Source organism: Oncorhynchus keta, chromosome 10, assembly GCF_023373465.1.
Source record: "Oncorhynchus keta strain PuntledgeMale-10-30-2019 chromosome 10, Oket_V2, whole genome shotgun sequence".
Lineage (NCBI taxonomy): Eukaryota > Metazoa > Chordata > Actinopteri > Salmoniformes > Salmonidae > Oncorhynchus > Oncorhynchus keta.
The window spans coordinates 51,265,150-51,336,022 of record NC_068430.1 but is presented as its reverse complement, the minus strand read 5'-3'; the positions used below and the strand labels follow the sequence as shown (position 1 = coordinate 51,336,022).

Genomic DNA, 70,873 nt, shown 5'->3' with positions numbered 1-70,873 from the left:
ATTTATTCACATTACTTTACTAAAAATATTTCAGTTGCTTATATTTCATTTGTTTTATTTGATGACTTTATTATTTTTATTCCAAGTCATCATCACATCTCTATTGAGCTGCTGCCTATGCTGTCTGACAAAATCACTATTCTGGAGTTCTTCAAAGTAAATAAGGCATACTTTTATGTATTTTCAGGTAGAGATACGCTACTTCTCCAAAAGTATGTGGACACCCCTTCAAATTAGTGGATTCAGCTATATCATCCACACCCATTACTAACAGGTGTATAAAATCAAGCACACAGCCATTCAATCTCCATAGACAAACATTGGCAGGAGAATGACCTTACTGAAGACCTCAGTGACTTTCAACATGGCACCGTCATAGGATGCCACCTTTCCAACAAGTCAGTTGGTCAAATTTCTGCACTGCTAGAGCTGCCCCGTCAACTTTACGTGCTGTTATTGTGAAGTGGAAACGTCTTGGAGCAATAACGGCTCAGCCGAGAAATGGTAGGCCACACAAGCTCACAGAACAAGACAAGAACATTTCGTCAGAAGCTTCATAAAATTAGTTTCCATTGCCAAGCAGACACACAAGCCTAAGATCACCATGCGCAATGCAAAGCATCAGTTGGAGTGGTGTAAACCTTGCCGCCATTGAACTCTGGAGCAGTGGAAACGCATTCTCTGGAATGAATCTGGCAGTCCGATGGACGAATGTGGGTTTGGCGGATGCCAGGAGAACGCTACCTGCTCGAATGCATAGTGCCAACTGTAAAGTTTGGTGGAGGATGAATAATAGTCTGGGGCGGTTTTTTCATGGTTCAGTCCAGGCCCCTTAGTTCCAGTGAAGGGAAATCTTAACGCTACAGCATACAATAATATTCTAAACAATTCTGTGCTTCCAACTTTGTGGCAACAGTTTGGGGTAGGCCCCTTCCTGTTTCAGCCTGACAATGCCCCAGTGCACAAAGCGTGGTCAATACAGAAATGGCTTGTAGAGAGTGGTGTGGAAGAACTTGACTGGCCTGCACAGAGCCCTGACCTCAACCCCATCAAAAACCTTTGTGATTAATTGGAACGCCGACTGAGAGCCAGGCCTTATTGCCCAACTGCAGTGCCCGACCTCACTAATGCGCTTGTGGCTGAATGGAAGCAAGTCCCCGCAGCAATGTTCCAACATCTAGTGGAAAGCCTTCCCAGAAGAATGGAGGCTGTTATACAGTAGCAGCAAAGAGGGGACCAACTCCATATTAATGTCCATGACTTTGGAATGAGATGTTCGACGAGCAGGTATCCACATACTTTTGGCCATGTAGTGTACCTCGCATAGCAACAGCTGCTCTCTATATACCGTCACGATTGCGCATTCTTGTCTATTCCGTAGGAGACGTAAAATAAACGCAGAATGGATAAGTAGATCCACAATGAACTATGGTCACTGTAGTTAATTTACACTTTTTTATGTGAATACTATGTAAAATATTGGCCTGTTGGAAACTACAACTTCCTACTGGATCTGATTTATCTCTGTGAGTTCACAGAATTTGTTTTAACTAAATGGAATTCAAATAATTGAACTAATGTTGATCAATTAGTTGTTTAAAAAAATACAATTGTTCAGCACTACCCATCTACCAATAGGTACTTTTCTTTACTGATCTTCGTGGTTGAATCTGTGTTTGAAATTCACTGCTTGACTGAGGGATCTTATAGATCATTGTATGTGTGGGTTACAGAGATGAGGTACTCATTCAAAAATCATGTTACACACTATGATTGCACACAGAGTCCATGCAACTTATGTGACTTGTTAAGCAAATTATTACTCCTGAACTTATTTAGGCTTACCATAACAAAGTGGTTGAATACGTAATTCCACTTTAACATGATGGGGTATATTGTGTAGGTCAGTGACACAAGATGTATATTTAATCAGTTTTATATTCAGGCTGTAACACAACAAAATATGGAGCCAAGGAGTGTGAATACTTACTGACGACACTGTATTCACTCAGAGCTAAAAAGGAATTAAGTCAAGTTATTTAAGACCTTATAGCTGGGTGTGCTGGATGAACTCGTAGTTTAGCTCCACGCAGAGTTGGATGTTGATTGCATTTAAATCCCAGCCAATTAAGAAATGAAAATGACCATGGACTTTCAATTTTTAAAAAGCCCAGTTTACATTAGGAACTTGAAAAATGTTCAAGTACGATGTCCAGTTGAATTCCTGGATTTAAAGGAATAACAGTGAAATCTTTAAGGAGTTGACCATGCCTGACCAATGAGTGTCCTGTACCTGTTGGTGGTCTCCAATGAGGATGAGATGCTGGCACGCCTGGCTCAGAGTGGTGATGGTGTGGGCCTCCAGTACCTCCGCCGCCTCTTCCACGATCACCAGGCGGGGACTCACTTCCTGCAAAGCTTTGCGGCATCTTGCAGCCCCCGTAGTCGTCATGCCGATGACCTTGGCATCCTTCAGGACATGTAAGTCCTCACGGAGACGAATCTCAGCCAGACGCTCGGCTGCGTCCTGATAGTCCTGCTCCGCCTGCTGGGCTCGCGTACGCAGCTCTGTCCGGTAACGCCTCACCCATAACCTGCAGACACAGAGCAGCAGTAGATTACGTCATTGAGTAGCATTTCACTGCAAGACCACTTACATAGTCGAAATAAGTATGTCATAAGAATGATATAAAACCCATAGAACAAGTTGTGTTTACCAGACATAATCATACAGCACAATCAAAATCAGAATATCTGAGATTCGTAATAATGCATTGAGCAGAGTCCTTTATTACTTGTGTGATTGACGGAGTCAATCAAACAGGCTGAAGCTGTGGCTTAACATTACATTTTGGGGTTTAATCCAAGATAGCTTTTTGGCCGGCAAACAACTGAGCCTTGCACTAGTCTTTCCCCAGTCAGATCAAGCCAAGTGCACACCTGTGTGGCCATGAAGACTTTGCATTCACAAGCTAAGCACAGTTACATTGCCACAGTGACAGAACGTTTTATAGAGCAAAATCTTGCCTTTGAGGTGAGGGGATCAGTGCATACATTTTCTCTGTAATTAGTTGACATAATTATGCTCAATGGGAATAAACGCTCTAGCAGAATGCCGTTGCCTAGGGGATGAGGGGGTATTACCGGTACAGTCTCCATCTGTCTGGCAGACTGAGAGCCCACACATCCAGAATGGTGTCCTCCTCATCCTCACTCACGGCTGAGCTCCTGCCCAGCTCCGTCCTAATACGATGTTTCATCTTCCTCTTCTGTACCCGCTGCATCTGCACACATACAGAGAGACACGCAAGGCTTTTCAAATAACTTTGACAACACTTTAACTCAGCACCTGTCTTTCTACAATACTCCTAAGCTCAATACTTTAAAGCAGGAGGTTGTCAATTTGAAATCCATAAGCAACTCAATTGGTTTATGATTCACACGATTTATGATGCAACGTCTTTTGGTTATGTTGTTGGCTCAGGGTTAATTATTGGTTCTCACCTCCCAGCCTTCTTCACTCTGCTCTGCCTGTATCTCGATGTTCTCCAGGTTCATGGCCAGCATCAGTTCCGCCATGTCTCTGACTATCTCCTCCGTCTTTCTAAGATCTTCATCCCGACCATGATGCGTGTTTGAGGCTTCTACAAAGCGTTCCGCCTGGATCAGGTCTGCCTCCTCCGCTATCTCGATCAGGTCGTCCTCTTCCTCTTCAGCTTCGTCCATTTCCACATCTATCATAAAATAGAGAGGTGAAAATGGGTGAGGAGTGAGGACCAGAGTTTCTAACTTCCTAGTAGTTCTCTCAACATGAAAATGAGCACTGAACTCTTCCTCTTCCCCCCCATATAGTTTCAGTTAGGATCAAAGGGAGTTTTAAATGAAACAAAAAGAGTTCAAAGAGACTAAATAAAATAAAATAAATCAAAGTTTATTGGTCACCTACACAGATTTGTAGATGTTATCGCAGGAGCGGCGAAATGCTTGTGTTAATAGCTACATGAATAATATATTCACAAGCAAGGTTGACAAATACAATCCCACAAAGAGAAGCATTTCTCTGCACCTGTTCCGTTTATTATCTGTGTGATCATGTTGTCTTGTCTACGCTCTGTGGTACTGCAGTGGCTTCTCACCTGCATTGCAATTTTGAGGATGTGGCGTCCTCTGCTGGAAGACAGTGAAACCTAATCCCAGCCACTCCATAACAAGAGACGGCTTCTTCCCACCATAGCTCTCAAAGCCATCCAATGCCTGAGGATTACATATTAATAGTAAGAATTGTCTCCTCTATGGCCAATGAGAGATTACCACAGTTCAACATCGTTTCATAAAGCTTTTCTGGGAATGCCAGACCTACTTTTTGAATCTCATGCCTTGTAGAGGCAGTTGGGGTTAGCGTACTCATATAAGTTGTCCTATCCGACGATAACATCAAATCAAATTGTATTTGTCACATGCTCAGAATACAACAAGTGTAGACCTTACCGTGAAATGCTTACTTACAAGCCCTTAAATAACAATGCAGTTAAGAAAAATAATAGTTAAGAACAAATATTTACTAAATAAACTAAAGTAAAAAATAAAAGAGCAACAATAAAATAACGATAACAATATATACAGGGGGTACCGGTACCTAGTCAATGGGGGTCAAGGTTAGTCGAGGTAATTGAAGTAATATGTACATGTAGGTTGGGGTAAAGTGACTATGTATAGATAAGAAACAGCGAGTAGCAGCAGCGTAAAAAGGGGGGGGGGTCAATTCAAATAGTCTAGGTAGCCCTTTGATTAGCTGTTCAGAAGTCTTATGGCTTGGGGGTAGAAGCTGTTAAGAAGCCTCTTGGACCTAGACTTGGCGCTCCGGTACCGCTTGCCGTGCGGTAGCAGAGAGAACAGTCTATGACTAGGGTCACTGGAGTCTTTGGCAATTTTTAGGGCCTTCCTCTGACACTGCCTGGTATAGAGGTCCTGGATGGCAGGAAGCTTGGCCCCAGTGATGTACTGGGCCGTACACACTAACCTCTGTAGCGCCTTGCGGTCAGAGGCCAAGCAGTTGTCATACCAGGCAGTGATGCAAACAGTCAGGATGCTCTTGATGGTGCAGCTGTAGAACTTTTTGAGGATCTGAGGACCCATGCCAAATCTTTTCAGTCTCCTCAGGGGGAATAAGCATTGTCGTGCCCTCTTCACGACTGAGGTGTTTGGACCATGATAGCTCTCAACCTGCTCCACTACAGCCCCGTTCAATGAGAATGGGGGAATGCTTGGCCATCCTTTTCCTGTAGTCCACGATCATCTCCTTTGTCTTGATCACATTGAGGGAGAGGTTGTGGTCCTGGCACCACCCTTCCAGATCTCTGACCTCCTCCCTATAGGCTGTCTTACTGTTGTCTGTGATCAGGCCTGCCACTGTCATGTGTGAACAGGAAGTACAGGAGGAGACTAAGCACTCACCCCTGAGGGGCCCCCGTGTTGAGGATCAGCGTGGCAGATGTGTTGTTGCCAACCCTTACCATCTGAGGAGGCCCATCAGGAAGACCAGGATCCAGTTGCAGAAGGAGGTGTTTAGTCCCAGGGTCCTTAGCTTAATGATGAGCTTTGAGGGCACAATGGTGTTGAACGCTGAGCTGTAGTCAATGAAAAGCATTCTCCCTTAGGTGTTCTTATTGTCCAGGTGAGAAATGGGAGTGTTGAGTGCAATAGAGATTGTGTCATCTGTGGATCTGTTGGGGCGGTATGCAAATTGGAGTGGGTCTAGGGTGTCTGGGATGATGGTGTTAATGTGAGCCATAACCAGCCTTTCAAAGCACTTCATGGCTACAGACGTGAGTGCTACGGGTCAGTAGTCATTTACATGCTGAACACACCGCCGGTGTCGCATGCGAGAGCATTGCAAAATAAAAGTACACAAACATGTTTTTCAATCGTTGCACCCATACTGTTCGCACATGTCTGCGTAGCCAGGTGCTAAAATAGAAGTTGGTTCTATTTGTGACACTTGATGCGCTGCGAGTCCCACTTCTCCCATCTCCTCATTGGTTTTTAGGAGCATATACCCACGTGGGGGAATGAAAGATGAACTGAGGCCCACACTCCAGTCCAGTTGGTGGTAGTAATGCACCTTAACGTTGGTTGCCAAACGCCATATGAAGTACAAAGAAGAAGCCTGAAGGAGGGATAACTAGAAACAAACTCAAACCCTTTTATCTGTGGATTAATTGTTGGAGTTGAGGACCTTGTGCATTTCGGGTAAAATAACAATACAATGTTTATATCCCAGGACAAATTAGCTAGCAACAGCAAGCTAGCTAGCTAAAGTGCCGTAAATGTTTAAGGCTTTTCGACCTGTCCCCAAATTAATAATACAGTGGGGCAAAAAAGTATTTAGTCATCCACCAATTGTGCATGTTCTCCCACTTAAAAAGATGAGAGAAGCCTGTAATTTTCATCAAAGGTACACTTCAACTATGACAGACAAAATGAGAGAGAAAAAAATCCAGAAAATCACATTGTAGGATTTATAAAGAATTTATTTGCAAATGATGGTGGAAAATAAAGTATTTGGTCAATAACAAAAGTTTATCTCAATACTTTGTTGTATACCCTTTGTTGACAATGAGAGGTCAAACGTTTTCTGTAAGTCTTCACAAGGTTTTCACACACTGTTGCTGGTATTTTGGCCCATTCCTCCATGCAGATCTCCTCTAGAGCAGTGATGTTTTGGGGCTGTTGCTGGGCAACACGGACTTTCAACTCCCTCCAAAGATTTTCTATGGGGTTGAGATCTGGAGACTGGCTAGGCCACTCCAGGACCTTGAAATGCTTCTTACGAAGCCACTCCTTCGTTGCCCGGGCGGTGTGTTTGGGATCATTGATCTTCAATGCCCTTGCTGATGGAAGGAGGTTTTCACTCAAAATCTCACGATACATGGCCCCATTCATTTTTTCCTTTACACAGATCAGTCGTCCTGGTCCCTTTTCAGAAAAACAGCCCCAAAGCAGGATGTTTCCACCCCCATGCTTCACAGTAGGTATGGTATTCTTTGGATGCAACTCAGCATTCTTTGTCCTCCAAACACGACGAGTTGAGTTTTTACCAAAAAGTTATATTTTGGTTTCATCTGACCATATGACATTCTCCCAATCTTCTTCTGGATCATCCAAATGCTCTCTAGAAAACTTCAGACGGGACTGGACATGTACTGGCTTAAGCAGGGGGACACGTCTGGCACTGCAGGAGTTGAGTCCCTGGCGGCGTAGTGTGTTACTGATGGTAGGCTTTGTTACTTTGGTCCCAGCTCTCCGCAGGTCATTCACTAGGTCCCCTCGTGTAGTTCTGGGATTTTTGCTCACCGTTCTTGTGATCATTTTGACCCCACGAGGTGAGATCTTGCGTGGAGCCCCAGATCGAGGGAGATTATCAGTGGTCTTGTATGTCTTCCATTTCCTAATAATTGCTCCCACAGTTGATTTCTTCAAACCAAGCTGCTTACCTAATTGCAGATTCAGTCTTCCCAGCCTGGTGCAGGTCTACAATTTTGTTTCTGGTGTCCTTTGACAGCTCTTTGGTCTTGGCCATAGTGGAGTTTGGAGTGTGACTGTTTGAGGTTGTGGATAGGTGTCTTTTATACTGATAACAAGTTCAAACAGGTGCCATTAATACAGGTAAGTGGAGGACAGAGGAGCCTCTTAAATAGTTACAGGTCTGTGAATGCCAGAAATCTTGCTTGTTTGTAGGTGACCAAATACTTATTTTCCGCCATAATTTGCTAAATAAATTCAATAAAAATCCTACAATGTGATTTTCTGGATTTTCTTTTCTCATTTTGTCTGTCATAGTTGAATGTTACCTATGATAAAAATTACAGGCCTCCCTCATCTTTTTAAGTAGGAGAACTTGCACAATTGGTGGCTGACTAAATACTTTTTCCCCCCACTGTAGCTGGTTCAAAGTTCGTTCTGATATTTCAACCTGCGTGTCCTGATCGCATCTGGTGTGGGTGGACAAAATCAACATGCGCGCGATTGCGGGTACATAGTTCTAGTAGTAGCTGTGGTGATGGAACTATTAATTATAGTCGTAGAAGTAGTCACCAGCCTGATAGTTGTAATTATAAAGGTCGGACCGAGGCTAAAAATCTTTATATTTTACAGTGCTATCAAAGACTCACTGGCTGTAGCGTCAGGCTATCCCAGTGTTTCTCTGAGATGAACTTTTGGAGGTACTGCTCCCTTAGGACGCCCCGAAGACTGCACTCCAGCTGCACAGACTGAGTCTGGATCTTAGTCTCTTCTTTCCGCAATGCATCATAGATCTGAGGGGAAACAATATTCTGAACATCGCTATGTGATATTATTTCTTCAATAGCTACATTAACAATTTACATTTTGAAGACTATTTCTAAAATGTTGACATATTGGTCAGTGTAACTTTCAGGTTTCAAGTTGGGCCTCACCTCACTGTTGGCACGGCGAAGATGTGGCGGTAGGTTGCGGCGGAAGTAATGGGAGCTTTTCAGCTCTCTCAGGGTGAAACGCTTCAGGACCTCACTGTTGCTTTGCCCACCCACTCTCACAATACCGTCTGGTAGAAACTTGTGGATGCCTATGGTACAACATTGTTTAACAAATTAAAAAAGGTGTTCATACATACAACAACAAAAGAGCCCTTCAGAATTATCTTTGGTCAAACACAAAATGATGGTATGCAGCATCTGAGATTCTTCAAGTATGGCTTGAGGTGGAAAATAACTTCATTTGAGACACAAAAGTTGCGTGGGATGTGTGCAATGTTGAGAAAAAAGGAGGACTACCTTCTAGGAACTGGTCCAGAGCGTGGTTGGTGTAACAAACCACCAGCATGGGGGAGGTGAAACCTCTCCCCATCTCCTGATTGGTAAGCAGAGCCTGGGCGATCTTTAGTCCTGTGTAGGTCTTCCCTGGGATTATGAATAAGGAAAGACGTGTTACACTCCTGCAGAGCTGTTGCACTAAAGACGACGTTACAAGAAGCAACGTGGCACAATTTCTCAGCTTTTGGCCTGGAACATTTTTATGTGCATACCAGTCAAAAGTTTGACCACACGTGCTCATTCAAGGGTTATTTATTTATTTAGACTCTTTTCTACATTGTAGAATAATAATAGTAGCAAAAGACCAAGTCCATATTATGACAAAAAACAACTCAAATAAGCAAAGAGAAGCGAGAGTCCATAATTACTTTAAGACACGAAGGTCAGTCAATGGGGAACATTTACATTTACATTTAAGTCATTTAGCAGACGCTCTTATCCAGAGCGACTTACAAATTGGTGCATTCACCTTATGACATCCAGTGGAACAGTCACTTTACAATAGTGCATCTAAATCTTTTAAGAAGGGGGGGGTGAGAAGGATTACTTTATCCTATCCTAGGTATTCCTTAAAGAGGTGGGGTTTCAGGTGTCTCCGGAAGGTGGTGATTGACTCCGCTGTCCTGGCGTCGTGAGGGAGTTTGTTCCACCATTGGGGGGCCAGAGCAGCGAACAGTTTTGACTGGGCTGAGCGGGAACTGTACTTCCTCAGTGGTAGGGAGGTGAGCAGGCCAGAGGTGGATGAACGCAGTGCCCTTGTTTGGGTGTAGGGCCTGATCATTTCATAGAACGTTGAAAGTTTCTTCAAGTGCAGCCGTAAAAACCATCAAGTGCTATGATGAAACTGGCTCTCATGAGGACCCGCCACAGGAAAGGAAGACCCAGAGTTACCTCTGCTGCAGACGAGAAGTTTATTAGTTACCAGCCTCAGAATCTGCAGCCCAAATAAATGCTTCAGAGTTCAAATAACAGACACATCTCAACATCAATTGTTCAGAGGAGACTGCGTGAGTCTACTAAAGGACAACAATAAAAATAAACTTGCTTGGGCCAAGATACATGAGCAATGGACATTAGACCGGTGGAAATCTATGCTTTGGTCTGATGAGTCAAATTTGAGATTTCTGGTTCCAACCGCCATGTCTTTGTAAGACACAGAGTAGGTGGACAGTTGATCTCTACATGTGTGGTTTCCACTGTGGTGCTTGCAGGAAGAGGTATAATGGTGTGGGCGTTCTTTTCTGGTGACACAGTCTGTGATATATTTAGAATGCAAGGCACACTTAACCAACATGGCTACCACAGCATTCTGCAGCAATACGCCATCCCATCTGGTTTGCGCTTGGTCGGACTTGTTTTTCAATGGGACTATGACTCAACACACCTCCAGGCTGTGTAAGGGCTATTTGACCAAGAAGGAGGGTGATGGAGTGCTGCATCAGATGACCTGGTCTACACAATCACCTAACCTCAACCTAATTGAGATGGTTTGGGATGAGTTAGACCGCAGAGTGAAGGAAAAGCAGCCAACAAGTGCTCAGCATATGTGGGAACTCCTTGAAGACTGCTGGAAAAGCATTCCACATGAAACTGGTTGAGAGAATGCCAAGAATGTGCAACACTGTCCAGGAAAAGGGTGGCTACTTTGAAGAATCTAAAATATAAAACATTTTGATTTTAACACTTTTTTGGTTACTACATGATTCCATATGTGTTATTTCATAGTTTTGATGTCTTCCCTATTATTCTACAATGTCGAAAATAGTTGTTAAAAAAATAAAGAAAAGCCCTTGAATGAGTAGGTGTGTCCAAACTTTTGACCGGTACTGTACATTTACGTAAACATGATCTATTCAATATGTATGACTTATTAAAAATGTATCCCACCTGTGCCTGGGGGTCCCTGGATGATAGCCAGCTCCTTGGTGAGTGCGAACTGAAGGGCTCTCATCTGAGACTCGTCCAACCCCAGCTGCTCCATGGGCGGCCAGGCTTCAGGATCCAGGGTGTGAAAGCTCTTGATACTGCTCTTAAACTCAGGCGCCGCAATAGCAGACAGGTCATACGTATCTGCCCTGGGCAGGTAGGCAGGCGGTTCGACGTCTGAGCTGCATTCCACTATATACCTGTAATTTACATGTCGTCATAAATCATAAATGTCATTCTTCATTACAAGAATTGACATGTCGTGAACATAATTTCTGTCAAATTGATCTAGTAGCTGGCGGAAGAATTAAGTCACTCACAAACCATGTTAAGCACTTTGAGATCAGAAGCATGTACCTGTATCAATACAATCAGTAAGTCTCACTGTCAGAAAAGCGTGATGAAAACCCAATATTTTGTCTTAAGCTTGTCCCAAAGCTGATTAGCCTGACTCTTTATCTCATATAGCATTAACAACACTGGTGCATTCACAAGCTAATTGTTGAAATTAAGAACGCCAGACAGACAGTACACCGACCTCTGAAAGGGCAGATCCTCTACCTCCAGCTCCTGCAGCCCTTCGAGGACATAGCGGTAGGCCTCAAAGTAGGCTGTGGTCTCCACCATGAGGAAGGATTGGTGGGCCTCCACTCCGGCCAGGGCTCGCCTGCTCTCCCCTAAGAAACTGAGCTGGACAAAGCCCTTCTCTAACTCCTTGGGGTCCCGGTCCGACACAGTAGCAAACAGGAAGGTGTCAAAGTTGTCACAGGACATGCAGAGCAGGGAGCCGTATATCAGCCGCTTGGAGTTTTGCCAGCGGACAAACTGTGCGGGACAGAGAAGAACATGAGCATATACAGTACCTTGCGAAAGTATTCGCCCCCCTTGAACTTTGCGACCTTTTGCCACATTTCAGGCTTCAAACATAAAGATATAAAACTATATTTTTTTGTGAAGAATCAACAACAAGTGGGACACAATCATGAAGTGGAACGACATTTATTGGATATTTCAAACTTTTTTAACAAATCAAGAACTGAAAAATTGGGTGTGCAAAATTATTCAGCCCCTTTACTTTCAGTGCAGCAAACTCTCTCCAGAAGTTCAGTGAGGATCTCTGAATGATCCAATGTTGACCTAAATGACTAATGATCATAAATACAATCCACCTGTGTGTAATCAAGTCTCCGTATAAATGCACCTGCACTGTGATAGTCTCAGAGATCCGTTAAATGCGCAGAGAGCATCATGAAGAACAAGGAACACACCAGGCAGGTCCGAGATACTGTTGTGAAGAAGTTTAAAGCCGGATTTGGATACAAAAATTTTCCCAAGCTTTAAACATCCCAAGGAGCACTGTGCAAGCGATAATATTGAAATGGAAGGAGTATCAGACCACTGCAAATCTACCAAGACCTGGCCGTCCCTCTAAACTTTCAGCTCATACAAGGAGAAGACTGATCAGAGATGCAGCCAAGAGGCCCATGATCACTCTGGATGAACTGCAGAGATCTACAGCTGAGGTGGGAGACTCTGTCCATAGGACAACAATCAGTCGTATATTGCACAAATCTGGCCAATATGGAAGAGTGGCACGAAGAAAGCCATTTCTTAAAGATATCCATAAAAAGTGTTGTTTAAAGTTTGCCACAAGCCACCTGGGAGACACACCAAACATGTGGAAGAAGGTGCTCTGGTCAGATGAAACCAAAATTGAACTTTTTGGCAACAATGCAAAACGTTATGTTTGGCGTAAAAGCAACACAGCTCATCACCCTGAACACACCATTCCCACTGTCAAACATGGTGGTCGCAGCATCATGGTTTGGGCCTGCTTTTCTTCAGCAGGGACAGGGAAGTTAAAATTGATGGGAAGATGGATGGAGCCAAATACAGGACCATTCTGGAAGATGGAAGATTTCCCATTCTAACACCTGATGGAGTCTGCAAAAGACCTGAGACTGGGACGGAGATTTGTCTTCCAACAAGACAATGATCCAAAACATAAAGCAAAATCTACAATGGAATGGTTAAAAAAATAAACATATCCAGGTGTTAGAATGGCCAAGTCAAAGTCCAGACCTGAATCCAATCGAGAATCTGTGGAAAGAACTGAAAACTGCTGTTCACAAATGCTCTCCATCCAACCTCACTGAGCTCGAGTTGTTTTGTAAGGAGGAATGGGAAAAAAATTCAGTCTCTCGATGTGCAAAACTGATAGCGACATACCCCAAGCGACTTACAGCTGTAATCGCAGCAAAAGGTGGTGCTACAAAGTATTAACTTAAGGGGGGCTGAATAATTTTGCACGTTTTTCAGTTTTTGATTTGTTAAAAAAGTTTGAAATATCCAATAAATGTCGTTCCACTTCATGATTGTGTCCCACTTGTTGTTGATTCTTCACAAAAAAATACAGTTTTATATCTTTATGTTTGAAGCCTGAAATGTGGCAAAAGGTCGCAAAGTTCAAGGGGGCCGAATACTTTCGCAAGGCACTGTATTTGAATACACTCTTCGTATATGGAAAAACATTGTATGTATTAATGTAATTTATTATTGTATAATATAGATTATTGTATAATCTCACTATTTTAAGTTATATAACTACACAATGTTGGTAAATTATCATTTTTCTATTCAATTACTCTTAATCAAACTCACTGACCTTAAGAGGATGGGAGTCAAACTGGACCTTATAGGCCAAACCAGACGGGGTGCACAATGGTACCACCAGTCGAGTGTCAAAGTACACTCTGATATCATCAAAGCGGCACTTTCTCAAAGGGATGTCTTTATTGCCCAGGTCTTGCTGGCTCTGAATCAGCTGCTGGATGCCCTCTCGAAGAGGCCTCACAAAGTCCTCTCGCATGAGCCGGAAGTGCGTGTCCAGGTAGAGCAGTCCGCTGGCGTAGCGTTGGGAGATGAGGTTGGGCCTGAGGTAGGATCTCTGGTCCTGGTGGAACTCTTTGGGGGTGGGGTAGATGGGCAGGGTCCTGAAGTCGGCCTCCCCAGGTGGGGCGTCTTCCTGGGCGGTTATGAAGGAGTAGTTATCAGACCTCAGGGTGCCCTCCCTGGCTCTCTCCTGGAGGTGCTCGACCAGGCCCTGGATCCTATCCAGGTTCTCCTTCGTCTGCTCCAGGACGTCCACCCCCACGGCTCGCAGGCTGTTGATGACTGGTCTGAAGAGGGCCACTATCATGGACACGCCCTTTATAGAGCTAGCTGGGAAGATGCTGAGCACCTTGGAGAGAAGGGTCATGATGTTGTCCAAGTGCTGGGGGTATTGTTCCCGGCGAGTGTGGTCAAACTCGGATCCCATTCCCATCATATAATGGGGCAGGATGGTTCTGAGGAATCCGGAATCCTTGATTAAGCCAGTCAAGCGCTGTACGGTTTGGCGCTCGGTTTTGGACGAGAAGGCCTTGCATAATACTTGGCAGAGAAGCTGAACAAGGTCCTGTCGCATCTCTCTCTTGTCGAGGAGAGCTACCAGTCCATCGCTCCAGGCCAGAGTGATGGCTACATCTGAAGGGTCTTTCCCTGATAGCTTCTCCAAGGTTTTGTACTCAATTGGATGAACCTGAGGGGTGCCACCGCCTATAGATCTTCCTCTCCCTCCCCCTCTTCCTCTACCACCCCTTCCTCTACCACCCCCTCTCTCTCCTCCTCTGCCTCTCCCTCCCCCTCTATTTTCTCTGCCTCCCACTATCTCCCTTCCTCCTCCTCCCGCTCTACCACCCTTACCCCTGGCATCCTCCCCTGCTCTTCCTCTTCCCTTCCCTGCTCTGTCATCTCGCTCTCTCCTATCCTCCCTCGGGTTCCCCCCATTAACCCCTCTCATCTCTTCCCTGGCCCCCCTACCTCTTCCCCCTCTCCCTTGGTTGGCTATCCCTTCCTCTTCTTTCTGACCAGCCTCAGCACCTGAGGCAAACAACAGGGAAATCTATATCAATCTAAAGAATGAAATGCCAATCGTGTTTTGCCTGTCCAAAATAAAAATAAATCTCCTTACCTCTTCTGTGATCGACATGGTTGGCTCCTCCTCTACCTCTCCGTTGCCCCCCTCTGTTTGGGGGATCCATTCAGGATGACTTTATCCTCTAAGACAAGTAATGAAACCCAACACAATTTGAATGTTTATAACAAATGGAATTTACAATTTCTTAAAATAGATTCCAAAACAGAGGCAAACTTGATATTTATGCATGATTATTTTATATTGTGGTGGATGACGTGTTCCATCTAAAGGATTACAGCAAGAGATTACATTGAAATGGCATAGGTTTAATTTTGACAGAAATTACATCACTTGGATACAGTCAGTGAATACATGATACAATGTAACAGTATGTTATCAAACTAAATCTGTATACCTTCGAAACCAAATTATTTCACCCTCAAAATGTCAGCATGGACTGTCTTTTTATGACAGTTATGCAATGATGCAAATAGTGAATCCTTTGCTAATTTTGAAATTAAAACCATTTTTTGCCAAGTGTGTAAACCAAGTGACTGTGATATTACATACAATTTTGTACTGAAGAAAAATATAAATGCAACATGTAAAGTGTTGGTCCCCATGTTTCATGAGCGGAAATAAATGATGCCAGAAATGTTCCATACCTACAAAAAGCTTATTTCCCTAAAATGTTGTGCACAAATTTGTTTACATCCTTGTTAGTGAGCATTTCTCCTTTGCCAAGATAACCCATCCACCTGACAGGTGTGGCATATCAATAAGATGATTTAGTAGCATGATCATTACACAGGTGCAACTTGTGGCGGACAATAAAAGGCCACTCTAAAATGTGCAGTTTTGTCACATAACACAATGCCACAGATGTCTCAAGTTGAGGACCCGTGCAATAGGCATGCTGACTGCCAGAATTTCCACTGGTGCTGTAATAGTTTGTAAGCCCTGCCACATCTGACGAGTGTCAGAGCCGGTATAGTATATTCAATCCTCGCCCTGTATTGACGCTTTGCCTGTTTGATGGTTTGTCGGAGGGCATATCAGGATTTCTTATAAGCTTCCGGGTTAGAGTCCCACTCCTTGAAAACGACAGCTCTATCCTTTAGCTCAGTGCAGATGTTGCCTGTAACCCAAGGCTTGAGCCTATAATTAAATTAAAATAACCAGACAGGTAACTTGGGGGCAAGGTCATGACCATCAACAGTTTGTTCAATTCCCTGAAATTATTAGGACCAATGCCATCCTAGAGCTGAGCTTGAGAATAATTCTCAGTAGTTTGTTTTGGGCCATTTGAACTGTATTATAGCACTGTGCAGCCTGTGGATGTTGCACCCATTAAATGGGAGATAAGCCTACTCAGTGACACTCACAGAACACAACTGTGTAGAGTTTACACAAATAGTAGCGTCTTTGCTCTTATTGCAGGAGGTCAAAGGGTTGTGAGGCTAACCAGTGTGAAATGGCTAGTTAGTTTGCGGTGCATGCTAGTAGTGTTTCAGTCGGCGACGTCACCCGATCTGAGACCTTCAAGTAGTTGTTTGAAATATGACATGATTCCACTATTTGTATCCGTTGGAATCACTTTCAATTCGGAACTTTTATTTTGAACACGCCAATTCCGTTATTGCGGCAATATAATCCTTATTGTGGCCAGCTTCACATAGGTGAGGCGGTAGAAGGGGCGATAACGTAACGTCGGGCAAAAATGTACTACTTACCAGACGCTTTTATCCAGAGCGAGTTACAGTAGTGATTGCATACATTTGAATACCTTTTTCGTCCAGCGGTCATGCCGCAGCAAGCCAAATTGGGGGTGTGATGTCGAAACTAAACGTAATCTAGCTTCAAATCAAAGAGCCAATAACGATTCTCACATAAAAATAGTTGACAACACTGACTCCACGAGGCGCTCTTCAAATGGGCCCTGGCCGTTTCCTGTTAGTTTCGTTTTCCAAATGATATGCTGCGTTCCAGTGGGAAGTCGGAAATGTTCGACATCCGAGTATTCGAAAAAACTGGGAACTCTGGAAAAAAATTGCTCCTGGCTGGGAAAATGGATTTGAACGATCACACAACTTGGTATTCCAATTCGGGATTCAGGCCTCTTTCTAGAGGTCTGAATTTCCGACCTGAAAATCACTGAAGTCATGAATTGACCTCGTATTTTTCGGAGTTCCCAGTTGTTTTGAATGCGGCAATATACAGTAGGCGTGTGCCGAACTCGTCGTATCCGTTTTATCACACTTGAAACTCGCAATAGGATTTACTAGTGATATAAAAACTCAGTAGTGCGCTTTAATTGCCAATAAAGCCTATACCACAAATATAACAATGAGATAGATATTTCACTGTATCAATGTGAATCATCTGCTTAGCGGTTCCGCTCATGACCAGGAGGGCTTCCGGGTGGCGCAGCGGTCTAAAGGCACTGCATTTCAGTGCTAGAGGCGTTACTACAGACACCCTGGTTCAAATCCAGGCTGTATCACAACTGTCTGGTTGGGAGTCCCATCATTCTAAATAAGAATTTGTTCTTAACTGACTTGACTTTTTAAATAAAGGTTCAATTAAAAATAATAATAATAATAATAGTAAATATGATGGTGAGAGGAATCCCAGACCGGTAGATGGAATGAGATGGATTTTAGATGACATTCTGCAAATGTTCTCATTGATGAAATATTTGATGTCAATAAAGTTTTCTATTCCCAAATCTAGAATCTGCTACGAATAGAGTGAATTAAGTTTTGTAGACTGTATCCTTTGGTGTTGTTTAAGAGCACAAGGACGACTTGAGTTTTAGTACAGCCGCACTTCACTGCGTAGTCGTTCCTTAACAGAAATATGCAAATGCATGCTACAAGGAGCAAGCAGGGTCCTGCTAGCAAGTTAATTCTTGGCTCTGCACCCCTCCCTGCTTGTTCTGCCCTATGACTCATTTGTTCCCATGGTTAACGGCAGGCTGTGGTCTGTCATGGGTTAGTTATAAACATTTGCTATACGTCAAGTACGCACAGGGTTGCCATGTTCGAGGTTTTCCCGAAATTGGTCTACTTTGAAAACGATGTCGTGGATGAAAATGTATTGGTCGCGGGTTGCAGGTTTTTGGGCTACTTCTAAGTTGCATTGCAGCCGCCATGGCAGGTAGCCTAGTGCTTAGAATGTTGGGCCAGTAACTGAAAGGTTTCTGGATAGAATTCCTGACCTGACGAGGCCATTCTGTCCTTCCAACCATGAACAAGGCATTTAACCCACTGTTCCCCGGTAAGCCGTCATTGTAAATAAGAATTTGTTCTTAACTGACTTGCCTAGTTACATTTAGAAAAATATATAGGCTTATATATATTTATCTGTGACCTGCTGCTGCTGACTATCAGGCTGTGGTGTGGTGTGGTGTGTGTGTGTGTGTTCAGATGGCTGCAGCAGGAAGCTTAGTCGACTATTGGATGAATCACGTGAGTGAGAGAGGCCCGCACATCATGACAACTTTTTAGTAGTTCTAGATACGCTATTTGGTCCCCCCACCAAACCATGATCAGTTGTTAAAAAGCATTTGATTGATGGTAACAGTCAGTCAGATTCGGGTGCAGGTAAAAATATATATAATATTAATAAACACTGGCGGTTGTTCACAAGCATATACAGTACCAGTCAAAAGTGTGGACACCTACTCATTTAATAAAAAAAAACTATTTTCTACATTGTAGAATAGTGAAATCATCCAAACTATGAAATAACATATATGGAATCATGTAGTAAACAAATACAAATCAAAATATATTTTATATTCGAGATTCTTCAAAGTAGCCACCCTTTGCCTTGATGGCAGCTTTGCACACTTTTGGCATTCTATCACCCAGCTTCATGATGCAGTCACCTGGAATGCACTTCAATTAACAGGTGTGCCTTGTTAAAAGTAAATTTGGGGAATTTCTTTCCTTAATGCGTTTGAGACAATAATTTGTGTTGTGACAAGTTAGGGGTGGTGTACAGAAGATTACCCTATTTGGTAAAAGACTAAATCCACATTATGGCAAGAACAGCTCAAATAAGCAAAGAAAAATGACAGTCCATCAATACTTTAAGACATGAAGGTCAGTCAATATGGAGAATTTCAAGACATTTGAAAGTTTCTTCAAGTGCAGTCGGAAAAACCATCAAGCGCTATGATGAAACTGGTTCTCATGAGGACCCGCCACAGGAAAGGAAGACCCAGAGTTACCTCTGCTGCAGAGGATATGTTCATTAGAGTTAACTGCACCTCAAATTGCAGTCCAAATAAATGCTTAATAGAGTTGAAGTAAGAGACACATCTCAACATCAACTGTTCAGAGGAGACTGCATGAATCAGGCCTTCATGGTCAAATTGCTGCAAAGAAACTACTATTAAAGGACACCAATAATAAGAGACTTGCTTGGGCCAAGAAACACGAGCAATGGACAATAGACCTGTGGAAATCTGTCATTTGGTCTGAGGAGTCCAAATTTGAGATTTTTTTGTTCCAACCACTATGTCTCAGCGAGACACAGAGTAGATGAACGGATTATCTCCGAATGTGTGGTTACTACCGTGAAGCATGGAGGAGGAGGTGTGATGGTGCTTTGCTGTGACACTGTCTGTGATTTATTTAGAATTCAAGGCACACTTAAACAGCATGGCTACCACAGCATTCTGCAGCGATCTGGTTTGCTCATGGTGGGACTATCATTTGTTTTTCAACATGACAATGACCCAAAACATACCTCCAGGCTGTATAAGGGCTATTTGACCAAGAATGAGAGTGATGAGAGTGCTGCATATGATGACCTGTCCTCCACAATCACCCGACCTCAACCCAATTGAGATGGTTTGGGATGAGTGAGACCGCAGAATAAAGGAAAAGCAGCCAACAAGTGCTCAGCATATGTGGGAACTCCTTCAAGACTGTTGGAATAGCATTCCTCATGAAGCTGGTTGAGAGAATGCCAAGAGTGTGCAAAGTTGTCATCAAAGGGTGGCTACTTTGAAGAATCTAAAATCTAAAACATATTTTGATTTGTTTAACACTTTTTTGGTTGCTACATGATTCCATATGTGTTATTTCCTAGTTTTAATATCTCCACTATTATTCTACAATGTAGAAAATAGTAGAAAAACCATTGAATGAGTAGATGTGTCCAAACTTTTGACTGCTACTGTATGTAATCAAGGTATGTTTTTTGGGGGGGGAAATTAGCAACAATTTATAAAAACCTGTTTTCACTTTGACATTATCGGGTAATGGGTGTAGGTTGATGAATAATAATTATTTATTTAATCCATTTTAGAATAAGGCTGTAACGTAACAAAATGTGGAAAAAGTCAATGGGTCTGAATACTTGTCGAATGCACTGTATGCTTTCAGTACTATATTTATTCTCTGATCCTTTGATTGGGTGGACAACATGTCAATTCATGCTGCCTAAGCTCTGATAGGTTGGAGGACTTCCTCCGGAAGTTGTCATAATTACTGTGTACGTCTATGTAAGGGGTGAGAACCTTGAGGTTTTTGTTGGAAGTCAATGTAGACAATACTTTGACCGTTTTGGAAACTTTAGAGTGTTTTCTATCCTAATCTGTCAATTATATGCATATTCTAGCATCATTGTTCATAATGACGCCTCACGTCAAGATTTTACATAGCATGCCATTGGTATTATATTTCAATACCGGTATAAATGAAGTCACTGCAAAAACTACAGAAAAGCATGTGTATAACATGTACTATGGTCAAGATGAATCCACTACAGATGACCCCTTCACTTACTTGGCCTTCGACTTGAAGCGGCCTCCTTTCTTGTTTCTTGGAATTCTCTGCCTCTTCTTATCCTCAAAGGAGGGTCTGAGGATTAAAACAACCATGTACAAGTCAGAAGTTTACATACACTTTGGTTGGAGTCATTAAAACTCGTTTTTCAACCACTCCACAAATGTCTTGTTAACAAACTATAGTTTTGGCAAGTCGGATAGGATATCTACTTTGTGCATGACACAAGTAATTTTTCCAACAATTGTTCACAGACAGATTATTTCTTATCATTCACTGTATCACAATTCCAGTGGGTCAGAAGTTTACACACACTATGTTGACTGTGCCTTTAAACAGCTCTGTAAATTCCAGAAAATGATATCATGGCTTAAGAAGTTTCTGATAGGCTAATTGACATCATTTGAGTCAATTGGAGGTGTACCTGTGGATGTATTTAAATGCCTTCCTTCAAACTCAGTGCCTATTTGCTTTATATCAGGAGTAAATCAAAAGAAAACAGCCAAGACCTCAGAAAAAAATTGTAGACCTCCTGGTGCACTTCACAAAATAGATGGCTTCATGAGGAAGGAAAAGTATGTGGATATATTTAATATATATAATAATAATATATGCCATTTAGCAGACACTTTTATCCAAAGCGACTTACAGTCATGTGTGCATACATTCTACGTATGGGTGGTCCCGGGAATCGAACCCACTACCCTGGCGTTACAAGCGCCATGCTCTACCAACTGAGCTACAGAAGGACCACAAGGACCACAAGGACAACAAAGTCAAGGTATTGGAGTGGCCATCACAAATCCCTGACCTCAATCCTATAGAAAATGTGTGGGCAGAACTGAAAAAGCATGTGCGAGCAAGGATGCCTACAAATCTGATTCGGTTACACCAGCTCTGTCAGGAGGAATCGGCCAAAATTCACCCAACTTTTTGTGGGAAGCTTGTGGAAGGCTACCCGAAATGTTTAACCCAAGTTAAACAGTTTAAAGGCAATGCTACCGAATACTAATTGAGTGTATGTAAACTTCTGACCCACTGGGAATGTGATGAAAGAACTCAAATCTGAAATAAATCATTCTCTCTACTATTATTCTGACATTTCACATTCTTAAAATATAGTGGGGATCCTAACTGACCTAAGACATGGCATTTTTACTAGGATTAAATGTCAGGAATTTTGAAAAACTTTTAAATGTATTTGGCTAAGGTGTATGTAAACTTCTGACTTCAACTGTACATACACTCAGGTTCCCTATTTTGTTGTCAATGTCTCAGTGGTGTTAAGGTATTAACACATTTTATGAAAGAGACACTTATCCAGCTCTCTATTGCTTGATTGCATTCTTACTGGTGTTTGTAAGTTCCTTGTCAAACAGACTTCTTGGCTGGTTTACCAGTTTTCTGTTTCACTCCTAAATGTAAAGACGTACGGACAATACATGAGTTGTTGTAGGACCCAGTATTTATGCAGCCAACAGAGATCAGAGGTTAATTGGATTAATAGAGTTGTTAGGAGGGGTGCCCTGTAAACCTGTTTAATCAGTCTATATCAGGTACCTTAAAAAAGTAGGCGTGTGGATCAGAAAACCAGTCAGTATCTGGTGCGACCACCTTTTGCCTCATGCAGCGCAAAACATCTCCTTCGCATAGAGTTGATCAGGCTGTTGATTGTGGCCTGTGGAATGTTGTCCCACTCCTCATCGATGGCTGTGCAAAGTTGTCGGCTATTGGCGGGAACTGGAACACATTGTTGTATGCGTTGATCCAGCGCTACCCAAACATGCTAAATGGGTGACATGTTAGGTGAGTAAGTGGAACGGCCGTCCAGTGCTCTGGCATCCATGGGAACGGAGAGGCGTTAAGTGGGAATACCAAATTCCGATACCAGGGTAGCGTCCATGAAACTCTCATCAGCCCCAGAGTTATTGAGCACCCGGAGAGACTTTGACTGGTCACCCCACAGCAGGATAAGAGCAAAAGGGCTACTGGTAATATGAAGTAGAGGATTCCCAGTCTGGCTCTCCAGTGTACCTACTAATGATTTAGGTCTCTTCACAGGGCAGGTAGCTATGAAATGCCCCACAGCACCACAATACAGACAACTGTTGGAGCTTAGTCTATGTGAACGTTCCCTAAGCGATAATCTAGCTCTTCCCAGTTGCATAGGTTCCAGTGTATCTGACTCACCCATCGTCAATGATTCTCGAGGCAGCTCGGTTGACTTCAGATCCTCTCTTCAGAAATCTGGAATTCAGGATTCCCTGGGAGGTGAGGGAGCCACAGCAGATGAATGAGTGTGACCTAGGCCAGACCTCCTCTCACTCCTGTGTTCCTGTACACGTCCATCAATCCTAATGGTGGGAGCGATGAGGGAATCGAGAACAACCGGTAATGCCCGAGCAGCTAGCTCATCTTTTATTACCTTTGATAATCCGTTCAGGAAGGTACACTCTCGGCTGCCAACGTGCAAACATCTACAGCGTAGTCTCCCACATTATGGGAGTCTTGATGTAATTCAAGAAGTTTACGGGCCACCTCTCTCCCGGATACAGGAGAATCAAACACCTTCCTCACCTCTGCCAAGAATTCCTCTAGATGACGACAAATGGTGGATTGTTGCTTCCAAACTGCCTTAGCCCAGGAGAGCGCCCTTCCCGACATTAGCGTAATAATATACGCTCTCTCCGATTGGTCCAAAGGGAACGAAGATGGCTATAGCTCAAAAAAAGGGAGCATTGAGAAAGAAAACCCAGGCAGGTTCCAGGATCCCCAGAATATAATTCTGGAGGAGGTAAGTGGGGTTCTTGGGGAGCCGGGGTAGGACGTAGAAACTCACCACAAATAGAATAAAGGTAGAAAAAAGGTTGGGTGTTTTCAGATTTGGCAGGCTGACTTTAAGCTCACTCCCTGATTTCTTCCACAATAGCTTTAAACCCTTGGTCGTGGCATTCGTCATGCAACGAAGCCATTCCAAAAGGTTCAGTAGTCTCAGGGAGACAGCGTGGCGGAGCCGGTCCATGTCTGCTGGGTCTGTCATGGCAAGTTTGTACTATAAGGGCACAGGATGAGACCCAGATGCAGACACGGGAAGCAGATGATTCGAGTCTCTGATATTTATTAGTATCCAAGGGGCAGGCAAGAGAATGGTCGTACACAGGCTAAATGTTTATAACAAGGTCAGTGTCCAAGAGGTACAGAGTGGCAGGCAATCTCGAGGTCAGGACAGGCAGAATAGTCAGACAGGTGGGTACAAAGTCAGGGCAGGCAAGGGACAAATCTAGAAGGACTAGAAAAAGACAGATAAAAAATAGCAGGAGCACGGGACAAACACGCTGGTTGACAAAACAAGACGAACTGGCACAGAGAGGCAGGAAACACCAGGGAAAATAAGCAACACCTGGAGGGGGTGGACACAATCACAGGGTGGGGTGAAACAGATCAGTTCATGACAAAATGTACATGTAGCTAGAGTTATTATAGTGACTTTGCATAGTTAATAACAGAGAGTAGAAGAGTGGGGGGGGCAATGCAAATAGCCTGGGTAGCCCTTTGATTAGATGTTCATGAGTGTTATGGCTTGGGGGTAGAAGCTGTTTAGAAGCCTCTTGGACCTAGACTTGGCACTCCGGTACCACTTGCCATGCGGTAGCAGAGAGACCAGTCTATGACTAGGGTGCCTAGAGTCTTTGACATTTTTTAGGGCCTTCCTCTGACACCGCCTGGTATAGAGGTCCTGGATGGCAGGAACCTTGGCCCCGTTGATGAACTGGGCCTTACACACTACCCTCTGTAGTGCCTTGCGGCTGAGGCCGAGCAGTTGCCATACCAGGCAGTGATGCAACCCGTCAGGATGCTCTCGATGGTGCAGCTGTAAAACCTTTTGAGGATCTGAGGACCCATGCCAAATATTTTCAGTCTTTTGAGGGGGATGGGTTTGTCGGTTCCTCTTCACGACTGTCTTGTTGTGCTTGGATCATGTTAGTTTGTTGGTGATGTGGATGCCAATGAACTTGAAGCACTCAACCTGCTCCGTTGATGAGAATGGGGGTGCGATCGGTCCTCCTTTTCCTGTAGTCCACAATCATGTCATTTGTCTTGATCACATTGAGGGAGAGGTTGTTGTCCTTGCACCACACGATCAGGTACAAGTACACGTCCTGGTAATCTGTCAGGCCCTGCGGCCTTTCGAATGTTGACCTGTTTAAAGGTCTTACTCACATTGGCTGCGGCAAGCATGATCAAACAGTCGTCCGGAACAGCTGATGCTCTCATGCATGTTTCAGTGTTGCTTGCCTCGAAGCGAGTATAGAAGTTATTTAGCTCGTCTGGTATGCTTGTGTCACTAGGCAGCTCTCAGCTGTACTTCCTTTTGTAGTCTGTAACAGTTTGCAAGCCCTGCTCTATCCGACGAGCATCAGAGTCGGTGCAGTGCATTAGATCTTTGTTCTGTATTGATGCTTTGCCTGTTTGATGGGTCATCAGAGGGCATAGCAAGATTTCTTAGAAGCTTCCGGGTTAGAGTCTGTCACGACTTCTACCGAAGTCGAAGCCTCTACTTGTTCAGGCGGTGCTCAGCGGTCAACGTCACCGGTCTTCTAGCCGTCATTGATCCATTTTTCATTTTCCATTGGTTTTGTCTTGAATTCCTACACACCTGGTTTCAATCCCATGTTTTTGTTTATTGGTATTAAATAACTCCATTACGCTCAGTTTGATTCTCCTGCGCCTGACTTCCCTGCCACCTATACACACGACACATGACAGAATCTCTGACCAAACAATGAAGTCAGCAGGAGAAGGTACCCCGGCCATGGAGCTGGAGGAGCACGTCAGTGAACACACAGAGATGATTGAGAATCTGGGAGAGACAGGGATTTTTCCAGCGCCTCCACCAGCACAACTGGGGTCTCCCCTGAGCGTCCTTTCCCCACCTGAACCCAGCAGGATCCATTTATCCTTGCCTAAGGGGTACGATGGAGATACTGCCGGCTGCCAGGGTTTTCTCCTCAAACTAAGCTTGTATCTGGCCACGGTCCACCCAGCTCCATCGGACCGTGAGAAGAGTATGCCCTCGTCTCGTGCCTCACCGGGAAAGCCCTGGAGTGGGCCAGCGCTGTGTGTGGAGAAGAGGATGCGGCGTTGGACCATTTTGAGGAGTTCACCCGCCATTTCCGGACAGTATTCGACCACCCACCCGAAGGCAGAGCGGCGGGTGAGCGCCTCTACCATCTGAGGCAGGAGACGAGGAGCACACAGGAGTTTGCTCTGGAGATTAGGACCCTGGCAGCCGGCGCTGGATGGAGTGACAGGGCCCTGATCGACCATTACCGCTGTAGTCTACACGAGGACGTCCGTCGGGAGCTGCCCTGTAGGGACACCACCATCACCTTCGACCAGCTGGGGGACATGTCCATCAGACTTGACAACGTGCTGGCTACTCGTGGACGTCTAGATCGGGGTCTGGTTGTTCCATCCTCCCGCACCCTCTCTCCTGTACCCATTGAGCACCATATGTGGTCACAGAGGTCACACTGCTGGTCAGTGCCGGGTTGGTTCCTCTGGGAATCAAGGCAGCAGGCCGAGCACTCTGGTGTCACCCTAGGTGAGTAGGCACCATTCTCATCCAGAGCCATCTGTTGCACATATGTTTGTCTCTGTCACTTTTCCTAAATTTTCCCTGCGTTCCCAGTATAAGGCGCTAGTAGATTCAGGTGCGGCTGGGAATTTCATTAATATGAGTTTAGCTCATAGTTTAGGGATCCCCATTGTTCCTGTGGATATGCCTTTCCCAGTTCATGCCTTAGATAGTCGACCAGTAGGGTCAGGGTTTATCAGGGAGGCCACTGCTCCTTTGTGTATGGTAACGCAGGGGGGTCACAAGGAAAAGATGAGTGTTTTCCTTATTGATTCTCCTGCGTCTTCTGTGGTGCTAGGCCAACCCTGTTTAGTTTGCCATAACCCCACTGTTTCTTGGCCACAGAGGGCTCTCACGGGGTGGTCCGAGAGTGCTCAGGTAGGTGTTTAGGGGTTTCCATTGGTGCTACTACGGTGGAAAGTCCAGGCCAGGTCTCCACCGTGTGTATTCCCCCATAATATAACGATTTCGCTCTCGCCTTCTGTAAAAAGAAGTCTCCGAATCCCTGCATCAGGGATACATTCAGCCCTCCATTTCACCCGTCTCCTCTAGTTACTTTTTTGTGAAGAAGGATGGCGGTTAGTGCCCATGCATTGATTATCGAGGTCGCAATAAAATCACTGTGAGATATAGTTACCCGCTACCTCTTATCACTACATCATTGAGTCAATGCACGGGGCGTGCTTCTTCACTAAACTGGATCTCAGGAGTGCGCACAATCTGGTGCGTATTCAGAAGGGAGATGAGTGGAAGACGGCATTTAGCACCTCCTCAGGTCATTATGAGTACCTTGTTATGCCATATGTATTGATGAATGCTCCATCAGTCTTCCAATCATTTGTAGACAAGATTTTCAGAGACCTGCACAGGCAGGGTGTAGTGGTGTATATCGATGATATCCTGATATACTCCGCTACACGCGCCGAGCATGTGTCCCTGGTGCGCAAAGTGCTTGTTCGCCTGTTGGAGCATGATCTATATGTCAAGGCTGAGAAATACTTGTTCTTCCAACAATCTGTCTCCTTCCTAGGGCATCTGATTTCCACGTCAGGAGTGGAGATGGAGAGCACGGCCTACTCCCACCACGGTAAAGGAGGTGTAGCGATTCTTAGGGTTTGCCAACTACTACAGGAGGTGAGGAGACTGAATCCTCGTCAGGCAAGGTGGGCCATGTTTTTCACTCATTTTGTGTTTACCCTCTCTTACAGACCAGGCTCCCAGAACGTTAAGGCAGACGTACTGTCCCGGCTGTATGACACAGAGGAGCGGTCCATGGATCCCACTCCCATACTCCCAGCTTCTTGTTTGATGGCGCATGTAGTGTGGGAGCTGGACGCGGACATTGAGCGGGCGTCACGTGCAGAGCCCTCTCCCCCTCAGTGTCCAGCTGGCGTCTGTACGTTCCGTCTGCTGTCCGCGACTGACTGATCTATTGGGCCCATACGTCACCCTCCTCTGGTCATCCTGGGATAGGTCGGACGGTGCGCTAAGGACGTGAGGATTTATGTTTCCTCCTGCTCAGTGTGCACCCAGTGCAAGGCTCCTAAACGCCTGCCCAGAGGTAAGTTACAAGCCTTACCCGTTCCACAATGGCCGTGGTCGCACCTGTCGGTGGAGTTTTTAACTGACCTTCCACCTTCACAGGGTAACACCACGAGCCTGGTCGTTGTGGATAGTTTTTATAAGTCCTGTCGTCTTCTCCCTTTGCCCGGTCTCACTACGGCCTTACAAACTGCAGAGGCCCTGTTTACACACGTTTCCGGCACTATTGGGTGTCTGAGGATAGTGTCTGATCGGGGTCCCCAGTTCACATCAAGGGTCTGGAAGGCGTTCATGGAATGTCTGGGGGTCTCGGTCAACCTTACCTCAGGTTTTCACCCCGAGAGTAATGGGCAGGTGGAGAGAGTTAACCAGGATGTGGGTAGGTTTCTGTGGTCTTATTGCCAGGACCGGCCGGAGGAGTGGGCAAAGTTCGTACCCTGGGCAGAGATGGCCCAGAACTCGCTACGCCACTCCTCCACTAACCTTTCTCCCTTTCAATGTGTATTAGGGTATCAGCATCAGAGTCAGACCGAGGCTCCTGCGGTGGACAATTGGTTCCGGCACACGAAGGAAACCTGGGAGGCCGCCCACGTCCACCTTCAGCGCGCCATACTGCGCCAGAAAGTTGGAGCAGACCGTCACCGCAGTGAGGCCCCGGTGTTCGCACCAGGGACAGGGTCTGGCTCTCGACCCGAAACCTGCCCCTCCGCCTGCCCTGCCGGAAGCTGGGTCCGCGGTTTGTGGGGCCGTTTAAAGTCCTGAGGAGAGTGAACGAGTTATGTTATAGGTTACAGCTACCCACTAATTACCGTATTAACCCCTCGTTCCATGTGTCTCTCCTCAGGCCGGTGGTGGCTGGCCCGCTCCAGGAGGCTGAATTGCGGGATGTTCCTCCACCCCCTTTGGACATTGAGGGGGTCCCGGCGTACTCCGTTCGATCCATCTTGGTTTTGAGACGTCGGGCGAGGGGCCTTCAGTACCTCGTGGACTGGGAGGGGTACGGTCTGGAGGAGAGATGCTGGGTTCCGGTGGAGGACGTATTAGATCCTCCCATGCTGCGAGAATTACACCGTCTCCATCCGGATCGCCCTGCACCTCGTCCTCCGCGTCGTCCCAGAGGCCAGTGTCGACGAGCTGCTGGAGCCGTTCGTCAGGGGGGGGGGGGTACTGTCACAACCTCTGCCGAAGTCGAAGCCTCTCCTTGTTTGGGTGGTGCTCGGAGGTCGACGTCACCGGTCTTCTAGCCATCATTGATACATTTTTCATTTTCCATTGGTTTTGTCTTGTCTTCCTACTCACCTGGTTTCAATCCCATTCATTACCTGTTGTGTATTTAACCCTCTGTTTCCCCTCATGTCTTTGTCAGAGATTGTTTGTTATTCAGTGTTGTGTTGTATTGGTGCGCGACGGGTCCTCTTACCCACTTTGTTTATTGTTACATTTACTGTTTGGAGTATGTTTTGGTTTATTGTTATTGAATAACTCCATTACACTCAGTTTGAATCTACCACGCCTGACTTCTCTGCCACCTATACACACGGCTCTGACAGAGTCCCGCTCCCAGCGGCAGCTCTACACTTTAGCTCAGTGCAAATGTTGCCTGTAATTCATGGCTTCTGGTTGGGGTATGTACGTACAGTCACTGTGGGGACGACATCCTCGATGCACTTATTGATGAAGCCAGTGACTGATGTGGTGTACTCCTTAATGCAACCGGGAGAATCCCAGAACATTTTCCAGTCTGTGCTAGCAAAACAGTCCCGTAGTTTAACATCTGCTTCATCCAACCACTTTTTTATAGATCAAGTCACTGGTGCTTCCTGCTTAACATGTAGCTTGTAAGCAGGAATCAGCAGGATAGCGTTATGGTCAGATTTGCCAAATGGAGGGTGAGGGAGAGCTTTGTACGCGTCGCTGTGTGTGGAGTAAAGGTGGTCTAGAATTTATTTCCCTCTGGTTGCACATTTAATATGCTGATAGAAATGAGGTAAAACTGTTTTAATAAGTTTCCCTCCATTAAATTCCACTAGGAGCGCTGCCTCTGGATGAACGTTTTCCTGTTTGCTTACGGCAGAAAACAGCTCATCGATTGGGGTTTTAGCGCCAGCCTCAGTCTGTGGTGGTAAGTAGACAGCTACGAAAAATACAGATGAAAACTCTCTCGGTAGATAGTGTGGCTACAACTTATTATGAAATACTCTACCTCAGGCGAGTAAAACCTTGAGACTTCCTTAGATGTCGTGCACCAGCTGTTGTTTACATATATGCATAGGCCCCTGCCCCGTGTCTTACCAGAGGCTCGATAGAGTGTACAACCCGCCAGCTGTATGTTCCTAATGTCGTCGTTCAGCCACGACTCAGTGAAACATAGGATATTACAGTTTTTAATGTCCTGTTGGTAGGATATACGTGCTTTCAGTTCGTCCCATTTATTTTCCAGCGATTGAACGTTAGCTAGCAGGATAGAAGGCAAGGACAGATTAGCCACTTGTTGTCTACACAAGGCACCCTGATCTCTTTCTGCAAAACCTCCATTTCCTTTTCCATCGAATCACAGCGATCTGGGCCTGGTCGAGTGTCTGTAGTTGTGTATCCCCCCCCGTTCGACCCATTAAAGAACTCTTCGTCCAATTTGATGTGACTAATCCCAGTTCTGATGTCTAGAAGTTATTTTCGGTCATAAGAGACGGTAGCAGCAGCATTATGTACAAAACAAATTATGTACAAAACAAATAACAAAACAACGCAACAACAAAAAAATAGCATGGTTGGTTAAGAGCTGATAAAACGGCAGCACTCCCCTCCGCACCATTACATGGATAGAATGAAGATGCATATCATTCTAGTGCGAGACGCTTCAACAGACTACTGAATTGAAACATTTAAATCAAAAGAATCCTCGTTTATTATGAATTGGAAAAAGTTTCAGGCAGAAAATTAGTCTGTAACCGGCTGATCAGCCGGCACGGCTTCTCCTTGTTCATGGCCAGATTGTGATGATGGTGATGGCCATTTAAGCAGTAAAACGTTAATTTAATAAGCCACCCACTTGGAACACAAAATATGAAAAACCATGGTTCCTATTCTTAGTGTTTCAGAGTAGGAGTACTATACTTCATGTAATCATTCATTTTGAACTTGAAGGCAAAACTGATACTAGATCAGCGCGCCTACTCCTGAGATGCTTTACGAACACGGCACAGTTCTTTATAGAATATGAGTAATTAGCTGTTTAAAAGTGTGTGATAAAAGCGCACTTTTCTGGACAGGCTCATCCTCTGGCATGGCCCTGGCTCGTTTGAGTGTGCAGTCCCTCTTGGTTGGTCGCTCGGCGTACATCTGGGACTTGAGGATCTCAAACTGGTCTCTGTCCTCAGACTGAGAGGCACGAAAGAGAAAACGGTGATTGGATAAGATACACAGCTAACTGAAAAAGTATGTGACCCAAAGATGATGTATATACACACGCGTCTGCTTTGCTTTACAATGTTTATGTAGTTGTATGTTATACGAAAATTATAGAGAGACGTGCACAATACAATAAATGTCACTCTAGCACATTTAATTTCAGTGGAGACAACTAGGGAAGAAAAGGTTATCTAGCTCCAACTGCATAGTGAAAGTAATAACGCTCAGATAGAGTAGCGTCCTATCCAGGAAGTGTACTTGTACATCAAGCTGCCTTGCGCTACAGACAGAGGATAGGCTCCTACCATATGGGCCACTCTGGCTCGGACAAGGCTCCTTACAATATGGACTGATGTATACCCTGATAACTACAGGATACTCTAAGATTGCTAAGTAAACATAAATGTAATTTAGTTATATGACAGAACTGATCGCTTGGAGATTTGAGCTGGCTAGCCTGAGTTGGACTTTCAACTGTTGCATCCCTTACCAGTTTATAATTCGTTCAATACCATATCTAGTGTACAGAGGACATAAATGGCAAATTATTAGTCAAATGTAATGGTTTCAATGCTATAAAGTGTGTAAATGAATAAGTAAAATATTTCTGAGTGGAAACACTGTTGATGGGGAATTCTGTTAACATTAATTTGAATTATACAGAACAAAATGACAGACAAATCTAGGAAAAAAACATATGGTACCAGTCAAACAGAGAACTAATATGAGCACTCGTACCGATAACTCTTTACTTTTCCCCTCTATGATGTACTTCTCGCCCTTCTTTCCCCTTAGGGCCATGTCAAAGTCCGCTAGAGCTTTGGTCACTGGCAGAAACAAAGGTGAAATAAAGTTAAATCATGAATTATGCAGATAGAGATTTTTGCTGCCTTTGGGCTTTACAAGGTGCTCATACACAGCTCAAAGAAAACAGATACATCTGCACACAGACAGTTAAGCCTCAAAAGGCTCAATTGAATGTACATACAAGAGAGACCAACAAAGTGCTGACCCTAGCTGGGTCTTAGTCAAGGGCCTGTTTTAGTTGAGCTGTAGTCGAGGTCGTTGGCATTGGTTGCAGTGAGATGAGTTATGCTGCCCATGGTAATGCTCTGCATGCACTGTGTATATAACATCGAAAGGGCAGGATGTTGTGATATGAAGATGCCATCTAGTAGCAGCAAGGAACATGGTAGGAAGGTTGGCAGGCCTATAGTAAGTGTTGGTCTGCGGTACTCCCTGCGGTCTTTCTTGCGCTCGTCGTGCATTTGGAACCATGTCCTCTGGAGGTCTGTCTTCGTCTGCGTTTTATGCTAGCTGCTTCTGTGCCACACTGATCTGAATGACACATGCGCACACACACACACAAAATACACATACACATATATGAACACAGGAACACACTACCATGTATTTGAATACACACAATATGCTGCTTTTTACCTGAGCCTCCGAGTAGGCCATGGCCCTCTCTTCTCTCTCCAGGCACCTGACGGCGTACACGTCCTTCTCCAGCTTCTCAATCAGGTCTCGGAACTTTGAAATCACCTCTGAAGGAGAGAGAGAGAGAACAGCTCAGTCATCACAAAAGCACAACCAGAAGAAAAAAATCTAATTGAAATATCCTTTAAGAATAACATTGAATTGTACAACTTTGGAAGACTAGAGTCCCTCTTGAATGAGGAGTAGGTATACCGAGGTTCCTTTTATTTTATTTAGTCAGATGAGTCCCGTTGCAATAGAAATCGACTTCAACATTTTGAAAACTTTAGAAATGAATCCTTACCTTCCTTTAAGTAATCAGTGATCTGAATGATTTGAATTGTTCAAATTAACAGGGTGATATCCCTGCCTATACCGATCCAAACACTTATAGATATTATCTCAAGTACACAAGGAAGGAAAGATGCATTTCTGCAGTATTTTAAAAGGGTCCTAGTGTTGAGCTTTTACCTTGTGCCATGACACGGGAATTCACAGGGGTCTTGGCCTTCCTGACAATGTCCTTGAGCATCTGCCTCTCTGTCTCGCCCACCATGGACACAGAGCGACCCACCTTGCAGGTTCTGGCTGTGCGGCCCAACCAATGTCTTCATTGTGTTGGGCATGGTGAAGTTGATCACCTGTGGAGGAGAACGACAATGTTAGCGGGTGCATCTCAATCTGAAAATGGCTTCATCAGCATGGTCAGGTTGATCATCTGAGGAGAAATGGTTCATTTCTACAGTGAAGGGCAGCTTTTATGTAAATTATAGCCACTAGTAGGGTGGTAAATTAACACCCGCCAAACGCGGGAAGATTTTGTCATTGGTGTGTAAGAATGACTATTTCATTAGCCACGTTGGTGGGTAGTCACAGAGCATTTGGGAAACGTTTTTTCAATCAAAAGCCCACATGTCGAAGTTGGTCACAATTGACAAGAAAAGCTACTAAAGTGTGACTTTGTCCTCATGTTTCTTGGCCAGTTGTATAGCTTTGTTCACACACTAGGTTGTTTTTCAATGTTAGTTTGAGTTTGCTGCTAGGAAGACAAGAGTGTGCCCAGTTACCACGGTAACGTCCCATCCAGCTGGGCCAGCAGGGCCAGCTGAAATGTTCGTGCTTGATTGAGAATGTAATACATACTAGTAATACATTTTTTGCTTTAGAAACATTACAAAGCATACTCATCCATTGATTTAAAAAAATGTATGTAAAAATATATATTTGGGCAGGTAAATGTTGAGTGGCTGGTAGATTGTTTTTGCTGGCTGACCCAAAAATGTATTTCCCACCCTGACCTCTACTTATTTATCTCTGCACAACAGAACAAAAATCTTGCACCAGCTACTCGATTAATTTCTGAGAAAAGATGACTGGGTATGTATTATGCATACTTATTATTTTAGCAATGTCAAATGCCTGATTGACAACAAAAAAAACGACACAAAAAGTAGTTTCATTTCACATTGTCCTTTTCAGCACGGTTGCCGCAACTATGGTGGATGCGTAACCGGGCCAGCTCAGTACAGCTCGACTTTGCTTGGTCCAATAGTGTAAATCAGGTAATAGTGTGTAAGTAGGTAATAGTGTGTAACTGTAAGTGTTACAGGGGAGCTACACTGGGGCATCGCAAAAATAGTAGGTTTTAAGCTGCTTACACTGGAGGAATAGCTTTTGCATAGCAATTTATCAAGAACCGCACGTTCAATTGTTGAGCGTAATTCTTTGTGGAGCAGCGCAAGCCCAGTTGTAATGCCAGTTAGTTGGAAAGTGTCTAGGTACCTGGGGCTCTTCAGTCTTTTGGGTCTGGGACAGGTTCCCGTGCAGCTCCCCCACCTTTAGCCCCATCAGGCCCAGGAGGATGTGCATCCGGTGGGCCTGCTTCTTAGTCTGGGTGAATACCATCACGTGGTCCTGGAACGTCTGTGTCAGCAGGGCTGAGAAGCACAGACATAGACAAAGGAAACAAACACAAAACACACACAGGCATGAGACACACATGCACAGACTGGTGACACACCCACAGTTAGTCAAGATTGCTACATGTATCAGAAAGTTCAATGTTCACCTTTTTCAACCTCATGGTTTTCCATTTATGTTCAATGGAAAATGACGATGGAAAATGACAAAGTTGAAAAAGGTGAGCAGTGAACTTTCGGCTACATGTTGTACTTTACTTCACAACTTTATTGTGATAGTTGTCCAGACAACTCACCGCCCACAACGGCCTTCTTATCTCCTTCCCTGGTTGGTAGGTGATCAAATACTTATGTCATGCAATAAAATGCAAATTAATTACTTAAAAATCATGTGTGATCAATGTGATTTTCTAGATTTTTGTTTTAGATTCCGTCTCTCACAGTTGAAGTGTACCTATGATAAAAATGACAGACCTCTACATGCTTTATAAGTATGGTGCTTCTGTAGCTCAGTTGGTAGAGCATGGCGCTTGTAACGCCAGGGTAGTGGGTTCGATCCCCGGGACCACCCATACGTAGAATGTATGCACACATGACTGTAAGTCGCTTTGGATAAAAGCGTCTGCTAAATGGCATATATTATTATTAAGTAAGAAAACTTTCAAAATCGGCAGTGTATCAAATACTTGTTCTCCCCACTGTACATATCCTGTACAAAACCAAATTGTGATATGAGCATTTCAATTGCAAACACAATATATATTTGCATGCAGAGATTTATACAGCCTACCACTGATTGACAGTGAAATTGAATGGTTCTGCCATAGGTTCTGCTGTCTCCAGCCATAACAGACCACAGCCACGCTTGACCGTTGAGTCTTGTGCAGCTTAGCTGCATGCAGCTTGCACTTGGTGTTGTTGCCACAGCAACCACTGAAGATAAATCTGTGCAGGTCTTGATGCTACGGTGCTCGCGCTACCGCATTGAAGGGGAGATAGCAGTCCAACACGGGCAGATGGGACCTCAAGATCCACAGTGACTCACCGACAGGGCGCGACACTAGATAACAAGGGAAGAAGAAATGTGATGGCGATAACGGTCGGTTACCTTGGACCTTGACGTGAACACACTGGGAAGACTGTCATACGGTGAGCCAGGTTTTTCGTCCTACACTTTCCTATCAAAGACGAGTGCACATAACTGCGGCGATATGTGATTGTTGGATTAGTCTAATGTAGGCTACTGAATGTAAATGAGGCTTGTTGCAACTGGGTTATATTCAATTTCAATATGCATAACAAATTGTCACATGTAGTAGTATAGGCCTATGTTCTATCTAACAAATACATTTACTATTATAGACCTATAGGTTATTATACATGAGTATAGGTTACATAATATCTGTCATTTAGCAGGTGCTTTTATCCAGTGACTTCAAGTCATATGTGCATACATTTTACGAAGGGCGTTCACAGGAATCGAACCCACTACCCTAACGTTACTAGCACCATGCTATATCAACTGAGCTTACAAAGGACCACTATGTGAATGGTATTAAGATTGAATTCAAACGAGGCTTTTCAAATACAGCCTACTCCAAATAAATAGAGCTGCCATTTGTTTTTCTTGTTGGGAATTATCATGCATTAATTTATGCAACAAAACAGGCTAATAAAAACAACCACAGCAACAACAACTTTTGTAAAACATGTTTATGCTGAAATAAATATGTAGCCTATGAATAGGTTAGAATCAGCCCTGGGCAGTTTAGTTGCCAAAACTAAATATGGGGTCCATTTTAAGTTTTAAAATCTCCTGAAGTGACTATAGTGAAATTATATTGCAGAAGCTCGCTTCTGATCAAAACTGGTTGTTGGATTGTACAATTTTGACAGACATGCCCACCTAATTAGAATAGGCTATTGTTTTAATCTTCATAAGCCTTCATTGGACATGTTTTCAATCACAAAGTAGTAGTTTCAGTGTGCCTAAATTGTTTTAAAATGGTTCAATATAAAAAGTTCAATGTCTTAGAGAAATGTCAACAGGAATTTATCTAAATACTTGGACAGGTTTGAAAAATGTATCCCCAATAACTAGAGCATCTAAAACCGTTTTATGTGTCATTATTTGAAACAATGTGTTGGAGGAGAGGGTGGACTCAGTAAATCACTGAATTATTGATTATGTTATTTATAGCAGCTTTATATACAACTATTTTGAAAGTGAATTTGATGAATGTATACAGGTCCAGCAGTACATGTCTCACAATGTTGTGAATCAGCACACGTCTACAGATGGCGGCTCTTAACTTGATCACTCTTTTCCCGTTGAGGATTTTCCTGCTGCACCAGGAAATTCAAATGAGGAAGTTCAAATGCGGCCTGGGGTGATCTAGCGATAAGGCACCCTGCGCACATACAGTATGGGGCTACCATGTTGGCATGGGTTAGATTCAGGCCCATTCCTTCTGGCACAAATATCTCATTGCCCACGATTGACTTGATTAAGTTAAACATTTCAAACATGGACAGTCCAGGAATATTTTACCCCCGATCTTGATAAGAAATTACCTTACCAGACACTTATGGATATCATAAATAGGAAACAAATCAAATAATAACAATAGGCTACACCAAAATGAGTAATTCATGAAAGTGTCTGGTAAACTGCCACAGTAGTTTAAATTATTTGTTCTATTGTACGGAATGCTTGTCAATCGCTTTTAGTCTGTTCAAAAAGGACTAAGTTGTGATGACAACACCAACCAGAGGGGGAACATATATTGACAGACTTCGGTTGCAAGTGTAACACGCAGGATATGAACCCGGGTCTCTACGTCTTAGACCATTTCGACTCTTGGGCTGAGGGCAGACACTGGTTTTGAAGCTCGCAAGTGGGGTTACCTCATCACGTGACCATGATTGACTCATATCCAGTACGCAAGCAGGGCTAGGTAACACCGACATCTTTTAGGGAGCACAGATCAGCTGTGCGGGTGGATTTAGCGGAGATTGATGGTTTAACTTCTTGACGCACTTATCCCTTTAGCGGGATCATTTTCATCAATACCCGCTGAATTGCAGAACGCCAAATTCAAATTAAATTACTAAAAATATTTAATTTGCATGAAATCACAAGTGCAATATAGCAAAACACAGCTTAGCTTGTTGATAATCCACCTGGCGTGTCATATTTCAATACAGCATAACAAGTGTTTATGTAAGAACATCTCTCTCAGTAGACAAAATATTACAAACAGTAGCAGCCAAGTAGATTGGTCACGAAAGTCAGAAAAGCAATAGATTAAATCACTTACTTTTGATGATCTTCGGATGTTTGCACTCACGAGACTCCCACTTACACAATAAATGTTCCTTTTGTTCCATAAAGATTATTTTAATATCCAAAATACCTCCATTCGTTTAGCGCGTTATGTTCAGAAATCCACAGGCTCGAGCGGTCACGACATCGCAGACCAAAATTCCAAATAGTATCCGTAATGTCCACAGAAACATGTCAAACGTTTTTTATAATCAACCCTCAGGTTGCTTTTAAAATATATAATCGATAATATATCAACCGGGACTATCAGTTTTTCTATATGAGAGGGAGAGACAATGGCTGCCCCACTATGTTGCGCAAGCAAAACTCTGCGAACACCCAGCTATCCACTGATGCAATGTTATCTTTCTCGCTCATTTTTCAAAATAAAAGCCTGAAACTACGTCTAAAGACTGTTGACACCTTGAAGCCATAGGAAAAGGAATCTGGTTGATATCCCTTTAAATGGAGGCAAGGCATCCAATGGAACAGAGAGCTTTCAGGAAAAACATCACTTCCTGGTTTGATTTTCCTCAGGTTCTCCTGCAATATCAGTTCTGTTATACTCACAGACAATATTTTGACAGTTTTGGAAACTTTAGTGTTTTCTATCCTAATCTGCCAATTATATGCATATTCTAGTTTCTGGTCCTGAGAAATAGGCCATTTACTTTGGAAACGTTATTTTTCCAAACATAAAAATAGTGCCCCCTAGCTTCAAGAGGTTAGCAACATTTAATGAGCCCAAATGATTGTGACATTATCCAATACATATATACAGTATAACAGAACTTATATTGCAGGCGAAACCCTGAGAAAAATCAAACCAGGAAGTGGCTTCTATTTTGTTGACACACCCATTGCTCCATTTATAGGGATATCAACCAGATTCCTTTTCCTATCGCTTCCTCAAGGTGTCAACAGTCTTCAGACATAGTTTCAGGCTTTTATTTTGAAGAATGAGCCAGAACGATAACATCGCGTCAAGTGGTCACATGAGTTTTGCTCACGCAACAGAATTTGGACAGCTAATGTTTTTTCTTCTCCTACTGTGAAAGACATTTGGGGTTGATATATTATCTATTATATGTTTTAAAAACAACCTGAGGATTGATTATAAAAACGTTTGACATGTTTCTGTGAACATTATGGATATTATTTGGAAGTTTCGTCTGCGTTGTCGTGAGCGCTCTTTCCTGTGGATTTCTGAACATAACGCGACAAACAAACGGAGGTATTTGGATATAAAAATAATCTTTATGGAACAAAAGGAACATTTGTTGTGTAACTGGGAGTCTCGTGAGTGAAAAAATCCAAAGATCATCAAAGGTAAACAATTAATTTGATTGCTTTTCTGATTTTCGTGACCAGGCTACTTAATGCTTAGTGTACATAATGTTTTGTTATGCTATCGATACATTTACACAAACGCTTGGATTGCTTTCGCTGTAAAGCATAATTTCAAAATCTGAGACGACAGGTGGATTAACAAAAGGCTAAACGGTGTTTTGCAATATTGCACTTGAGATTTCATGAATATGAATCTTTTTTAGGATTATTATTTGACTGTGGCGCTATGCTATTCAGCGGTTGCTGATGACAATTATCCAACTTAAGGGATGGGTAGCGTAGAGAAGTTAATGTAGGGCTCATAAAAAGTATTTAATATATGGTTAATCAGGCTCAGGTAACATCAGATTTGAATTTTCATATTTCTATGTTTTATAATGCTTTTGAATGACACTTCCATTTTTTTGCGAGGAAATTCCTTGGTTAACCGGGAGAAAAGTGATTTATTCTCAGGATAGACCATTTGTAAAATCCAGAGAAAATATTAAACCCTAATACAGACACACCCACCAATCCACCTTCAACCTCCCTTCAACAATACATTCATTCCATTATCATACCAATCTGTCCAACTTAACCTCCTTTAATCCCTCCGTCCATTAGGACTTTTATCCCTGTATCCTTACTTTATTTATCTATCCAGTCATAATATCATTTTTTATAGCTGTAATGTTTTATTAAGAAATAAATGTTTGGTTGAAGTAAGGGATAAACACTTTGGATAAAATAACGTTTTAGATGTATTTTCAACTTCAACAATGCCTCATTGTCTTCTGTGCTCAATTATTACAGTTTGCATACAGTGGGGCAAAAAAGTATTTAGTCAGCCACCAATTGTGCAAGTTCTCCCACTTAAAAAGATGAGAGAGGCCTGTAATGTTCATCATAGGTACACTTCAACTATGACAGACAAAATGAGGGGGAAAAAATCCAGAAAATCACATTGTAGGATTTTTTATGAATTTATTTGCAAATTATGGTGGAAAATAAGTATAATAAGAAACAGAAAAGCAACCTAATTGAACAGGTTTCACTGTCAGTCCGACCGTTAATGCAAAGAGTGGAAAAGAGTGGTTGACTTGACCACCACTATTCCCAGGTGCAATATATCAACCTGCCCGTCCTGTGTCTAAAATTAGAAAAAAGAAAAGACAACAGTGTCTGTCTCATACAGTATAGATTGTACTTCACAATTCAGTGCCAAGTGTGCTTATGTTACTGAAAAGTAGGAAGGAAGTTATTGGGCTATATTTTTACATTCATAGTGAATTAGCTCCATCGTATTATACAGTACTGAAATACCAATATTTGTAATATACTGTAGTCCCAGAAATGGATTTTATAAACCTATGCCTATATGATCATATAACTTACATTTGTATACAATCACACAATCTCTATAATGTGTGGGAATACTTTGGAACAGATTTCCAAAAGTAAAGTCACTTTAGAGATGTTTTATGTCCAACAATAAAAATACATGTTTTTTTGTTTTACTTTTTTGCTCAGAAAACTTGTAGGGGACCCTGGTATAGAATATCATTGTCATTCCAGTTATAAGTCATGACCGCAGTCACATTCCACATAACCGTTGATTCACAGTAATCTCCTCTTATGCTCTCTGAACATGCGCTGGTAGTACCCAACTGGCAAACAGCCGTCAGGTCACTAATGGCATGATACTCAGTGCTTTGGTCCCTCTGACCACTCTGACATCAATGCAAATGCTGTCGAAAATCACATCAAACACATCATCAAAACAGTATAATGCTTTTAAAACTCACCTTACTGTGATGATCAATTTGAAGGAAGAAGTTCAACAACAGGTTGAAATTGAGTGGAAAACATGGTCGTTGTGAATGTTGTTTCAAAACCAAACACAAGGAAATGGACAGCGCTTTCTAAGGTGATGGTTATTTCAAAACACCCATACACATATTAGAGCATATGCATACACATAGGTCTACAGTATATATGAGCCCAAGGCCCCAAAATAAACTGAATTAAATGATTGTCCCATTTATACTATACATAGCCTTCTTTCTTTTATTTTTTAAAAATGTGTGTGTATTGTTTTTATTGTTAGGTATTACTGCTGTTGGAGCTAGAAACATAAGCATTTCGCTGCACCTGCGATAACATCTGCAAAATATGTGTATGCGACCAATAAAATGTGATTTAATTTTGATTTTAATAGCCTACCGCATAATAGATTACAAAAATAACAACCTAGATTTAAGATGTCTTTGGTAGAACAATTGCCTTTGAGTGTGGACTGTGTCATACATACTGGATGGACTGGTTACCTTATGCTACATACACTCCAAACTTTCTATCCATGATGCTGCATGCTCCTCAAACAGTGGTCGATGCATGGAGTGAAGTAAGTGTTCTTATAAGCCCAAACATTCCTATATGCAATCCTGTGTGAAAGCAGAGTTTTGATGGTTGCCATTAAAAAGAGGAGGATCCCAGCCTTCTACTGCTACGATATTTATTTCTCAGCTGATAATATTAAGGGCGTCCCGAGTGGCACAGCGGTCTAAGGCACTGCATCGCAGTGCTAGAGATGTCACTACAGACCCGGGATTGATCCAGGGCTGTATCACAACTGGCTGTGATCGGGGGTCCCATAGGGTGATGCACAATTGGCCCAGCGTCGTCCGAATAAGGGGAGGGTTTGGCCAGGGGTGCTTTACTTGGCTCATCGCGCTCTAGCGACTCTTGTGTCGGGCCGGGTGCCTGCAGGTTGACCCTGGTCGTCAGGTGAACAGTGTTTCCTCCGACACATTGGTGCAGCTGGCTTCCGGGTTAAGCGCGCAGGTGTTAAGAAGCGTGATTTGCTGGGTCATGTTTCGGAGGATGCATGACTCGACCTTTGTCTTCCGAGTCTGTTGCGGTGATGAGCCAAGATCAACATTGGGGAGAAAAAGGAGGTAAAAAAAAGACATACACTACCGTTCAAAAGTTTGGGGTCACTTAGAAATGTCCTTATTTTTTAAAGAAAAGCACATTTTATGTCCATTAAAATAACATCAAATTGATCAGAAATACAGTGTAGACATTGTTAATGTTATAAATGACTATTGTAGCTGGAAACAGCAGAGTTTTTGATGGAATATCTACATACGCGTATAGAAGCCCATTATCAGCAACCATCACTCCTGTGTTCCAATGGCACATTGTGTTAGCTAATCCAAGTTTATCAATTTAAAAGGCTAATTGATCATTAGAAAACCCTTTTGCTATTATGTTAGCACAGCTGAAAACTGTTGTCCTGATTAAAGAAGCAATAAAACTGGCCTTCTTTAGACTAGTTGAGGATCTGGAGCATCAGCATTTGTGGGTTTGATTACAGGCTCAAAATGACCAGAAACAAAGAACTTTCTTCTGAAACTTGTCAGTCTATTCTTGTTCTGAGAAATGAAGGCTATTCCATGTGAGAAATTGGCAAGAAACTGAAGATCTGGTACAGCGCTGCGTACTATTCCCTTCACAGAACAGCACAAATTGTCTCCAACCAGAATAGAAAGAGTGGGAGGCCCTGGTGCAAAACTGAACAAGAGGAAAAGTACATTAGAGTGTCTAATTTGAGAAACAGATGCCTCACAAGTCCTCAACTAACAGCTTTATAAAATAGTACCAGCAAAACACCAGTCTCAATGTCAACAGTGAAGAGGCGACTCTGGGATGCTGGCCTTCTAGGCAGAGTTGCAAAGAAAAAGCCATATCTCAGACTGGCTAGTAAAAATAAAAGATTAAGATGGGCAAAAGAACACAGACACCGGACAGAGGAACTCTTAATACTGAAGGCCAAATTCAATATTTTATACTTTTTATATATATATATATATATTTTTTTTTTTTTTTTTTTTTTTTTTTACACCTAAAGGGGTCCTAAAACTCTAAATAAAATAGCTAAATGTTAGCTAATCCTAAATTTCCTAGAAAACAATGCCCAACGGTATAAAATCTTTATAGACACTTTGTATTGAGGACAAAAAGTGAATTGCTTTGGCACATTTTTTGCAGTATTACTTTAGTACCTTGTTACTAACAGGATACATGTTTTGTAATATTTTCACTCTGTCAATTAGGTTAGTATTGTGGAGTAACTACAATGTTTTTGATCCATCTTAATTTTTCTCCTGTCACAGCCACTGTTTTAAAGTCACCATTGGCCTTTTCTTTGAAAGACATTGGAAAACCTCCCTAGTCCTTGTGGTTGAATCTGTGTTTCAAATTCATTGCTCGACTTAGGGACCTTACAGATAATTGTATGTGTGGGGTACAGAGGTAGGCATTCAAAAAGCATGTTAAACACTATTATTGCACACAAGAGTGAGTCCATGCAACTTTTGTGACTTAAGCAAATTTGTACTCTTGAACTTATTTAGGCTTGCCATAACAAAGGGCTGGAATACTTATTGACTCAAGACATTTCAGCTTTTCATTTTTAATAAATGTGTAAAAAAATATGAAAAACATAATTCCACAATACTTATGGGGTATTGTGTGTAGGCCAGTGAAAAAAAATACTATATTTAACCCATTTCAAATACAGGCTGTAACACAACAACATTTGAAAAAAGTCAATTCATACGAGTGTGAAAAGTTCTAGCAGATTATTTGCTGTTTCTTTGTCTACTACAAATGCATAAAAAGGCTAGCATTAAAAGCAATACTGCTTGACAAGTTGACATTAAATTAAGGATATGGTAAGCCTGTCCTGCTTATGGGTTTATTAATTTTGCCATAGGATAGCCTGTTTACTTTCGTTATCGAGATCCATTAAATGAGACTGTTGGCTATTGTCTTCCTCACAATTCTATCTGTGGTGAACAGTGATGCCCCCCACCAGTTAATTTACAACCCACCCTGGATTTATTGTCAGCTGATCAGATAGGGAAACACACTATGCTATGTCAGCAAGCGTGTTAATGATTATGCAAAGAATCAAACTGACACCAAGGGGAAATCGTTAAAGGCCACGAGAAGAGCTCCATTTTCTACTGAGTTGAAGTCAATAGAAATCCTGGGGATATGCACACAACACCAGTGGTCTATTTTCTTTGGGTTCCTCAAACAGTAGTCTATGTGTGGTAGCATGATATTCACAGTTCCCACAGCATTGGGTAGAGTTAACTGTTGCTGTTTGTCGCTTAGTTTCTTTGTTTCACAAAGAGCTCTGGTGGGATACAATAATGGCCTAGTGAGACTCAATTTCATTGGCCAAGAGGATTTGATTTCAGTTTTGATTTAAAAAAAAATACATATAGCCTACTCCCAGTGTGTTTGTGAAACAATCTTAATACATATACTCTTAGTCCACATTCTTAGATGCTGACCAGCACGTGTGTTCGCCATCACGCGCATGTTGGTCCACTCACACCAGACATGATCAGGACACGCAGGTTGAAATATATAAAAATACTGAACCAAATATATTAATTTGGGGACAGGTCGAAAATAATTAAACATTCATGGCAATTTAGCTAGCTAGCTTGCTGTTACTAGCAATTTGTTCCTAAAATGCACAAGGTCCTCTACTCCGACAATTAATCCATAGATAAAAGGGTAAAGTTTGTTTCTAGTAATGTCTCCTCCTTCAGGCTTCTTCTTCTTTGGACTTTATATGGCAGTTGGCAACCAACTTTAAGGTGCATTACCACTACCAACTGGACTGTGGACCTCAGTTAATCTTTCAATCACCCACATAGGTATATGCTCCTAAAAACCAATGAGGGGATGGGAGAGGCGGGACTTGCAGCGTGTCAAGCGTCACAAATAGAACCAAGTTCTGCTTTAGCGCTCGGCTACGCAGATGCTCGTGAGCAGTGTGGGTGCAATGATTGAATAACATGTATGTGTAAATCTATTTTGCAACGCTCGCGCACGCGACGTGAGCGGTGTGGTCAGCATGTAAGTGTAGTGGGGTAATCTTAGTAAGAATTATAGTAAAACCATCTGCAATCTAGTATTATGCGTTTAGCTGACTAAGATCAAGGAATGGTCATGAGAAGCAAACATCAAAGCAAGTATTTTTTAATAACTTTTTTAAATTAATGGATTCAAATACAAGCGATAGAGCTTAAGTTACAAGGCTGTACTAAAATTAACAAAGCATCATTCTAGGCGTATACTGTAGATCCTAAGGTTAACTTACAAGACCAAGCACTCAATTGAGGCCACAAGGAAACAGGAAAACACTTATCCAGAGGCGGTGCTCCTAATGGCTGGGGACTTTAATGCAGGAAAACTTAAATCCGTTTAAAAAAAGAAGTGATCAGGTGACGCAGATGCTAAGCTACAGGATTGTTTTGCTAGCACAGTCTGGAATATGTCCCGCGATTCTTCCAATGGCATTGAGGAGTACACCACATCAGTCACTGGCTTCATCAATAAGTGCATTGATGACGTCGTCCCCACAGTGACCGTACGTACATACACCAACCAGAAGCCATAGATGACAGGCAACATCCGCACTGAGCTAAAGGTTAGATCTGCTGCTTTCAAGGAGCGGGACACTAACCCGGATGCTTATGAGAAATCCAGCTATGCACTTAGACGAACCATCAAACAGGCAAAGCGTCAATACAGGACTAAGATTGAATAGTACTACACCGGCTCCGACGCTCGTCGGATGTGTCAAGGCTTGCAAACTATTACAGACTACAAAGGGAAGCAGAGCCGCAAGCTGCCCAGTGACGCAATCCTACCAGAGAAGCTAAATTACTTCTATGCTCGCTTCGAGGTAAGCAACACTGAAGCATGCATGAGACCATCAACTTTTCCGGACGATTGTGTGATCACGCTCTCCACAGCCGATGTGAGTAAGACCTTTAAATAGGTCAACATTCCCAAGCCCGTGGGGCCAGACCCATTACCAGGATGTGTACTCCGAGCATGCGCTGACCAACTGGCAAGTGTCTTCACTGACATTTTCAACCTGTCCCTGACTGAGTCTGTAATACCAACATGCTTCAAGCAGACCACCATTGTCTCTGTGCCCAAGAACACTAAGGTAACCTGACTAAATGACAAACGACCCGTAGCACTCACGTCTGTAGCCATGAAGTGCTTTGAAAGGCTGGTCATGGCTCACATTAACACCATTATCACAGAAACCCTAGACCCACTCCAATTTTCATACCACCCCAACAGATCCACAGTTGATGCAATCTCTATTGCACTCCACACTGCCCTTTCCCACCTGGACAAAAGGAACACATACGTGAGAGTGCTATTCATTGACTACAGCTCAGCGTACAACACCATAGTGCCCTCAAAGCTCATCACCAAGCTAAGGACCCTGGGACTAAACACCTCCATCTGTAACTGGATCTTGGACTTCCTGACGGGCCTGCCCCCAGGTGGTAAGGGTAGGGAACAACACATCTGCCACGCTGATCCTCAACACCGGGGCCCCTCAGCGAAGCATGCTCAGTCCCCTCCTGTACTCCCTGTTCACTCATGACTGCATGGCCAGGCACGACTCCAACACCATCATTAATTTTATTATTATTATAATTTTGACAATGGCACAACAGTGAAAGTTACTGATCACCGACAATGATGAGACAGCCTATAGGGAGGAGGTCAGAGACTTGGCTGTGTGGCGCAAGGATAACAACCTCTACCTCAACTTGATCAAGACAAAGGAGATGATTGTGGACTACACAAACAAACTAACATGGTCCAAACACATGGCATGGCTGTGTGCTTGATTGTATACACCTGTCAGAAATAGCCAAATCCACTAATTTGAAGGGGTGTCCATATGCTTTTGTGTATATATAGTGTGTGTTATATTTTTGCTGTTGGGAAGAGAACAGGATGTTATGCAGAAAAATATGTTGGTAGGACACAGTTCTGTATGTTTGTGCACATGGAAGTCAGCTATTTATGTTTATTAAAGATTAATGAGGCAATACATATGTGATGTGACTAAAATAAAAATACATTTAGTTGACTAAAATGGCCCACTGTTTTCATTTAGACAATAACTAGACTAAATGTTTATTGAAATGACAAAAATGTGACTAAGACTTAATTACATTTTAGTAAAAATAACCAGGTTTCTATCCAACCATTTAATGGGGACGAATTACCTGATGCATGAAAAAAGTAACGACCGGGGTGATGAAAACAGGATATGCCGCTACAAATGTACAAATGCAGATAGACAATTTGTTTGTTCGACATAGTCAGACCTTTTTGTGTTAGTTAAATTAATTACGCCAGAAATGGCGTTGATAAGGAAGTATTGATATAATAACCATCATATCGAAGTAAACTTGGAGTCATGCAACGATATGTTGTGTGGTCCTCCCACTATCACTTGTGGAAAGCATGCAGTTTATTAGGCTACAGATGAAATTAATTATGATGAACTTCACAGGGCGGTGAAAGTCCATGGTGACGCGCTTGATGCTCCTTTCCAATAAATATCCAGGGTCTTATTCTGGTGACCGGATGAATGATACTTAGCTTCCGTTTGACAAATAAAAATAATCTCACTCTTATCCATAATAATCTCATCACGTAGGTAGCCTACCCACACCGTAGCTGCAAGCTGTTGGCTAGAGCGCTTATGAAAATGCTATCGAAACTTTTATTTTTCATTCGGTACAGGAATTTAACTGCAAAAGTTATTTTTATGTGCACTACGTCGTTTACGCACAGTCTTTTATCCGCAATAAATCAGTTTTATGGAAAAACATCTCTGGTGTGAAAATGCACATATTCTTTTACACAGATTTTAGAATATTCACATTAAAATCTGTCTTAGTACTAGGGCCCCGGTTCTCTGCTGTTCTAAGTCCACAGTCCCCTGCACCGCCTCTAAGTTTGCTGCTCTGTCAGGCCATAGGTATCCCACCCAGCCCTGCTCGGATCGTGGCCTCCTGGATTATCGGGTATACAGCTCCCTATCCCGCCAGGCTAGGCCCTAAATTAGTTGCCCCGTTTTTGCAGGTCTGCAGTCTCTTGCCCTGCTCAGATCTCAGCCCTCTGCAATAGTTGGTAGGCAGTTTCCTAGCCCAACAGATTTAGGGCCTCCTGCCCTACTAGGCCCAGAGTTTGCTGTACTAGACTCACTGTCTCCAGACATAGTAAACCTGCAGCCCCTAGCCTGCCAGGCTTTCAGCCTCCTGCTCTACTAGGAACGTTGCATGTGCTAGGTTCTCAGTCCTCAGCCCTCTTTGGCCCTTGGTTCCTAGCACTAGGTCCTCAGTCACCAGCTATACTAGGTCTGCTGTCTCCAGCACTAAGCGTCCCTCAGTCCCTAGTCCAGGTGGGTCCTGCCCGGCTAGGCTCAGAGTTACCAGTTCCTCCTGTAGGCACAGAGCTCTACCACTCTACTAACTCTCAGCCAGTTTCTCTGTCAGGCCCAGAGACAGTTTCCCTGTCAGGCCCAGAGACAGTTTCCCTGTCAGTTCCAGAGTCATTCTCCCTCTCAGGTTCACAGTCAGTTTCCCTATCAGGTTCAGAGTAGCTTTCCTGTCAGGCCCTAAGTTATCAGCACTAGGCTCCCAGCCCTCAGCCGTTCTATACTGGACAAAATTATAAATGTAACCATTTCAAAGATTTTACAGAGTTACAGTTCATACAAGGAAATCAGTCAATTAAAATAAATTCATTAGGTCCTAAGCTATGAATTTCAAATGACTGGGAATGCAGATTGTCACACCCTGATCTGTTTCACCTGTCTTTGTGCATGTCTCCACCCCCCTCCAGGTGTCGCCCATCTCCCCCATTATCCTCAGTGTATTTATACCTGTGTTTTCTGTTTATCTGTTGCCAGTTCGTTTTGTTTTGTTTTGTCAAGCCTACCAGTGTTTTTTTCCCCATGCACCTGTCTATCTCTAGTTCCTGTTTTCCCGGTTTTGACCATTCTGCCTGCCCTGATCCTGCCTGCTGTTCTGTACATTTCGGACTCTGCTCTGGATGACTGACATCTGCCTGCCTTTTGACCTGTCGTTTGCCTGCACCCGCTTTTGTAATAAACTTGTGTTACTTAGAAACTGTCTGCTTCTGGGTCTGCTCCTGAGCCTTGACACAGATATTCATCTGTTGAAACATGAGGTGAAGGCAGCGGATGAATGGCACGACAATGGGCCTCAGTATCTCGTCACGGTATCTTTGTGTATTCAAATGGCCTTTGTTAAAAAGCAATTGTGTTCGTTGTTCGTAGTGTATATGGCTGCCCATAACAAACCCAACCGCCACCGTGTTCACAATGTTGATATCACAGGAGGCTAGACTAGCGCTGGGCTACAAGTTCCCTGCTCAGCTAGGTTTGCAGCATCCCGCCATACCTGGCTTGCAGTCCTCAGCCTTAGTAGTAGGTTCCAAGTCCCCTGCCCAGTCAGGCTCTTCGCTTCCTGCACTGGTAGGCCCTCAGCCCCCTGACCTGGGGGACCCACTGTCTTCAGTTCTGGGGGGCCGCCCGCCTTCTGCACTCCAGCTCTTGCACCTGGGGAACCACCTGACCTCGTCTCTGGGCCCCAGCCGGCCCCTGCCTCCAGAACTCTGATGAGCCTCGCCCAGGGGTCCCCAACTGCACCACCATGGGAACCATCGCTTTCAGCAGTGGTGAATGAGTCACCAACCTCAGCAGCAGCCAATGAGCTGCTAACGAAAGTTGTGGCCTGCATGCCACAATCCTCCGCCATAGCATGCGAGCGACCACCTCTAACCTTGGCCATCCTCCGGCGTCGTACTCATCGCCCCACTGGCCCTACACTGAGTTTGAGAATAATCTGCTACCCCCGTGGTATGTTTTTTAATTAATTAATTTTTTATTTAACTAGGCAAGTCAGTTAAGAACAAATTATTATTTGCAATGACAGGCTACCCCGGCTAAACCCTCCCTTAACCCGGATGATGCTGGGCTAATTGTGCGCCGCCCTATGGGACTCCTGATCACAGCCCAGGATCAAACCTGAGTCTGTAGTAACGCGTCTAGCACTGTGATATAGTGCCTTAGACTGCTGCGCCACTGTTTCCCACAAAAAAAGGGGCGGCCCAAGACTGCTGTGTCTCTGTGGACTGGCCTCACGGGGCAGCCTCTAACCACATTCTGGACAGGACTATCTCCCGAATTGTAGAGGTGGGACAGGGCATCGGCCTTGGTGTTCTTTGAACACCAAGGTGATAGGTCAGCGTGAAGTCAAACCTTGTGAAGAAAAGGGCCCACCTTGCTTGGTGTGGATTCAGCCTTCTCGCTGTCCGTATGTCCTCCAGGTTCTGATGGTCAGTGTGAATGACAAATGGTTCCTTGGTGCCCTCCAGCCAGTGTTTCCACTCCACTAATGCCATCTTCACCGCCAGGAGCTCACGATCACCGACGTCATAATTCCTCTCTCCAGGGGACAGTTTCTTAGAGTAAAAAGCACACGGGTACAACTTCTATGGATTACCCTGTCGTCGAGACAGAACTACCCACACGCCTACCTCTGAAGCGTCCACCTCCACCACAAAGGATATCGTTGGATCTGGATGTTTGAGCAATGGGGCGGAGATGGAACATCCCTTGAGTAGACAGAAGTCCTCGTCGGCTGCTGGGCTTCACAACAACCTACGGGGGCCTCCCTTAAGGAGAGAGGACTGGCAACAGAGCTGAAGTTCCTGATTAAATGGCGATAGAAGTTGGCAAACCCCAAAAACCATTGTAACACATTTATGGTATTTGGGACTGGCCATGACCTGACCACATCTACCTTCTTGTCGTCCATCCTCATTCCCTGGGGGGGGCTGATTTGGTAGTCTAAGAAGGAGACAGCCCTCTGATGAAATTGGCACTTCTCAGCCTTGACCTACAAGTGGTTAGCCAGGAGGCATCCCAGGACAGCTCGAACGTGAGTGATGTGATCCTCCAGGGTAGACGAGTAGATCAAGATGTCTTCGATATACATGACCACCTGGAGTCCGAGCATGTTCCTGAACACCTTGTTAACTTCACTAGGGTAGGGGGCAGCATTTGGAATTGTCTGTCCGATGGCTGCTGGCAACAACCGGAGAGGGTACCGATACATTGTGATAATCTAATTGAGTTCACTGTCGTCAATGCATGGCCACGAAGAAGAAACCAGCTGACACAGGAGAAGTGGTTGTGCGGATAAAACCTTTTTGGAGCCCCTCTTGGATGTAATCCTCCATGGCATGGGTCTCAGCCACCGACAGAGGGTAGATGCGTCTGCACAGGGGTGCTGAACCTGCAAGCAGGTCGATGACACAGTCCCAGGGGCAATGAGGAGGAAGACAGGTGGTACAGGTCTTTGAGAATACCTCCCGCAGGTCTTGGTATATCTCCAGGATGTTGGGCTGAAGGGAAACCACAGGACTCTCAACCGACGTGGAACCACATGGGACAGGGAAGCAGGTGCTCCGGCATTCGGGTGACCAGTCTGTGATTCTTATACTCGACCATAAGATGGTAGGGGTTATGGCATTGAAGCCAAGGGAGGCTAAGGATGATATTGTGAACTGGTGCACTGGTAATGCAGAAGAGGATGTTCTCCTGATGAATGGACTCCACGGTGAGGGTGAGTGGTTGGGTGATGTGTGTGATTTGTTCCAGATCCAAATGGTCAACTATCGAGGGCTTGAACCGGAAAAGGAGAGGAGAGTGGGTATGAGATGATATTAAGAGAGGAGACAAGGGTCTGGTCAATAAAGTTTGCCGCGTCTCCCTGGAATCCACTAATGCTGTAGACATAGTACATGAGGGACAGTCAACTACTGTGAAGGACACCAAAAAGAGCCTAGCAGAAAGTGATTCAAATGGAGTACAGTTCGGTCTGGATCTCCTCACGCAGACCTCTTCTGAATAGCATATGAAGCACCAGCTCATTTCATCCACTGGAATGCTGCCACTGCCCGGAAGGTGAGCGCATTCTCGGTCTGGTGCCCCTGCCGTAATTGAAGTAGATGCTCAACCCCCCCCTCTGCCCCCCTCTGATCGAAGATACATTTAAATAGAGCCATGAATCCCTCATAGGATTCTAGCTCCTCCTCTCTCCCATACGACCGTAGCCCATTCCAACACCCGCCCAGTCATCAGAGAAATAACCATGACAACCTTGGTCCTCTCGGTGGTGGGAGCTCCCATCTGATGTGTAAAGAAGAGGGAGCACATGAAGTAGGAAGCCACAGCATTTGGATGAGGTACTGTCATATTTATCTGGGAGGGCATTGCTGATCTGAGCGGGTTGCTGAATGGGCTGTTGTGCTGGCTCACTGGGTCGGCGGGTTGTAGAGTATCCTCCGTTAGTTGAAGGCAAGACCTCCCGGGTGTGTTCGAAACATTGCAAACTGCGAAGAACCTCTTCCATATCCGTCCCCAGTTGTGCCTGCTGGTCATGGTGTTGATGTAGAAGGTAAACCTGCTCGTCGACCATCTGAGAGATATTCGGTTTTCCTGCAGCTTCCATTGTTTGAGTCAGCATTCTGTAACAGAGACGCTGTGAGTCGAGAAGCAGGTGCAGGAGAAACGTGACTGGGAATGCGCCCAGTTTGGACTCATCAGACCAAAGGACAGACCATTAGGACCACCGGTCTAATATACATTGCTTGTGTTTCTTGACCCAAGCAAGTCTTTTCTTCTCATTGGTGTCCTTTAGTAGTGGTTTCTTTGTATCAATTCGACCATGGAGCCCTGATTCAGTCTCCTCTGAGTTGATGTTGAGATGTGTCTGTTACTTGAACTCAGTGAAGCATTTATTTGGGCTGCAATTTCTGAGGCTGGTAACTCTAATGAATTTATCCTCTGCAACATAAGTAATTCTGGTACTTCCTTTCCTGTGGCGGTCCTCATGAGAGCCAGTTTCATCATAGCGCTTGATGTTTTTTTGCGACTGCACTTGAAGAAGCTTTCAAAGTTCTTGAAATGTTCCTCATTGACTGACCTTCATGTCTTAAAGTAATGATGGACTGTCATTTCTCTTTGCTTATTTGAGCTGTTCTTACCATAATATGGACTTGGTCTTTTACCAAATAGGGCTATCTTCTGTATGCCACCCCTACCTTGTCACAACACAACTGATTGGCTCAAATGCATTAAGAAGGAAATAAATTCCCCAAATTTACTTTTAACAAGGCGCATCTGTTAATTGTATCGATATGACAACAGCCAGTGAAAGTGCAGGGTGCCAAATTCAAAACAACAGAAATCCCATAATTAACATTGGCACGTTATGTTCACTAGTTCCAGATTTCAAAAAAGCTTTACGGAAAAAGCAAACCATGCAATAATCTGAGTACGGCGCTCAGAGCCCAAACAAGCCAAAAAGATATCCGCCATATTGTGCAGTCAACAGAAGTCAGAAATAACATTAGAAATATTCACTTACCTTTGATGATCTTCATCAGATTGCACTCCCAGGAATCCCAGTTCCACAATAAATGTTTGTTTTGTTCAATAATGTCCATCATTTATGTCCAAATGGCTCTTTTTGTTAGCACGTTTGGTACACAAATCCAAACTCATGAACCGCGTTCACTAGGAGCAGATGAAAATCAAAAAGTTCCGTTACAGTCCGTAGAAACATGTCAAACGAAGTATAGAATCAACCTTTAGGATGTTTTTAACAGAAATATTGAATAATGTTCCAACCAGAGAATTCCTTTGCCTGTATAAATGCAATGGAACAGAGCTCGCTCTCACGTGAACGAGCGTCACGTGCACGAGCTCAAGGCATTCTGGCAAACCTCTTACTCATTCCTCTCTCATTTGCCCCCACCTCACAGTAGAAGCATCAAACAAGGTTCTAAAGACTGTTGACATCCAGTGGAAGCCTTAGAAAGTGCAGCATGACCAATATCCCACTGTATCTTCAATAGGGAATGAGTTGAAAAACGACCAACCTCAGATTTCCCACTTCCTGGTTGGATTTTTTTCTCAGGTTTTTGCCTGCCGTATGAGTTCTGTTATACTCCCAGACATCATTCCAACAGTTTTAGAAACTTCAGAGTGTTTTCTATCCATATACTAATAATATGCATATATTAGCAACTGGGACTGAGTAGCAGGCAGTTTACTCTGGGCACCTCTGGGCACCTTATTCATCCAAGCTACTCAATACTGCCCCCAGCGATAAGAAGTTGAAATGCATTCCAGGTGATTACCTCATGAAGCTGGTTAAGAGAACGCCAAGGGTGTGCAAAGGGTGGCGACTTTGAAGAATCTCAAATATAAAATATATTTTGATTTGTTTAACAAACAAGGATTAGCCCCATTTTTAACATTTTTGCCTAAAATGACATACCCAAATTTACATTTACATTTAAGTCATTTAGCAGACGCTCTTATCCAGAGCGACTTACAAATTGGTGCATTCACCTTATGACATCCAGTGGAACAGCCACTTTACAATAGTGCATCTAAATCTTTTAGGGGGGGTGAGAAGGATTACTTATCCTATCCTAGGTATTCCTTAAAGAGGTGGGGTTTCAGGTGTCTCCGGAAGGTGGTGATTGACTCCGCTGTCCTGGCGTCGTGAGGGAGTTTGTTCCACCATTGGGGGGCCAGAGCAGCAAACAGTTTTGACTGGGCTGAGCGGGAACTGTACTTCCTCAGTGGTAGGGAGGCGAGCAGGCCAGAGGTGGATGAACGCAGTGCCCTTGTTTGGGTGTAGGGCCTGATCAGAGCCTGAAGGTACTGAGGTGCCGTTCCCCTCACAGCTCCGTAGGCAAGCACCATGGTCTTGTAGCGGATGCGAGCTTCAACTGGAAGCCAGTGGAGAGAGCGGAGGAGCGGGTGACGTGAGAGAACTTGGGAAGGTTGAACACCAGACGGGCTGCGGCGTTCTGGATGAGTTGTAGGGGTTTAATGGCACAGGCAGGGAGCCCAGCCAACAGCGAGTTGCAGTAATCCAGACGGGAGATGACAAGTGCCTGGATTAGGACCTGCGCCGCTTCCTGTGTGAGGCAGGGTCGTACTCTGCGGATGTTGTAGAGCATGAACCTACAGGAACGGGCCACCGCCTTGATGTTAGTTGAGAACGACAGGGTGTTGTCCAGGATCACGCCAAGGTTCTTAGCGCTCTGGGAGGAGGACACAATGGAGTTGTCAACCGTGATGGCGAGATCATGGAACGGGCAGTCCTTCCCGGGAGGAAGAGCAGCTCCGTCTTGCCGAGGTTCAGCTTGAGGTGGTGATCCGTCATCCACACTGATATGTCTGCCAGACATGCAGAGATGCGATTCGCCACCTGGTCATCAGAAGGGGGAAAGGAGAAGATTAATTGTGTGTCGTCTGCATAGCAATGATAGGAGAGACCATGTGAGGTTATGACAGAGCCAAGTGACTTGGTGTATAGCGAGAATAGGAGAGGGCCTAGAACAGAGCCCTGGGGGACACCAGTGGTGAGAGCACGTGGTGAGGAGACAGATTCTCGCCACGCCACCTGGTAGGAGCGACCTGTCAGGTAGGACGCAATCCAAGCGTGGGCCGCGCCGGAGATGCCCAACTCGGAGAGGGTGGAGAGGAGGATCTGATGGTTCACAGTATCAAAGGCAGCCGATAGGTCTAGAAGGATGAGAGCAGAGGAGAGAGAGTTAGCTTTAGCAGTGCGGAGCGCCTCCGTGATGCAGAGAAGAGCAGTCTCAGTTGAATGACTAGTCTTGAAACCTGACTGATTTGGATCAAGAAGGTCATTCTGAGAGAGATAGCGGTAGAGCTGGCCAAGGACGGCACGTTCAAGAGTTTTGGAGAGAAAAGAAAGAAGGGATACTGGTCTGTATTTGTTGACATCGGAGGGATCGAGTGTAGGTTTTTTCAGAAGGGGTGCAACTCTCGCTCTCTTGAAGACGGAAGGGACGTAGCCAGCGGTCAGGGATGAGTTGATGAGCGAGGTGAGGTAAGGGAGAAGGTCTCCGGAAATGGTCTGGAGAAGAGAGGAGGGGATAGGGTCAAGCGGGCAGGTTGTTGGGCGGCCGGCCGTCACAAGACGCGAGATTTCATCTGGAGAGAGAGGGAGAAAGAGGTCAGAGCACAGGGTAGGGCAGTGTGAGCAGAACCAGCGGTGTCGTTTGACTTAGCAAACGAGGATCGGATGTCGTCGACCTTCTTTTCAAAATGGTTGACGAAGTCATCTGCAGAGAGGAAGGAGGGGGAGGGAGAGGAGGATTCAGGAGGGAGGAGAAGGTGGCAAAGAGCTTCCTAGGGTTAGAGGCAGATGCTTGGTATTTAGAGTGGTAGAAAGTGGCTTTAGCAGCAGAGACAGAGGAGGAAAATGTAGAGAGGAGGGAGTGAAAGGATGCCAGGTCCGCAGGAGGCGAGTTTTCCTCCATTTCCGCTCGGCTGCCCGGAGCCCTGTTCTGTGAGCTCGCAATGAGTCGTCGAGCCACGGAGCGGGAGGGGAGGACCGAGCCGGCCTGGAGGATAGGGGACATAGAGAGTCAAAGGATGCAGAAAGGGAGGAGAGGAGGGTTGAGGAGGCAGAATCAGGAGATAGGTTGGAGAAGGTTTGAGCAGAGGGAAGAGATGATAGGATGGAAGAGGAGAGAGTAGCGGGGGAGAGAGAGCGAAGGTTGGGACGGCGCGATACCATCCGAGTAGGGGCAGTGTGGGAAGTGTTGGATGAGAGCGAGAGGGAAAAGGATACAAGGTAGTGGTCGGAGACTTGGAGGAGTTGCAATGAGGTTAGTGGAAGAACAGCATCTAGTAAAGATGAGGTCAAGCGTATTGCCTGCCTTGTGAGTAGGGGGAAGGTGAGAGGGTGAGGTCAAAAGAGGAGAGGAGTGGAAAGAAGGAGGCAGAGAGGAATGAGTCAAAGGTAGACGTGGGGAGGTTAAAGTCGCCCAGAACTGTGAGAGGTGAGCCGTCCTCAGGAAAGGAGCTTATCAAGGCATCAAGCTCATTGATGAACTCTCCGAGGGAACCTGGAGGGCGATAAATGATAAGGATGTTAAGCTTGAAAGGGCTGGTAACTGTGACAGCATGGAATTCAAAGGAGGCGATAGACAGATGGGTAAGGGGAGAAAGAGAGAATGACCACTTGGGAGAGATGAGGATCCCGGTGCCACCTGACCAGAAGCTCTCGGGGTGTGCGAGAACACGTGGGCGGACGAGGAGAGAGCAGTAGGAGTAGCAGTGTTATCTGTGGTGATCCATGTTTCCGTCAGTGCCAAGAAGTCGAGGGACTGGAGGGAGGCATAGGCTGAGATGAACTCTGCCTTGTTGGCCGCAGATCGGCAGTTCCAGAGGCTACCGGAGACCTGGAACTCCACGTGGGTCGTGCGCGCTGGGACCACCAGATTAGGGTGGCCGCGGCCACGCGGTGTGGAGCGTTTGTATGGTCTGTGCAGAGAGGAGAGAACAGGGATAGACAGACACATAGTTGACAGGCTACAGAAGAGGCTACGCTAATGCAAGGAGATTGGAATGACAAGTGGACTACACGTCTCGAATGTTCAGAAAGTTAAGCTTACGTAGCAAGAATCTTATTGACTAAAATGATTAAAATGATACAGTACTGCTGAAGTAGGCTAGCTGGCAGTGGCTGCGTTGTTGACACTACACTAATCAAGTCGTTCCGTTGAGTGTAATATTTTCTACAGTGCAGCTATTCGGGGGCTAGCTGGCTAGCTAGCAGTGTTGATTACGTTACGTTGCGTTAAAAGAATGACAATAGCTGGCTAGCTAACCTAGAAAATCGCTCTAGACTACCCAATTATCTTTGATACAAAGACAACTATGTAGCTAGCTACGATCAAGCAAATCAAACCGTTGTGCTGTAATGAAATGAAATGAAATGTGATACTACCTGTGGAGCGAAGCGGAATGCGACCGGGTTGTTGAGTGGGAAGTTAAATTCGGTAGACGTTGGCTAGCTGTTAGCTGTTAGCTGTTAGCTAGCTAGCAGTGTCTCCTACGTTAAGGACGACAAATAGCTGGCTAGCTAACCTCGGTAAATTAAGATAATCACTCTAAGACTACACACTCTAAACTACACAATTATCTTGGATACGAAGACAGCAAAGACAACTATGTAGCTAGCTAACACTACACTAATCAAGTCGTTCAGTTGAGTGTAATAGTTTCTACAGTGCTGCTATACGGTGGACGTTAGCTATGTGGCTAGCTGCTGGGCAGTAGACTACGTTAGGACGACGAAATACGATAATTACGCAATTATCTTTGATACAAAGACGGCTATGTAGCTAGCTAAGAAGAAATTGCTAAGAGCTACTGCCTGTAGCTCAGGCCCTGAAGCAAGGATATGCATATTCTTAGTACCATTTGAAAGGAAAAATTTTGGAGTTTATTGAAATGTGAAATGAATGTAATAGAATATAACACAATAGATCTAGTAAAAGATAATACAAAAAAAACAAACACCCGTTCTTTTGTATTTTTTTGTAACATCATCTTTCAAATGCAAGAGAAAGGCCATAATGTATTATTCCAGCCCAGGTGCAATTTAGACTTTGGACACTAGATGGCATCAGTCTATGTGCAAAGTTTTACACTGATCCAATTAACCATTGTATTTCTGTTCAAAGTTTTTAATAAAGACTGCCCTATGTGCCTAATTTGTTTATTAATAACTTTTCATGTTCAAAATCGTGCAGTCTCCTCAAACAATAGCATGGTATTCTTTCACTGTAGTAGCTACTGTAAATTGGACAGTGCAGTTAGATTATCAAGAACTTAAGCGTTCTGCCAATATCAGATATGTCTATGTCCTGGGAACTGTTCTTGTTACTTACAACCTCATGCTAATCGTATTAGCCTACGTTAGCTCAACCGTCCCGTGGAAGGGACACCGATCCCGAAGAAGTTTCACACTTTTTTGGTCACTACATGATTCCATATGTTATTTCATAGTTTTGATTTCTTCACTATTATTCTACAATGTAAAAATTTGATAAAAAAGGAAGAAAAAACCCTTGAATGAGTAGCCGTGTCCAAACTTTTGACTGGTACTGTATGTGCACAGGAGGCAACAGCTTAGACAGCTAGATCGTCCTAGGCCTCTACTGTGTGGTTTTATACTTGTTTTTGATTCCCAAATGTTCACTGACAAATATTAATTTGTGTTCTTTCCACAGAGCAGTGACCGTGCTGCTGTACCAGTGTCCTGAGAATACCAATACGGGCAATTACCACTACCCTTCTCTAGCTTGATCGTTCGACAACCACTCACGCAAGATTTCCTGACGGATATAATCCAATTCATCACTCCATATTTTGGATATTCCGATCGAAACAATAGTGGCACAGACAAATTTGAAAATGGTTCCAGCTCCCTGTCCACTTGTGTATGCTTTCTGTTTACGCACTTTACACATCACAGGGACTTTCAAAACCAGTAGGTTCTCTCAGTAAATTGTTGGAATGGTTTTGTCATTGGAAACTCATCTGCAGATCTGAATTTGTACCAAATCTGCAGACAGACATTGTATGTGCAGGGTAACCATGAGAGCAATGCATTGTATGATAGCAGTAGATAACTGCAAAAGAAGCCCTCTGATCCGAAGTCTGCCTGCACTACGTTAGGGTAGGGACCAGTCCAAACCTGTCTTCCCCAATCCTATGCCCTCAAACACTAATTTAGCACTATACTGTACATCGTTGTGAAAGTAAAACCAATCAGCATGCTCAACTGTACGAACTCAGTTATTCAGGGTATTCAGGACCAGACAAAAATATATATCAGGGCCTGATTGTTCTCTTTGCAACGTAGGTGTCAATATTTGCGAAGTAATACCGTATGTGAATGTATTTTTACTGTGAAAAGGTGTAAAAAAAACTATATTTGTGCCATCATATCAGTGTCTTAAATCATTATTTTTACCCCACTTCTTGTGAGCTATAATGTGGACAATAACAAATAACAGTCTAAAAACAAGATTCACTATCTTCACACTTGAGAAAAAATCATACAAGTCTTGAATCTGGGACAAAACTATACCGGGCAGCTGCGTTTGAATCAGTGCAGGGTGACGCCTTGGAACATTTAGACTCACCATTCCTGGCTAGCGCTGCTGCATCAGCATCTGCATTCCTGGCAATCTGGGCATTCCGCCCTCCCTTGCCTCTCTCAGGATGAACCAGAAGTTGGAGAAGTTGGACTTGGAGACGGACCAGCGCTGCCAGCCTCTGGTCTACACCGTGGAGGAGCTGGAGTGCAAGATTTGCTATAACCGCTACGACACGCGCTCCCGCAAGCCCAAGGTGCTGGGCTGCCTCCACCGCGTCTGCACCAAATGCCTGAAGAAGATTGTGGAGAACTCGTCCCCCAGCATCGTCAGCTGCCCCTTCTGTCGGTACGAGACGCACGTGCCCTACGAGGAGATCTGGCTGCTGCAGGACGACAGCAACATCCTGGCCATCCTCACCTATCAGGACCGGGCCAGGAAGAGTGGCGCTTCCATCACCCCTGGCGGGGAGGTACTGCTGACCCCAAGCAGCCTGAGCGGAGGTGGAGGGGACGGCTGTGGTGGTGATTCTGGGGGTGACTGCGTCACAACCGGCGAACAGTCGCATAGCTCCTCCGACTGCCTGGTCATCACCATCATGGAGGTGCCGGGCGAATCGCAGTCATCGGACTCCATGAGCATGCTCAATATGGTGCGCCTGTACCGGCCCGCAAGCCTGGCCTCCCTGCCCTGCAACATGCCCTTGCAGAAGTGCGGCGCTTGGACCTCGCGCAACTTTCCCAGCTTCCTAATCGGTGTCCTGTGTCTGGTCTTCTTCTCGTCGCTGCCGCTGGGCATCTACCTGCTGATGATCCAGCAGCTCACCCTGGGCGTCATCCTGGTCAGCCTGGTGCCCTCCACCCTAGTTCTGTGTGTGTTCTACGGCTTCTGTCAATGCCTTTGCCATGAGATCATGCAGTCCATAGCTACATAGTCACGTCCCCACTTTACTCCCCTCCCCTGCTCAACCCCCTAATACCAATATATGTCTACCTGTGGACATGACATAGCGAGACCTGTAATAGACCAAACCAAATCACTGATGCATATCTACAGTGCCGTGAAAAAGTATTTTCAACCTTTCTGATTTAACCCTAATTTTGCATATTTTTGATACTGAATGTTATCAGATCTACAACCAAAACCTAACATTACATAAAGGGAACCTGAGTGAACAAATAACACAACAATTACATATTTATTTCATAAACAAAGTAATTGCCCCTTTACACTCAATAACTGGTCGTGCTACCTTTAGCAGCAATGACTCCAACCAAACGCTTCCTGTAGTTGTTGATCAGTTACTCACATCGCTGTGGAGGAATTTTGGCCCACTCTTCCATGCAGAACTGCTGTAACTCCGTGACATATGTGGGTTTTCTAGCATGAACTGCTCTTTCCAAGTCCTTCCACATCTCAATTGGGATTAGGTCTGGGCTTTGACTAGGTCATTCCAAAACCATGGATCACCATGGCTTTTAGCCATTTTCATGTAGATTTGATTGTGTGTTTTGGATCATTGTCTTGCCCCATGGCCTAGCTGTTCTTCAGTCAGCTTCAGCTCACAGACAGATGGCCTGACATTATCCTGTAGAATGATCTGATACAGAACAGAATTCATGGTTCCTTTTAAGGCCAGGTCCTGACGCAGCAAAGCATCCCCAAACCATCACACTAACACTAGCATGCTTGGCCATTGGTATGAGGTTCTTACGGTGGAATGCAGTGTTTGGTTTTTGCCAGGCATAATTGGACCCATGTCATCCAAATAGTTGACTCAAGTTTGCCAAAAAGCACCTGGAAGCACTTGGATGATCAAGACTCTTGGAATAATGTTCTATGGACAGATGATTCAAAAGTGTAAGGGGGCAAATACTTTTTCACTGCACTGTATATCCCCTCTCCTTTGTAAAATACACCCCTACCCACCACTTTCTTTCTTATTTCCCACTTCAGATAATACCAGCACTAAAACAAACATTTTCGAGTGACCACTTGGATTTGGATGTAGGGCTTTCCACTGGAACATTCGAGACAAGCCAACCTGTGCAACGCCCACGGCCTGATGAATGGTTTTCTAATTACACAGCTCAACCTGCATCAGATTGCTGTTGTTTGTGTGCATACGGCTCACCAGAATGGGCTTTAGTTATTGTGACGATCACTAAACTGTATTGTTAAAAAATAATACGACCCTCTCATGTTCTACTATGGCAATGACTGCACAGACACTGTTAACCTTATCGTGGTAGAATACCTATCTGCTCGACCTATGGGCAACGGACTATGAAAACCCATAGTTTTAAGGATGTATTCAGACATACAGCACAGTCTCCATGTATACTGTTGAAGTTCCAAGTTGCCTTTGTAAGGCATGTCTGTCTGTGACCCTGCAGTAACTTATCGTTGTAATTTGAACTTGTCTGTGTTATTGCATTTGGAATGGACAAACCGCCTAACGCCTAAACTGTTACTAGATATTTCAATAAAGACTCAAGACACTTTTGTAATCTTTGCCATTCTTTTTTACATTTCTCCCATAGCTCACACTTCATGGGCAACTATTCAATCTGCAGTTTGAATAGGCTACAATCACATTCCTTGTACTTCAACATTAAAATGGAATAAGTATTATGTAAAAAGCACCAAAACAATTATCCAATATATGTTGGTTCTTGCTTCATTTATTTAGACATGGAAGACGACATACATTGCTTTAATTAAACTACCATCAGGAGACTGGAGAAATCCAAATATTATCCCACAATATATGTAGCTGTTTATGCAGAAGAATTACCCCCAGTGAAAAGTGTACCATTTGGGGATGTGTGAAACACTGGATTCAGTTCCAGCCCCACAGACACATTTAGCTAAATTCCTGACATTTTGCAAAACTCAATGAGCTAATTTTTGTGACCTTGCCAAATGGAAACACCCCTGTGGCATCGAAGGACCTCAGCTCTTCAAAGCTTTTAGTTAGCTATCACTGGAGCACAACTTGAAGCAATACCTGTCTGGCACGATCAAATTATAAGAAACCTCACATAGCATTAGAACTTAGAAATAGCTTTAATCAACCACCATAAAAATGTTAGCTAGAACCACACAATTTGTACTGAACCCGTGGGCTAGTGGTAACACTCCCAGGCTTTTCGATTATGTCAACCTTGGAGACCGGGGTTCGTTCTCCGTGTCCATCCTTTCTACTCTCCCTTCTTGATCTTTCTACCTTTACGTTACCCCTTTTACTGTTTCAATTAAACACTTTCCAAAAACACAATTTTAGGTTTGATTAGGGAAACATAATGAACCTCTGTCAAAGTTGAGGCAAACAGACGAAGAGTTTCATTCCACGCTATGTATCCGTTTTTCAGAAATGTTGGTAAATTAGCTATTTTTAGTTAAAGATTGGTGTTTTTTTACTATCTAATCATGGCATGGCAGACATGTTCAATGACAGACATGTATTTGTTTAAAATCTATTACTTGATGGTTTAATTTCAGAGAGACAAATAACCATGTTGTTTTATTGCAAAATGCTATATATCCGCCTCACTCAGTGAAATAAGTAGTACTGCTGGTAAGTAAGCGCATTCATCTTACGATAGCTTGTTGAGAGATAACCACATATCACAGTCCAATATACAGGATACGAACATTCCATTCCAGCTTAACAATGGCTTGCAAAAGTATTCAGAACTCTTGGATTTCTTCACATTTTGTTGTGTTACAAAGTATGATTCAAATGGATTTAATTGTACATTTTTTGTCAGCAATCTATACAAAATACTCAGTAATGTCAAAGTGGAAGAAATCGTTTTTTATTAGTATTAACATACATTTAATAAATAAAATATAATTGTTGCCTATGTATTCACGCCAGGACAGCGGAGTCAATCACCACCTTCCGGAGACACCTGAAACCCCACCTCTTTAAGGAATACCTAGGATAGGATAAAGTAATCCTTCTCACCCCCCTTAAAAGATTTAGATGCACTATTGTAAAGTGGCTGTTCCACTGGATGTCATAAGGTGAATGCACCAATTTTTAAGTCGCTCTGGATAAGAGCGTCTGCTAAATGACTTAAATGTAAATGTAATTCACACCCCAGACACCATACATGTTAAAAACCAAATTGAACAGCAATTACAACTGATAAACGTCTTGGTTAAGTGTAAGTAAGACCTTTGCACACCTGGATTGTGAAATATTTTACTTTTATTCTTGAAAAATTCTTCAAGCTCTGTCAAGATGTTGGGGATCATGGCTAGACAGCCATATTTCAAGCCGATTTAAGTCAAAACTGTAACTTGGCCACTTGGGAACATTCACTGTCTTCTTGGTAAGCAAATCCAGTGCTGAAGGGTGAATTCCTCTTCCAGTGTCTGGTTTAAAGCAGATTGAAGAAGGTTTTGCTCTAGGATTTTGCCTGTGCCCATTTATTTTTATCTTGGAAACTCCCCAGTAATTTCCAATGTCAAGCATATCCATACCATGATGCAACCACCACCATTCTTGAAAATAAGGAAGCAGTTACTCAGTGTTGTGTTGGATTTTCTACAAACATAGGGCTTTGCATTTAGACCAAGTGTATTGCTTTGACATGTTTTTTTTGCGTTATTACTTTAGTGCCTTGTTTTGGAATATTTGTATTTTCACTCCAATGATGTTGATCCATCCTCAGTTCTCTTCCATCACAATCATTGAACCCTGTAGCTGTTTTAAAATCAACAATGGCCTCATGGTAACATCCCTGAGAAGTTTCATTCCTGTCCTGCAGCTCAGTTCAGGAGGATGACTGTATCTTTGGGGTGTCTGGGTGGTTTAATAGATAATGCACAGCATAATTATTAACTAGACCATGCTTTAAGAGATATACAATGTCTGATGTGTTATCATTACCCATCTACCAAACACTGCCCTTTTTTTATGAGACTTTTAAAAAGCTCCCTAGTCTTTGTAGTTGAATCTGTCATTGAAATTCAGTACTGAGGGACCTTACAGAGGTTGTATGTATGCGGGACATAAGAAGGGTTAGTCAGCCTAGTGGTTAGAGCGTTGGGCCAGTAACCGAAAGGTTTCTGGGTTGAATTTCTGAGCTGGCAAGATAAAAATATGTTCTTGCCCCTGAGCAAGGCAGTTTCCCTTTCATTTAAAGGATGTCAGCCCCAATTATTTCCCACTGAGTGAGTCCATGTAACTTATTTGTTAAGCCAAATTTTACTCCTGAAATAATTTGCCTAAACAAAGAGGTTGAATACTTATGCAACGACTATATTTTAGTTATTTAATTTCTTATTTAACTTTTTTTTTTAAATCACATTTTTCTTCCACTGACATCAGAGTATCGTTGACAAAAAAATTACAATTAAATCAATTTTAATCCCACTTTGCAACACAATCAAATTGGAAGAAATCCAAAGGGTCAGAATACTTTTGCAAGGCACGGCACTATATAGCATTTTGCAAAAACAGCAACATTTTCATATACTTTTGAAATCTACAGTATGACTTAAAAATCTTAGAACTGTAACATTTTACACACACATGAAAGTACCCACAAGCAATCATGTCTGATTACTAAATACAAATGAATAGGTGGATAAAGCATTTTGGAAATAAACTATTCAGTTGTCTGTCCTCAATTGATAAACTACTTTTAATTTTGAAAGAAAGAGCAAGAGCCCAAATGGTTCCATGGGCCTCAGCTGCTTGGGTTGGCCTAATTAAAAAGTGTTTCCCTGGAGACCAGTTCCTGCCAGTGCCAGGGAGGAAAGACTAAGCAGGGGTGTGTGGAGGAGGAGCCGAGTACTGAGGGTTAATCCTGAAGTTCCTCAGTTGTATTCAGTCTTGTGTAGAAGGCTGTCAAATTACCCGTAGGTAATTGCTGTTAAATGCTTAATGGACCCCAAGATCTGAACCCTTCCATTCAAATTCAGGTTACATTACATTTACATTTAAGTCATTTACATCTTTTGAAGTGCAACGTTTTCAGCCCATTGGTGTCTATAAAGTGTACAATAATGTAATTGAATGAACTGTCATTTCAACAGACCAATTACATCTGGAACTGAAACCGCAAGAATTTGTGTACTTTGGAATTGCATTGAATAGTGTGTGCATCATATGCAAATTCCACTGTGATTCATGTGTATGTTGTCTCATGATCCAGGTTTGCAGACAGCTGGTACCTCTGACAGAGAGGGAGAATCTGGACAAGAAAAATCAAGAACAGGTAGGGGGGGGTTTATCCTCACTGGATTATAGAAACACCAACAGGACCTGTCAAAGCCAGTGCTGCAATAGACCTCTTCCCCTGGAAACAAAGGAATTACCACTGGCCCCTGGTGAAAACAGGGGCTTCGGATGGAAGGCATTATGAACTATGCAGAGGATAGATGTTTATGGTCATTATATCCATCTTAGTGATATGTCATAAGCATTCAAGTTAGTAATTGAAAAATATATCTAAATTAAATAAAGCCAAATGTTGAGTGGAAAGTAACCAATAGAGCCACAATTAACATACCTAGACATCTTTATTCACATAGAGATCATACAAACAAAAATATTGTAGAAACATACCTAGTATTGAAATGTACATAATTAGAAGCATAGAAAAACACAGAAATAAAACATGGCAGGATTGTAGGAGCTTGAGTCAGTTCTTGTAGGTTGTGTTCAAATGGGCTTTGAAGGCTAAAAATTAAAAGAAATCCTTTGTTTAATACAGTGCAAGTTTGTTTATCATACAACTTGACTCATGACACAAGTATTAACAGGGTGGGTCCCAAATTACATATAGGCCCTGGTCAGAAGAAGTGCACCATGTTGGGACACAGACGTGTCCATATACTAACCTTCCTGGTTATCCCAAAGCTCAGCAGCAGCAGTGTTCAATGGACTCTCAATGTTGGGCTCTGAAGACAGAGTGTAGTACAAAGTTAACAAATTGGACAGTGTCACACAAACTCTCCAAACAATAAATAAAACAGGTGACAACTTGGACAGTGATTTGATCGCAGAGCACTGTTAAACCTAGTTGGTTGGGTGAGTTCCAGTCAACTTGATGAACTGAGTGCCATTTATTAATTTCTGTGGGAAGTGCCTTACCTCCTAATAAACTCTGGATGGACAGAAGAATGGACCGTACATCGTACAGGGCTGACCATTTGTCTTTCAAGATATCCAGACAGATGAAGCCCTGATCATCGACGTTAGGGTGAAAACATGGCGTGATGAACTTCACTCGGGGGGCTTTGTACGGGTAGCCACTGGGGAACTCCAACGACAGCTTGTACCTCAGGCCTTCGTAAACCTAAGAGAATGAGCGATGGAAGATTTGTTATACTGTTTTTGTGCAAAAGCATTTCACAGCAAGCGTTTGAATGTTCAAAGGAGTTAAACCATAGACCTTGTTCATATGGTATAGGGTTACTGTTCTTAAAATCTGAGCAACTACTGAGGCTGTACTTTACATGCTGGAGTAGAAAGTAAACACGACCTACTGTTCCCTGAGCTCCGTCTATCGTCCCTATCCACTTAAAAAGGTTGTCAGACTCCGGGAAAGCAGAGATCCCTTTATCTCCAGACATCTACATGAAGAAATAAACAGATCTAAAGGAAATAGCAATTTTACAAAATATGTTTATATATCCAATTGTGATTATAAAGAGATGGTCCTACATGGGGAACACTTACCATTAGTGTCATCAGTTCTTGTTGAAGTCTAGGGTGTAAAAAACAAAGATTAGGAATGCCCAAACTTCGTACATTTACATTTAAGTCATTTAGCAGACGCTCTTATCCAGAGCGACTTACAAATCGTACCCCGACTAGCCTATGCCCAAATAGTACCACCAAACAAATGACATAATACCTTTTAGCTCATCCACGTACATGTTAACGTTACTTTCCTACTAACGCTGGGAACTAAGATGAGCTTAAATCTAGATGAACAAAACTAAATGTCAAACCTCTTCGTGACTGAGCCCTTTGCTGCACTCCCACCGGTCTCAGTGCCTTTCAGAGCTGCTGTGGACGAGGCGGCTGCAGGGTCCATATTTTGAGAGGCCATACTTCTACTGGAAGAACAATCGAGAGGACGATAATTAGTTAACGTTGGAAACAAAACTACCTTGCTAGTAAACAAATATTAGCTACTTAAACACTCAAGTGCACGGCATTTTGCGTCGCGCCTGCAAGCAACTAACCAGAGTGTTGTCATGACGTTAGTTAGCCATCTAACGTTACCTGGATTTAAAGGTGCCTAGTTATCCATTTCAGCTAGCAGGGCATAGTTATCGTTAGAAATGTTTGCATTGGCTAACGTAGCCCACATATATCCTGGGCTAGGCATAACACAATTTACCACGGTTAACTAATAACACATGAGGATGTTTGCTAATAATGTTAGCTAGCTCGTTAAACATTGTTACAGCGCAAATGCAAGCTACATTAGCTAGCCAGCTAACGGTTAGCGGAGTGAGTGTTATCTTGTTGCAGCATAACAGTGCTAACAGGTTGAATGACTTCTTTAGCCAGCTAACGTTAGCTAAATAACCAACTTAAAACAACCAGCCCACCCGCCTCCAACAAAAATAAGACTCAAATGTTGCCATAATGTAACTTGCCTGATGTGTCTGTTCTGTCTTCACCAACTCAGTTTTTCTGCTACTGAGATTTTCAAACTGTGCAGAGATCCCGCCCCCGTTTAAATGTTTTTTTCTCAAAACCGTGTCACCGCTCTGTTTGCGAACATGACCAATCGCAACTTCGTGTTTAAACAAAGCAAATCCGTAGCAACCATTTGAAAGAATGCACCTACTAAATACTTCGATGTGATTGGGTGAAAGATCATTCGGAAGTGACATATTTGCCAAATGGTTGGTCCGAATTCATTTGTACAGGTCTGTGCTATTCGGAATCGTGAGGACGACCCTAATCTTAACCTGTCTACCCACTGGTATATCGTACTGGAGGGCCATGCGCCTGTCACCGATGTCAAATTGTTTTAAAATGAATAATTCATTTAATTTAATAGTTCATGACAGTAACCCTCAAGAGTTATTTTTTCATAAACCTTTTTTAAATTCCATATATGTATTATTAAGTGAAGTGTTTGTTTATTGGGCTTCATAGTATGTCTAAGCCTACCAGCGTTTTCCCCCTGCTTTGCCTTTTCTCCTTTTTCTAGTCCTCCTGGTTTTGACCCTTGCCTGTTCTGGACTCTGTACCTGACTTTGCCTGTTCTGGACTCTGCCTGACCATTCTGCCTGCCCGAGTGTCATGATAGCAGCTCGGAGGGGGTTTTGCCACATTAACTTTATAATTATTCCATTTAGATCTAGGATCCAAATTCACAGTGTGTTTGCCTTGATGTTCATGAAACTCCACTCTTGCACAGTGGAACTCAGAATGATATGCGACCACACTATTCTGCCAGGGACATCCAAACCTAAGTGGCCACCGCAAAGCCCAAGGAGCCTGACTCTCTCTGGAAGTTGCTGTTGCCCTGCTTGGGATATTTAGCCTTTATTGACTATTGTTTGAGAGGCAGGGCCCGTTCTACAGTAGCTTAGTATGTCAGGGTGGGACAAGATTTATGTTCACTTTTTTCAATGTTCAATTGATTTGATAACATGTTTTATGCAAATTAATTATATGAATTGATAGTTCACCTCTTTTCTTTTATTCTGTAATAGGGTATATTGCAGCCATGTGTTTAAGATCATCAAATCAAAGTGTATTTATGATACAGCGTAGTGTAAGCTACACAATACAATGAAATACCTGCTAGCATGTGCAACTAAAGTACTCCTCGCAAACAGTATAATGATATTAAGCTATAAGTATTTGTATTTACATTAGACTATAGCCAACAAATAGCTATACCATGTAGTAGTAGGCCTATTAGACTATACTGCAAATCGTTGTTTGTTCTTGAACTGGCTAAATGGCAGAGCTATCATTCAGCTGTCCTTCAGCACCACAGGCTGGTTCAACTGATTTAACATAATCTGTCACTTATAATGATTACAAATAGAATATTATCACTTCTCACAATGATGCTGGTGCTCATATAGTAAAGTTGTAACAAAGGTGAATCAGTCTTGCAAGATAACAATGATTAATTTGCATTTGACATAACCCGAATATAATAGCATACCTATAACGTTACTGTTCCACCAAAAACACCTAATTTCTAATGAGATTTTAAGGAGGGTTATCTGAAGCAGAATAGTGGCTTTTTTCCCCCCCTCATGCACCAAAACTCAAGAGCGTGGCACTAGGCAGGATATATGTTTTGATTGGTTGTTTATGGATTTAATCGAATCGAATACATATGACCTGGAAGTTGGAAGCATATTCCCAACTGATTGAGATCGATCAAATGATTGGCATGCAGATGCAGTTTGGACGTCAATAATTATCATTCATGATTGACAGCGATGGCCTTTTTTGAAATTAGGTATGCCTAACCTGGTGTTTGATGATATGGAAAATATACAATTTTCTTGAGACAGTATGTGTGAGCAAGCATCCGTAGACGTCGCAATTGGAGGATGAATTCTATAATGACAGGCTATTCAATAGTCTACATCTGTCGACACAAAATTTGATAGATGAACTGGTGATGTCATTTACATATTTGTTGGTGATCCCTAACCTAAAAAACAAAACAAAAATAGTACTACACCACTGGACAGGAGTAGGCTGAAATTTGCGTGAAGTTGGTCAGAA

The 70,873-nt window shown here is 43.5% G+C and overlaps 5 protein-coding genes and 1 long non-coding RNA gene across 9 annotated transcripts in view; 1 reads left to right on the top strand and 5 right to left on the bottom strand.

Moving 5' to 3' along the window:
• LOC118389368 (NFX1-type zinc finger-containing protein 1-like) overlaps positions 1-14,580 on the bottom strand; it is a gene marked incomplete at its 5' end in the record, with an annotated part of 19,232 nt that extends 4,652 nt beyond the window's left edge. The window contains 10 exons of the mRNA XM_052526057.1: positions 2,294-2,594; positions 3,145-3,284; positions 3,505-3,734; positions 4,137-4,254; positions 8,172-8,315; positions 8,457-8,605; positions 8,814-8,939; positions 10,740-10,978; positions 11,317-11,603; positions 13,444-14,580. Coding sequence (XP_052382017.1) covers positions 2,294-2,594; positions 3,145-3,284; positions 3,505-3,734; positions 4,137-4,254; positions 8,172-8,315; positions 8,457-8,605; positions 8,814-8,939; positions 10,740-10,978; positions 11,317-11,603; positions 13,444-14,580 — 2,871 coding nt within the window. The remainder of the gene's footprint in view (positions 1-2,293; positions 2,595-3,144; positions 3,285-3,504; positions 3,735-4,136; positions 4,255-8,171; positions 8,316-8,456; positions 8,606-8,813; positions 8,940-10,739; positions 10,979-11,316; positions 11,604-13,443) is intronic.
• An 18-nt stretch (positions 14,581-14,598) lies between these two features.
• On the bottom strand, positions 14,599-17,158 carry LOC118388936 (uncharacterized). The gene is made up of 3 exons (XR_004826641.2): positions 16,470-17,158; positions 14,791-14,878; positions 14,599-14,699 (listed from the first exon to the last, which is right to left on the bottom strand). It is a non-coding gene; the product is annotated as an uncharacterized LOC118388936 (long non-coding RNA).
• Positions 17,159-30,153: 12,995 nt separating this feature from the next.
• Positions 30,154-31,982, bottom strand: LOC127932245 (probable ATP-dependent RNA helicase DDX27). Its single transcript, XM_052527258.1, has 2 exons — positions 31,864-31,982; positions 30,154-31,095 (listed from the first exon to the last, which is right to left on the bottom strand). Exons 1-2 carry the CDS (start codon positions 31,924-31,926, stop codon positions 30,925-30,927), a joined length of 234 nt encoding a protein of 77 aa, XP_052383218.1. The 5' UTR covers positions 31,927-31,982; the 3' UTR covers positions 30,154-30,924.
• Positions 31,983-32,783: 801 nt separating this feature from the next.
• Positions 32,784-34,889, bottom strand: LOC118389366 (probable ATP-dependent RNA helicase DDX27). The gene is made up of 2 exons (XM_035779285.2): positions 34,390-34,889; positions 32,784-33,248 (listed from the first exon to the last, which is right to left on the bottom strand). The coding sequence occupies exons 1-2, from the start codon at positions 34,606-34,608 to the stop codon at positions 33,075-33,077; spliced, it is 393 nt and encodes a 130-aa protein (XP_035635178.2). The 5' UTR covers positions 34,609-34,889; the 3' UTR covers positions 32,784-33,074.
• A 434-nt stretch (positions 34,890-35,323) lies between these two features.
• On the top strand, positions 35,324-62,635 carry LOC118388935 (E3 ubiquitin-protein ligase RNF182-like). The gene is made up of 2 exons (XM_035778551.2): positions 35,324-35,675; positions 59,260-62,635. Exon 2 carries the CDS (start codon positions 60,257-60,259, stop codon positions 61,061-61,063), a length of 807 nt encoding a protein of 268 aa, XP_035634444.1. The 5' UTR covers positions 35,324-35,675; positions 59,260-60,256; the 3' UTR covers positions 61,064-62,635.
• Positions 62,636-66,650: 4,015 nt separating this feature from the next.
• Positions 66,651-68,928, bottom strand: LOC118388934 (ubiquitin-conjugating enzyme E2 C-like). 4 transcript variants are annotated; one of them, XM_035778549.2, is made up of 7 exons: positions 68,764-68,927; positions 68,107-68,214; positions 67,832-67,859; positions 67,639-67,725; positions 67,244-67,448; positions 66,991-67,050; positions 66,651-66,829 (listed from the first exon to the last, which is right to left on the bottom strand). In XM_035778549.2, exons 2-7 carry the CDS (start codon positions 68,205-68,207, stop codon positions 66,792-66,794), a joined length of 519 nt encoding a protein of 172 aa, XP_035634442.1. In that variant the 5' UTR covers positions 68,208-68,214; positions 68,764-68,927; the 3' UTR covers positions 66,651-66,791. The 4 variants fall into 4 exon arrangements, with proteins under 4 accessions (XP_035634442.1, XP_035634443.1, XP_052383216.1 ...); XM_035778550.2 differs by having other exon boundaries at positions 68,107-68,211; positions 68,764-68,925; XM_052527256.1 differs by lacking the exon at positions 67,639-67,725 and having other exon boundaries at positions 68,764-68,928.
• Positions 68,929-70,873: the final 1,945 nt, after the last annotated feature.

Bases quoted from the DNA above. Each gene is read 5' to 3' on its own strand.
- LOC127932245 (XM_052527258.1), bottom strand. From the start codon at position 31,926: ATGGCCCTAAGGGGAAAGAAGGGCGAGAAGTACATCATAGAGGGGAAA. The intron at 31,096-31,863 runs GTACGAGTGCTC...CGTGCCTCTCAG, and splicing joins GGAAAAGTAAAGAGTTATCG to TCTGAGGACAGAGACCAGTT.
- LOC118389366 (XM_035779285.2), bottom strand. From the start codon at position 34,608: ATGTGTGTCTCATGCCTGTGTGTGTTTTGTGTTTGTTTCCTTTGTCTA. The intron at 33,249-34,389 runs GTACCTAGACAC...TCTCCTCCACAG, and splicing joins AAAAGACTGAAGAGCCCCAG to GTGATCAACTTCACCATGCC.
- LOC118388935 (XM_035778551.2), top strand. From the start codon at position 60,257: ATGAACCAGAAGTTGGAGAAGTTGGACTTGGAGACGGACCAGCGCTGC.
- LOC118388934 (XM_035778549.2), bottom strand. From the start codon at position 68,207: ATGGCCTCTCAAAATATGGACCCTGCAGCCGCCTCGTCCACAGCAGCT. The intron at 67,449-67,638 runs GTAGGTCGTGTT...TCATTCTCTTAG, and splicing joins TAGACGGAGCTCAGGGAACA to GTTTACGAAGGCCTGAGGTA. The intron at 67,051-67,243 runs GTAAGGCACTTC...CTCTGTCTTCAG, and splicing joins CATCCAGAGTTTATTAGGAG to AGCCCAACATTGAGAGTCCA.